General features: G+C 35.0%; 2 protein-coding genes across 2 annotated transcripts; one reads left to right on the top strand and one right to left on the bottom strand.

Moving 5' to 3' along the window:
• Positions 1 to 1,534: 1,534 nt before the first annotated feature.
• Positions 1,535 to 29,026, bottom strand: LOC139701115 (probable multidrug resistance-associated protein lethal(2)03659). Its single transcript, XM_071599691.1, has 26 exons — positions 29,007 to 29,026; positions 22,938 to 23,048; positions 22,563 to 22,697; positions 22,248 to 22,452; positions 21,205 to 21,427; positions 19,679 to 19,835; positions 17,424 to 17,562; positions 17,170 to 17,280; positions 16,257 to 16,454; positions 15,699 to 15,785; positions 15,350 to 15,549; positions 14,408 to 14,591; positions 14,035 to 14,184; positions 11,192 to 11,406; positions 10,336 to 10,679; positions 10,166 to 10,245; positions 9,929 to 10,079; positions 9,657 to 9,763; positions 7,955 to 8,078; positions 7,005 to 7,175; positions 6,797 to 6,924; positions 6,342 to 6,587; positions 4,597 to 4,769; positions 3,666 to 3,795; positions 2,659 to 2,766; positions 1,535 to 1,555 (listed from the first exon to the last, which is right to left on the bottom strand). Exons 1-26 carry the CDS (start codon positions 29,024 to 29,026, stop codon positions 1,535 to 1,537), a joined length of 3,918 nt encoding a protein of 1,305 aa, XP_071455792.1.
• Positions 29,027 to 36,241: 7,215 nt separating this feature from the next.
• On the top strand, positions 36,242 to 51,452 carry LOC139700844 (hypoxia-inducible factor 1-alpha inhibitor-like). The gene is made up of 6 exons (XM_071599275.1): positions 36,242 to 36,744; positions 36,857 to 37,104; positions 37,228 to 37,376; positions 38,702 to 38,847; positions 48,068 to 48,238; positions 50,200 to 51,452. The coding sequence occupies exons 1-6, from the start codon at positions 36,625 to 36,627 to the stop codon at positions 50,425 to 50,427; spliced, it is 1,062 nt and encodes a 353-aa protein (XP_071455376.1). The 5' UTR covers positions 36,242 to 36,624; the 3' UTR covers positions 50,428 to 51,452.
• Positions 51,453 to 62,187: the final 10,735 nt, after the last annotated feature.

Below are 62,187 nucleotides of genomic sequence, written 5' to 3'. Positions count from 1 at the left end.
CAACCCGAAGGTCGGTTTGGTAGGTGTTTGTAGAGTTCACCCAGTACTAAGCCTGACAGTGTGTGATATTCACACATCAGAGTAGGGGGGCCAGTTCCTTTCCCTGTGCCGGTTATGGTTTCCCAGGAAGATCTGATAACTATAAAATCACATAGCTTGGGTGGAGCTGCAGGTGTCCGGAGAGGCTTGTCTAGGAATCGAACCTGGGCCGTCCGGTCAGTAGTCTAACACCCTAACCCTGGACTACCGCGATTAATTATGTAATATTTAATTAAAAATGATAGTGTGTAGTCATTGCTATAGCATATTTTCCCATTGATAATCCCTAGTTTGAAGAAGAATTGTAAAGATGTTGACTAATTGTTTACGATATGGAGATATAGTAGCTTTTACAGTTTTGCAAGCATCTCAAAAATAAATGTTAATGGCTCCTATTTTCCTTTATTAAAATGCCAAAATTTTGTTGCAGATTAGCGCATTCCTTGAGCCAGGAAAATTGTGTATCCACTTAGTTGAAAATCATAGTTTTGCATGTTTTCATTAAAGCAGTTTTTATATCAGAAATATGTTTACATTTTTTACACCTGTTCTTGCTCTGTTTTTCAATATCTTGGCCAAAGGCTTCACTAGTTGAAGCATCAAATATTCCTATTTACACAAGACTTGCAATATTTTTGGGTTTTTAGAGTTAAAGCAGTGAATACATTACCACCCATGAGTGTAGTGTTTAGTTAGCCATCATGTTTATGATTTTTTTAGATTGCATCATCCATAATACTCTAGCAGTGGCTTTGCCCATTTTTATCACAATTTTCTCATACTTGTAAACTAAAAAAATTGATCGCTGGTATAGATAAGTTAAAAGTTAATTCATGTGTAATTTCTCATAATCAATCATCTTATTGTTTTCATTCTTTCAATGAGCATACAAAACCATAGTTCATTGAGTGACTATTTTTTTAAAAATCCTTTTTAATGAAATTTTTGATAAACCCAACTTTAAAAAATCAGAGATTCTAGAGATGAATGTAAAACATTCAAGAGCCTTTCAAATACATAGTTTTTGAATCTTTCATCGCAAAGATTAATTCATCTTGCCTTTCGTTCTGAATGTCGTGACCATATAATATGCAATTCTAGCAATCCTGACCACTCTTTTGTTAGAACTATTATTATGAAATAGGGAACAGGATATCATTATAACTAGGTATACATTTTGAGGTTCCCATCTCATTCAGAATAAAAGCCATAGATATCACTTCAGAGAACATGGTCATCAAAATCTTTGCCACCTCTTGAGAAATTAAACGAGTACATTGAGATTTACTCAACCATATTTGCCTAATATATAGATATAAATATATCAAGTGACTATGTTCCTCATAGTCCTATCAATGTGGTGATGTATTTCATTGTAATTATCAAAAGAACACCTTACAGTAAATCATGAATGTCTCCCCTTCCTCCAGATGGTAACTTGTTACATGATGCATTCTTGGGACCTAGGTTAGATTTTGTCTTGAGTTAATCCAGTTCAAAGAGATTTTTTGTCACCCTGCAATATTATGGAAAGCATACCTTTAAAATTTACAATATATTATTTATAATAGTAATATTAATTAAACTTCAAAATTAGCTTTATGGAAGGAGACAAATATTTTATGCAATTAAATAATGCATAACTACTTCAAGGTATTCTACGTTACCATGTTAAATTACAATGAAAAGCTTTGTGAAAGCTACATTTTAGTTTCCTTTATAGTTATGAAAAAATATAATTATAATTTTCCACAGGTATTTATATTGTTCCACGTGTCTCAATGCTTCTGCATTATCTTAAGGTACAATACAGTTCCTGAGTAAGGATGAGTTTTTTCCAAACTTATAAAAAATGGCTTTGCAGAGAGGAGTTCCCATTAAAGGAGGTGGTTAGCACCAGCACAGATGCCTATTTGAGGTCCTTCCGAATTCCTACTTTTTGGACTGATTAAAAAAGTTAGATAAATGCTGGGAAAAATGTATCAAGTTAAAAGGAGAGTATGTTGAAAAATAAAAATAATTTGTTTCTCTAATTCTCCTAAGCACTTGAATGACCTACTTGCATGCATTTATGTCTGGGGAAAGTTAGGCAATTTCGTCTCATTCTGGGCTTTTAAATGTGTATTGTAGTTTAGGATGATACATGAGCATTGAAATACGAAAGGAATAAAGAGTTGTAGAACATACCAGTTTTTTTTTATTTTGCATGATGTTTGATTTCTGCAAATTAGTATGCCCCTGTTGTTAAAATTTTTTTGAGTTCATTTCTAGTGTTCCATAATAACTCCCTCTACTTATTCATTCATAATCATGCTTTTTATCATCAAATCTTGTTGTATTATCATAGTAGAGAATTCTTTGATCAAATATTTTATGAATTATGGATATCCTAATTACCTAATGATAGGCTATATACCACATCCCAAATTATTTCTCATAGCCCTCTAAAGGTACAAATTCTTACGACAAAAACTAAACTGAATATTTTGAGGCTGTGGGTTAAATTTTCAAGAATCAGTGGCAGATTAAAGAGTGGAAAATAGACCATGGTAATTAAAGTAATTATCATAAGGTAATTACATATGTATTCATATTTCTCTATATTTTTGTGTGACTAACCTTTGCAGCAATGCTAAAAAGGGTATCTGCCATATCTTTTCCAGTTTCTTTCACCATTTTGCATAGGAAGCCATTTTTTCTGAGCAACTCATCAGGCTTTCCTAATTCCTGGGTGGGTTAAATTAGCATGTAATTATTATTACAACTTTTATAATATCTGAAATATAGCATTATCTTTCTCTTACATTTTTAGTGTTTTTAAGAAAATGAATGGCATTGATATTCTAAGAACATTTTCATTTTTTATGGCAAATTTTTAGCTCTTTCCTTTGCAGTTGTATGTAGCTTTTGACATTTTTATTTAATACACTTATGACTGGGCTGTGCATTCTTGTATGATGGATTGCATTTATGCTATCGGAGGGATACAAATTCTTTGAATACAATGCCACTTTTTTAAGAAACACAATTGTGCTCTTTGACTCACCTTTTTTAAATCTCATACCCATCCCTACAATCTATTATCTCATACCCCACCTCTTCTCTATATCTTAAGTTTATGATCCCATAAATTATTGATCATCATCACATGAACTTAACTTTTAATCAAAAGATCTAAGTACATAGGTTCAAGGCTGAATAAGGAGGAAATTAATTTTATGGCCATTTACCATTAGACATTTAAATATAATTTTAAGAAATGTCCATGGATAAATTTACTTAGTACATTAGAACTGAAATAATTTCGAGTCTTCATTGAAAAAAGGAGAACGCATTAGTCTTTATCACTCAAATTCTAATTAACTCAAGTCAAGTTATTGAATTGGGACAAAATGTCGAAGAATGACTAGTGCATAATCCTAATTACAGTGACTAGAATTTATAGAGGCGTGGCCATGAATGATTTTAGATACATGTTGAAAAGCACCTTGCCTTAATTAATCCTATTATTTTTCTTTGTGGAACTGTTCGAATATCATTCTTCATAGTGACACCAGTTCTATAATTTTCTATTTCAAATTCATTGAAAAAAATTCACGATAGAAGTTTATGAACTGCAAACTTACCACCATCTCTCCTGAGTCCATCACCATAATTCTATCAGAATCCATGACAGTATGCAGACGATGGGCAATTGTTAGAACTGTACAGTCAGATAGTTTTTCTCGGATGGTTCTCTGAATTATAGCATCAGTTCTAGGGAAAAAATAATGGTTAATGTTTTCATGATTACATCAGTCCAAATTTTCACATTAAAGAGTTCACATCAGGAAATGAACTTCTCCAAGGAGTATAGCCTCTCATTGGGGAACATTTTTGTCTAGTAACATTTGAAAGGTGTATTAGTTATGTATCTAACACAACTTTTTAATACCTTTTGTCGTTTAACATAAAATGATATGCTTGAGGGTGCATAGTAATCTTGAAATTAACGTGATGTTCGAGTCCCATTTGCAAATATACTCCTCCCTTAAAGGTTGTTTATATATCGTGCTTATTCACATATTACTAATATGAAAGTTAATTGTCACTTCTCCCTCAAAGAATGAAAAAGGTACCAGTTCATAAAACAGAGCTCAGTATGCAAAAGCTATTAACAGTGATACACCCCTGCACCTCGGCAAAAAACACAACTTGACGATATTAATTATTATGTTCATATTTAACAGTAGATAGTCAACACTAATCTAAGTTTTTTAAAACACCATCAAGGAGTGTACTCAGAAGTTTTTTTATGTGAAAACAGAAAATTCCATCCTGCAGATAAACTTTTCTTCAATATTCTGTTAATACTAACATAGATACAGCTAGGCAATTTGGCACAAAAGCAAGTGTCCTTACTGTTTTACTATTTCCAATACTTCAGCTCAAGAGTTGATGACACTTGCTTAGAATAAAATAGGCTATAAACATTTAAATCAACTCTCATAAGGGCACTTATGTTATTCTTAGTGTAATGCAGATCTTGAAATAACCTTCATGAAGATTTTCACTTACTGAGGATCAATGTTAGCAGTTGCTTCATCCAGAATAAGAATTTTGTTTTTGCGTATGATGGCTCGAGCTAAGCATATTAACTGTCTTTGCCCAAGGCTGAAATTGGTTCCACGTTCAGAAATTTGAGAGTCAAGTTTTGCAGGGAAATTTTGAACCAGCTCCTTTAATTCAACCTGTCCCAAAGAAATTTAAAGGAAACATTGAAATTAGGGATGAGTGATTTCGATCAACATCGTGAGCATAACTTGGCAAAAATTCTTTTGATTGTGCATGTCAAGTGTTGTGGCCTCAGTATTTCTCTATTTATGAAGTGCATTGATGATTCTGAAATTCACTAGTTGACCAATATTTTGATAGTTAAGTCTCAGAGATCCCCTGAAGATGATGGCCTAAGAGCAATTTAAACAGAAGCTAGTCACTGACCCTCCTAGTACAAACTCAAACATTCCCATTGTGTTATGCCAGATAGATTTTTTATTTCTTTAGGGTACGGGGAAAATATGACCACAATACCCTCCCAGTAGGGATTGAAATCCAATTAATGAAATCAAGTTGGTATCTCATCACATATTCAGTTTTCTGAACCACCCAGATGGACCAACATATGTGAGCACCTTATGAGTTTACATTGGTGTAAAACTTTTTTGTAGTTTGTTCTAAGTTTCACATATTTCTGTGTAGTTTGATTTCTCATATATTGCCGTGCCTTATATCATACACAATTGACCTCTTGTCATATGGTATCCTGATTGCTTGGCATAAATAAAGACAGGCCACAAATTTTGGCATAAATAAACACAGCGGACACCAAATACTGTCAATCATCTTATCTGTTTAGTAATACAAGGTGAGTAAAATGCTTCTAAAAAGTTACAGGTGGTGTTACAGGGTCCATGTCATTCTTATTTTAAATATTTTAACTGCCGAAAATGTCTCATTAAATGATTTTATTTCAATATTCATTATAAAGGTCATACCCTCTTCTTGATTGTCAATTTAATATTCTAAAACTTTGGTAAAATGACTAAATTAATACTCCCATATGATGGAGGGAAAGAAATGAAAAAATATTATTTGGAGAGGATTATTTAGAATAGAATTCGTCAGAATATCAAATAAATTCACAATATCACCTCTACCTAAACCACATTCACCTTTTCAATATCCAAAAATTTCACAGGACTAATGCAAGAACCTTAGATTTCAAGTCTATAGGAAAAGTATATGTGGAATAATAAATTTCCACAAGCATGCAAAGAAACAGCAAATATATAACAAATTTTATTGAAGATACATTGATTTTGTACCATCCAAAAATATTGTAGTTTCTAAAGGCATTAATTACAAAATGATGCATTGTTTGGTATATACCTACTAGTGACCCTGCTTAACCACATTTTATGCTTACCCATAATATCAAGTTTGTTTAGTTCTACAGTGCAAGTGCAGTCTCACTAGATATATCCTCTACATTCATTTTTTTGGCACCACAGTATTATTCAGTGGATGGCTCTATATGGTAACATTTTCATGCACTCCCACTCCTGAAATTTTCTAGTAAAGATTGTTTTGAGCCAATCATGTTTTATCATATCGAGCACAACAACTTTGTGGGTAGTTTTCATGTCGTTAATGGAGGGATTGGCACAATACTCTTCAATTCCCTACTGTATATTTGAATATTTAATGTAATGTACAAACAAAAATTATTACTTGAAAACATAAATTGAAGTGTCAATTTTTACCTCTTCTAGGGCCATCCAAAGTACATGATCTGAGTGCTCATCAAATGGATCTAGGTTCTTCCTTAAGGTGCCAGAGAATATGACAGGTTCCTGTGGAATAATTGATAATTTGGATCGCAGATGATAAAGATTGATGGAGCTTGTGTTGATGCCATCAATCAGAATCGATCCTTCTATTTCTGCTAGTTTAAATAGTGCAGATATTAAAGATGACTTTCCAGCACCGGTCCTACCCACAATTCCTAGCTGTAAGGAAATTAATAGTTAAATATAAGTATGTGTTTTTGATATAATCAGTGGGATTTCTTTTGATTTTTTCTATTATTCTTTCATATTGATTCATAAAAAAAATAATTTTCAAGTCATGTTATGTGAGTTGAGAATATGCACGTTTAAAATATCAGAAATGACATATAACAGTTAAAAAGAACTTTATTCTGTGAAAAAAATATCACCTTCTCTTGAGGATATATAATAAAGCTGAGATTTTTCAACACGTTTGGGTCATTGGGATTGTATTTTAGAAATACATTCTGGAAACTGATCTGCCCTGCTGATGGCCAATCTTTTTTTGGTGTGTAATCTAAAAATATTAAAGATAGAAGTTTGATTTCATTCATATTCAGTAATATTTGTTTAGAAATACATTTTTTTTATTCTTACCAATCACTGACTTCGATGAAACCTCCTCCTCTAATTTTGAGTATTCATTAATTCGTTCCACTGAAGTCATTTGTATTTCTAATTGTGCAAATTGTTTCATTCCCCATTGGAAGAAACCAGCTAGTCCAGCTGACTGTGTTATTGCGAGACCAACATTTCCACCAAATGTGTCTAGGTAGAAGAAATATGAAGATTTTTTTAATGCCATAATTTGTACTCATTAGAGACTAAGTTTGTACAAGGTATTGGTAAAAATTTTAATTTTGTATTTTTGTTCATTTTATTAACAATTTTTCTTTTTTATGAACATATTTTTCATTTTATATATATTTTTTAATTTTTTCTCCACATCTTAGCATTTTTTTATCTACATAATTTCTGAAATGAGAAACTTCTCCAGAGGATTAATATAAAACCTGTATATCCAGGGTGGGTCAGCATATCTTTCTGATTTGTATTTCTCATTCAAATGAGCAAATTATACTGCTGCACCTTGCATTTCCTAAAACTTGAAGAAATATATGAAGTATTTATTTTTTTAAAACATATGCTGTCGTTAGGAGGAATGAATTAAAAAAATTCCACATTTAAATATGGTTTAGATTGAATTTTTATAATATTTGCATGCCATAATTAATTCTTTTATTGGAATTTTTTATTTAACTCTAAATGTTTTGAAGTAATTTTCAATCTTAAGGTAATAATTTTCTTGAGGCAACATGGGTTTTCAAAGATTTACATTGTTGTAGAACCTATATGTGCATTTGGAAAAGGGGAAGGGGGTTCATAATGATGAAACTCATAATAATGGAATCTTTTCATCGCATAAGTATACCCAATCATGTAATACATGTACATAATTTGTTTTGCAATAGTTCATTAAATTTAGTTTCTTGTTATTTAATAATCTTAAATTCAAATATTTCTGTGATATAGGTCAAGTTACTTGCCATTTCCTAGGAAAAGAAAGCTCAATGTCACCAAAGTCACATAAATGAAGCAAAGTAAGTCAAGCCAAAGCCCAAATGCTCTCCCAGCTGCCAGTAATATGTAGAAGGCAGAAGAGTGTTGATCCTGTAAGGGAAAATTATTGAATTATATGTAAAATGTGATTTTTAGGTATCATTTACACATCAGAGCGAAAATTTCCATTATTTTTCCCAACCTCGGTATTTTAATCAGCATTTCATTTTCAGGGAAACAATCTTTGTCTCTGTTGCTGTTTCACTTACTCTTAAAGATTAGCTAGGTAATTTTCTTTAAATACTGGTCTTAGCCCACTGTAATGGTCAATAAGAAGTTTATTTGAATATGATCATATTTGAGTGCTTAAAAAAATTGCTCACTTCCATCCCAACTTTTCAACAAATTGCATGGTGTGTTTATATTGATATTTTGTTTTTATATTAGTATTGCCACACTCAAATTGCATTCTGATGCCAGTTTCCACTCCATTGTATCCTGCAATGCCCCTAAAAATATTGCTCTCGTATGTTATAATTCTAGTCTATGACTACATGCGACTTTTTTGTTATAATGAAAAGTTTGGCTAATGCAAGATTTGGGAATCCATTTCAATTGGAGGAAATGCTTCTTTGAAAAACAGTAACATTTGCCTACAATGGGCATTTTTATCAAAAGTGCTACAACAATCACTTTGCTGTCAACTGAAAGTCCTCCTCTCTTGTAGGCATCTTATTTGAGTACTGCCCCTTGCTCATTGTTCATACGTGGCTATAGATCCGTTTCTTGTCATAAGGTATCACATAATCAGGGAAGCAGGTCAGACCTCTGACTGTGATGATTTTGTCATGAATTCACCTCCTCCTTGCACATATCACTTTCTGACAATACATTTGCCTAAATAAATGACATAGGGCCATGACAAAATAGTCTTACACAAGCTTTCATATGAAGGAGCAATTTGGCATTATTCCACTTTGATGCTACTGAAATTGGTTTTTATTGCTATGCGGCGAGAGAAAAGTTGGTTCCTGACATTGTCATCTAAAACGACAAGTGTACACATTAAAACAGCCAGTCATCTAGCCAGCTGGCTGAGAAACTTCCTTCATTTTCCCGTAACCTCCATCATCAGCTCCTGCCATACAAGAGCAGCTCTTCCTGTTATTTACTTCCACCACTTCTCTTCTCCTCTTTCTCTTAACGCATCCAGCTATTTGATGAAATTTCTCAAGATTCACAGTAGAAGACAACTCCTCTCAAGACATTTTGGATAACTCACCATCACCATAGCAATGCAAATGTGTCAATTTGAACTGTGTTAATTATTTGTTCAACATAGTAAACTCAGTCCAGAAGGCTTGTCTTTCATTAAAAGCATTGCAGTATAATCTTATATCAATTCATCATTGACAGCAATTGAGCTAAAATCATGCTGCAAGTTCAAAGGGGTCATTTTGGATTGTTTATATTTCAAATCTTAAAAAATTAAAAGATTATTTATTATTTCTTAAAGATTATTTATTTGAAATTATTAATTTCAAATTTTTCAAGTATTATAAAACTATATCCAAATAACCTATTGGTGTACAATCGGTATGCTTATAACACATGTAAAAAACTATTATTTTTAATTAGGAGAATTTTTTTAGGTGCATTATTTACTTTCACTTTAAATTATCAACTCACTTGAAAACTATCAAATTCCTGTGCAAGTATTTTCTGGGCTGCAAGTGCTCTTACTGTGGGAAGTCCTTGCAAAGATGCATTTAAATGAGTGTATACTGGACTTCGAGCTGTAAAAATAACAGTTCAATTAGATTGTTACATTTTAATGTTTTTATGCGCGAAACAAGTTTTTTGATGCAAAAAATTATCTCAGGAATGCAGATATAAATTCATTCTTCAATTAATCCTTTGTTGCTTTTTTAATAATATGCTACTATTGTAATTTAACTTACTGATTCCTTCAAGTCTCTTGAAACTGGTTGTAGTGGCTAGATAAACAATCCTCATTAAGTATGACAAAACGACAATTGATGCCGCAGGAAGAACTAGCCAATAATTCACTATGGTAACCAACACTATCACAGCTACCAGCATGAGACCTATCTATTTGTATGCATATGTAATTAAAACATTTTAAGATTGGTTTTTAATAATTGTTCTATAAAATATCACCAACTATTTTTACATACCTGCAACGTATCCATTAAGGCATCCGGTAAAATTTGATCAATAGAACCAATATCTTGAGAAAATCTATTCAAAACTCGTCCTATAATAAATAGACATTCAAGTTTTTTTGATTATGTTTATCATTCAGAATTCATACATTATGTACCAAGTAGTCAATATAATTACAAACCTGAAGGATTATTGTTGAAAAATCTCATCTTTGTATTCACTACTGAATCAAACATCTTGTTATGTAGGTTCATAGAGGCTTTCATACAAGTAACATAGAAAAATACTGATCTAATCAAAACTGAAAGGATTGTGGAAGAAATGAGGCCTATATAAACATAAATACAAATATCTCTTGTTAATATCTTGTATAGTGCTGTTGTGGGACTGTCTGAGTTCTCTAAAAAAGGCTGTATGGCAGATGAATTGTAAGAATAATTAAAGTCAGAATTAGGATTGACATGTTCTGTGGATGTAGTACTTGCATTTCCTCCATTCTTTTTCCTCCACTCTTCTGTGTTTACCCTGAAATATGGCCTTGTTTCAAATCAGAATGTTGTTTACTTTTGATCACTGTCTACCATTAATCATTGCATATTCGGGTGTAATTAATACAGTTAGGTCAATATGAATTACATTTTCTAATGAAAGAATTATATTTGAAAACTATTTTAAACATTACTAATTTCAATTATGTAATACAGTAAAAAAGTAATTGCAATATTATTGAGCATTCTGATTTTAATTTTTATTTGAACCAAAATTGCCTAATAACTTCCATGTATGAGTTTTATTTGTAGTTTTTAGGTTCACACTATTAAATGTATAGCATAGTGAACTTCATTTCTCAAAATGCCCATTTTGTTAGACCGGCTTCATTGATTTGTATATCAAATAAGGCTATGTATAAATGTTTTTATAAGATATATATATTATATATATAAATTTATATATATATATATATATATATATATATATATATATATATATATATATATGTAAATCTGATATAGTTAAAAATCAAAAACTTCACATACCAGAGTGTTATCCAAGAATCAGATGCACTGCCCAATACTTGGGCTAAAACAAATGCTAATATGACCAAGAGTGAAGAACAGCAATTCCCTCCTGCATTGAAATATTTTATAAACATCTTCATTTCGATTTTACCCTGGGTTTGTGTCTCATCTGTTCTCTGTTTTGCCAAAGTTTTTTCCACCTCTTCATCACTCAGTTCAGCTATGTTGGTATTCTGAAGCACAATTAGCCATTAATTGCCCTAATTCCATCATCTTTACTTTTAAAAATAAAAATGCGTAACTTATTATATGTACCTACAATATTTACTATCATAATGGCAGTCATGCAATATTGCTTTGCTTACTCTCACTTTGAAATTGACTGATTGAGAAATATTTTTTGTGGCTTGTCATACCATTTACATACCCGTTGGCCTGGGCCCGGATAGAAACCAAGTGAACAAGTAAATATGAAGGCTGGTGCCTAAATTGGTAACCAGACATTCCAGTACCCATTATTTAGGGCCACTCACAGTGATCTATTTTTGAATTAAGAAATTTTTGCGCTACTTAAGACAAATCAATTTCAGGGTCATTGGAGAAGGTAGTACATTAGCTCTCATAATGTAATGGCATGAATAAAATGTATATACAGGGTGTGGTGATTAAATCTGGATAAGCAGGCGTTTCCTCAAATGAGATTTCCTCACCAGGTTAGCGAAACCGTCCCCAGACTTCTCTGAAGCATTATACTTAGCCACAATATGGTAAACAGTTGATCTGGGGTACCAGAATCGAACTATTTTGAGATATAACGCCGAGGACAAACACTTTTGATTTTTGTGGCTCTTCAATTGTACTCTGCACTTGTGCATAACATCTCGGCCAATTGAGGTTATGACTGTTTACTAGATGCCTAGAGCTTTCAAGAATGCCAATTTCAACCTCCAATTGAACTACTATATGGTAGGAAATTCAAATTGAAATTTGTCTGGATCTAAGCACCGTGTCCTGTATGTATAATGAAAATTTATGTTTATAGCCTTAGAAATTATGCTAATAATATGATTGACTTTTTTGAAGGTTGCATACATAAAAATGATCTTTTTTGTTACATTTTAACAATCTAGGGTATAACTCTCCCCTCTGCCTCACAGAAAGTGAGAAAAGTCATCAATCAAAACATCCATCAAATTTGGGAAAATGCTTGACAAAATACTGAAGGTGCCAATTTTTTTTCATTTTTTCAAGTTGTGTGAGGACCAACAGAAAAACAAGTACAGCTGAAACTTGCAATCTCCTTTTATAGAGTTGTTAAAATAAAGAATGATTAGCTGGAAACTAGGGTAGTGTAACTTGAAAATATGAAAGCTATACACATTCTTCATCATATTCCCAATACTGGTAAAAATCAAATGGGATTACTGTCATTATGTGCTGGACCAGGGAGAAGAAAATAGGCGCTAAGGAATTGTAAAATTTCATGATGAAATGATCGGAACCACTTTTGGGTAGGCAGGCAAATCGAACTCTACATTTGTTTCCACATGTTTTTTTAGATTATGGCACTGATGAGGGAAATCCAAATAGTTAGATAATGTATCCTTTAGACAGGCGATGGAAGATTGGCTGCCAGTTCTCCTGAAATACTTTACGCTAACCTTTGAAGCAAGAGCACTTCAAAAAATACCTTGCATACATGTATCCTTTTGATAATCTACATTTAATGTCTTACTTTCTTCCATTCTCACCTTTGCCTCTCATCTAACCTTTCTCCATTTTTGCACTCATGAGAGAGCCTGATGCTTATGCCTCTATCTGTTTTAAGCCAATCAATTAGATGGGACCTCCATTCACCTTATTCATTTTATCACTGTAACAGCAATTAAATAAAAACCCCACTAAAGGGTTTGAAGATGTTTGTATTAGCTTTATTTGCCTATAGATATTTATATGAATTCCAACATTACATTTACAAGCATCATAAAAAAAGGCTTGCTATTTAAGAAGCTGCCATGGTATTATTCATTGATGAAATTAATCTTCCAAGTAACACCACTTGAAAATAGTTACCTTTCATTTTTTAATCAATAGTTAATGTGTTCAAGAACATAAGTAATGTGCAAACTAAGTTAAGTCATTGTGTAGTCTATTCCTTTTCTGCCCTGCATCTTCAATATAAAGCATGTTACGTGAAAGCCCCTATGACAAAGGGTGACTTTCGCATGTATGCCCTCTTTTAGAGAGTTTAATTATTTTGGTGCTCCTCAGGACATGGTTTTCCAGTGAAATAAGAAAAGAATATCATGTGAAATTCATTAAATTAATGGTGTGCTCTTAGCTCCCTTGGTGTGAGAAAAGCACACAGATAGAGCAAGCTAATGAATGACCACCTTGTATAAACAATGAGCCTATTACTTTGCTGCATTTATGTTTAAATTTCCCTCACCACTTTCATGTCTCAGAAATCAGTTAAAAACAGTGGTGATTCTATATTCTCCTGTTTGACCTAAGAGATGCTAAGAGTGATGGCCTGGCACTGTTCATTTTGTCAAGGAACTTTTCTACTCTATTTTACATAGAATTTTAGGCATATGATCCCACCATGTTTTCCCTGGAATTATGTTACAATAAATTAAATATAATGTGTTATAACATAATTTTTATATTTTTAAATAAAAGAAATTTAGGATTAGAAAAAAGGTTTTAATAAAGGAAACTCTGTTAGAGGCCAGTATTCATACTGCACCTGGACAAACTGTACTCTAAACTCTGTTTCATTCCTAACTTTTCCACACATGTTAGCCTTATAGTTTATGCAAGGATTACACTAGCTTTTGCTATATATGAGGATGACTTACCTTTACCACCTTAGAGGCCTTGCTACGTTTTTTCCAAGAATCTCCATGGTCTTCATTTCCATCATCCTTTGATTTTTTGCTCAACCATTTAGCAAAGTCAATGCCTGATGATTGCAGCTCCTCATAGTTTCCTATTCCATTTATTTGACCCTATAATTATACACATTCATGGAAATTTATTCTTAAATATAGCCGACTAGTTATTGAAACCTATTAAAAGAAAAGAAATATCTAACGCTTCAGTAAAAATCATCACGTACACTTAGTAGTCAGCAGTTTTTTAATTCCCTTGTGACTACAAAAATTCAATGGTTAGACATTTTCCGTACACTCTCATAGTTCTAGGATGTCATTGGTTTTTTCTGGCACTAACCTTGTGGAGAATAATGATTTGGTCAACATCTTTCAAATATTGCAGTTGATGGGTGATCAATATCCTTGTCTTGGATGACAGGTAGCCAACAATGCAATCTTCAAAGAGTTGTTTCCCAACAACTGTGTCAACTGCAGATAAGGGATCATCCAGGAGGTACACATCTGCCTCATGATAAATAGCTCTGTTTGGCATTGTAGAAATGAAAATAAAGTCTACAATTAATACTATTAAAATTAATGCCACAGCATCTGGGACAACAAAAAGTGCCAGAAGATTTCAAAATTAGCAGTATCTACCATTTCCCCTAGGATTACAAACTTTTTATTTCTGCCGTAAAAGCATTCAGGATGAAAACAAAATTTGTTGACTGATTTTGGATTTTATTTGAGTAATAACATAAGCATTTTTCTACAAGATAATACTTTCAGTAATTCATGTTTCAAATGTTATTATTTTTAAGTGCTTATTGAACACACATACCAAAAGATGTATTCAACTGAGAACAAAATGGTAATGGCAAGGAATTAGGGGAAGATGAAGTTGTATGAAGCTATAAAAATCATAATTTAATAATTTTTGATAAATTGTTAACTAGGTACATATCTACTAGTTGAATGAAATGCTGATACTAAGTATTTAATTCTAGGGTAATTATAAAAAAAACCTTTAGTTCTTTGAATATTTTATGATTTAAGTAAGCTGTATGCTTATTAATAGACAATTTTTTTACAGTGAATCATTTTGGTTTATGATCATCCCACCAATGATGTTTAAGGCAATAATTGGGTATTTTTTAAATGGAGAAGGTAGAAAAACAATCATCATACCAATCAGATTCACTTGAAATCTGTGCTTATGTTAGCTAGAAATTTCTTACTGCAATCTTTGAAAATTTCAAAGTCGTTGATATCTACTACAAATAAAAGTTAACCAACGAACCTGGCAAGATTTACACGAGCCTTCTGCCCTCCACTTAGGGTTATCCCCCTTTCTCCAACTAATGTTGCATCTCCATATGGAAGCTGCTCAAAATCATGCTTGAGAGCAGTCACTTTTATGGCTTGTTTGTATCGCTCACTCTCAAATTTGTCAATGAAGGTAATATTTTGTCTTACTGAACCACCAAAAATCCAAGGCTCCTAAAATAAATAGCATCAGGTAAACCTCTTTAGATAATTGAATTAAAGGTGATCACTGATTAGTACAGATTGATGATTCATAAAAATATGTGAATTCTAATTATTTTAAGTGAAACATCATTATAACAGTTTACGAAGAGAGTATGTACCTGTGAGACATAACTTATTTTCTGAGGAACTTCAATAGACCCTGAATTAATGGGGATCTCTCCAAGTATTGCTTGAAGAAGTGAACTCTGAAAAGGATATTTTAGAATTGTTTAACTATGGTTATATCAATGATTCATATTAATTGAGAAGCACCCTGTTGAATATTATGATTACAAACTAATAAGAACTTTCAATATTCTGTAGACTACTTGTTTCCCAAAAGTCTGGAATAAGTTAGAGGAAACATAAATTACATATTAGAGGGATATAAAAATACAAACTATTACCCAAAGAATGTAGGGCAGCATATTAATTGTATGATCACTAATTTCACATTTGTAAAATTGATTAAATTATCACCACTCATGCACATGTCCTTAAGATTTTAATTTACATTAAAAGGTAATACTCAAACTTTATCATATTCAGGGCAATATGAAGCCCAAAAAACTTTCTCTTATATCAATAATGATTTTTCAAGAAATATCAGCTAAAGAACTTGTAAACAAAGTATTCTCTTTTAAATTAATGAATTGTTGCCTTAAATGGCTGCTTACCTTACCGGATCCCACAGGACCAATCACTGCGATGAGCATTCCCGGCTTCAGATGAAGATTTATATTGTGTAGGGTATTATCATTCAGTTTTGGTGACCATTTGGCAAAAACATTATTGAATTTTAACCCTTCAAATTTACTATCAGTAATAATTCCACTGGACTCCTTCAAGCCAATTTCTTCATACAAAAGAAAATTCTTTAAAAAAAAGTCATTGGTAAATTTTAGGGAAAATGTGTACATTACCCCAATATGAAAATACACAGATATTAATCTTTTTCTTTTACCATTGATTGCATTAAAAAAATTGAAGAAATATTACGTGGATTATGGATGGTACAAAAACTGCAGTATACTAAAGAGTAGAATTCAAGGACCATCACTGGAATAATCTCATTATGAGTAGTTCTTTATGATTGTAATATTTTCCATGTGATTGAGATGGCATGGAGGCAAACATTTTGAAGTTATGAAAATGAAAACTATACCATGCATACAAGTGAAAGTTCAAGTGAAACTTAGCCTGCCCAAAACGTATGACCTTTAATAAGTGGCTCGCCAACTATGATTGTGCAGGTATTTTAATATATTGATCAGAGAAACAGACTGCAATTTATATTCATTAAACAAATATCAATGTTCTTAGTTTTTACCCTTCTGTAATCCCTAATCAGGGCAGGTTGAAAATAAATAGTAAAAGCTGACCTCTTAAAATAGCTGAAGCTCATGTGAGAAACTTGCTCGATGGATATCATTTTATGAAAAAAAGATTTAACTCCAATGGAAGTTTACTGATCCTCTTAGGTTTTAAAAGGGGATATTGCATAGAAAAATTTTGCAATTACATTGATAGGTTAAGAAATGAGTTATTAGGCATCTGTTAATAGTATGAACGACAGTATATATTAATTACCTGAATGCGTTTAATTGACACAGATGTCTTTGCTATTTGTGAAATTGCTTCTGGGAATCCAATGGTCATTTCACGAGAGAGAGCACTGTAGAATGATGTCAGAACAAACACCTAAAACCCCACAAATTTGAAGAAAGTAAGTCAATAATTGTTAAATCCTTACCTGCATACATGTATATATAATGTGAAGTAGGCTCAAAAGTAAGCCTGTAAATGGTTCCATTTTTGGCCAAGGTACTTCTCAGTGGATTTACCTGTTGAGCTGTAATTATATTACCACTCAGGGTATATGAAAGAACGGTAAAGAATAAAGCCACTCGAGCTGTGTATTGCGTAAATGACACATATAAGGCTCTGATGAATGAAAGATAAGTTGCTTGTTTAATTTCACTCCTGCAATAAAAAGAAGTTGTTCGTCAACTAATAAAATTTGTAAAAATTTTAGAACTGAGTTTCATGCTCCCTTTCCTTCGAGTTATTGAGATTTTTACCTGGATAAATGGCAATTGCTCGAGGCAGAATTTAGGAACATTGACCATGATGATAAAAAGAGAGTATTAGTTGGTTATGGAGAAAATTACGAGTGAAATTGGGAAATGGTTACAATGAAGAAAAATGGAAACTTATCAAAAGAAGGATATAATAACACACAGCCAAAACTATAGGACGAGGACAAGAAAACCATGGATTATGGACAAGATATTTACAAGGATGGTGGAGAGAAGGGAATTGAGGAATGTAAAAATTTAGGTAGAAGGGACTGTAAATAGTTGAATAATAAATGGAGGCAGGAAGCAAATAGAGTGAAAGGAATATTGTTGAAGATGTGGTGGGAGGATATAGAAAATTTAGAAAGGGAGGGTAAAATTGGTGCACTGAACAGGAAGCTGAAAGCACTGTCAGTAAGAAAGAATAAATTTATGCAAACAATCAGAGATAAGTCAGGAAAAATATTATTTGAGCCAGGGAAGATTCTAGAGAGATGGAGGAAAAAAGGCAGAAGAAAATATAGGAACTTTATGTTAACTACATTAGGCAAAGAAGCTTAGATATAGAGAGAGAATGTGATGATGCTAAGGGGTAGGTTAAGTCTAGACTTACCTGATGCCAAGAAAGAGCATTAAGGGAATTGCAATCATAAAAGGCATTGAGCAACATTATCAGGGAATTATTGAAAGGTTTAGTAAAAGAGCAGAGTAAGAGTTTTTTGAACTAATTAGCATTTATTAGAGAGGAAATTGGCTGGTAGATTTGGTCAGATCAGTTTAAGTTCCTATCACCCCCAAAAAGGGAAAGGCAGCCAAATGTGAGGACTGCATGACAATAAGTTTGATTTTGGATGCAGCTAAAGCCATTCTTAGGATCATCAATAAGATGATAGAGAGCAAATAAGGCAAGTGATTACTAATGGGATGATCAGAATGGGTTCAGGAAGGGGAAAGGCACACATGATGTTACAGCAATAATGATGTTACTAATAGAGCAGAATATAGAATAATCAGGATGTAATTGTCTGTTTTGTAGATTTTAAAGATATTTAATAGTGTGATTTGGGTAGAATAAATGAATGCGTTAGAGAAAATAGGAGTAGATTGGAAGGATAGGAGACTTTACATAATTTTCATGTTTTAGGTTGCTCAGGTGTGAGTGGTGGGATGGGAGTTGATATGGGCAGTGTTAGGAAGAGGATTTAGACAGAGGTGTCCATTATCAACTGTGCTTTTCAATGTATATGCGGAGGAAGTGGTTGAAGAGGCATGGGAAGAACTGGAAATAGGAATAAAAGTTGGAGGACAATTCATAAAATGAGTAAGTTTTGAGAATGGTCAAGTTTTAGTTTGCCAGTGTACCAAGGGGATGCAAGCATTGCTGAGGACATTGAATAGTCACAAGTATGGGATCAAGGTAAATGCAGACAAAACAAAGCTAATGAGATTTTCGATATAGCTAAGTGAAATATTAAAATTGGAAGGAGTTCATAAACTTCCTCAGGTGGAGCAGTTTACCTAGGCTATGGCTGGGAAATATATTGTCCTACCTTTGCATAGTCTTACAGTCTGTGTCCATCTTAAACCTACCTTAACCAGTAGAACATCAATAATAATAATTATTATTGCAATGAGAAAAATTAATGAAGAGGTGCTAGGCATAGTAATAGTGGAGGAGGGATGATGTTTGACAGAAATCCAAAGGAGTAGGAAAGTGGATGCAGAAAATTTTGATTGGAAATGGGATGCTGAAGATGATGATATGAAGGGGATAACATTGGGCAATTGAGAAAGGGCAGAGAAAAGGATAAGCATGTTAGGCAGAATGAATAGGGGTGAAAAGTATGCTGAGTTGAAGTAGGGTTTATTTTAGTACGAGATGTCAGGTTGTGTTTTGTTAGGAGAGGAAAAGAAATGATTTGTTATTTATTCCATGCCCCTCCAAAATCTGCATATATCAAGGTAAAAATTTCAATATCTCTTCAAGATCATTACAATATTACACAAAATGATTTACTCACTTTCTAGCCATTGAAATCAACTTGGAAAAAGGTTTTTCCCAAGTGTACATCTTGATAACTTGTATTCCTGTGATGATTTCGTTCATTAATTTGACTCTACTATCAGTTTCCCCTGCCATATTCATCCTAAAAGTTGATGTCATTCGTCCCATCAGGCCTGATGAATAATCAGTTATGTTTATTTAAGGGTAAATTAAAATAGATGAAAACTATTTCTTTGAGAATAATCTTTTTAAAACTTAATTATTTTTTTGATAATTTAAAAGTTTTTGGGATATTTGGGATAAACTTTGTGAAAATTGTTCTCAATCCTAATGATTGACAGAGCTCTAACAATGAATCTAGATAACAGACTCAGCCAAAAATTGAGTATCATTTGTTCTCTAAAAGATTTTCATATCATTTTTTCATTGGATCATTGCAATATATTAGCTATTAAATTCATGAATGAAGGGTGCAAAGTAAATATAAGTGATCCAATTTTGATATAATCTGATGTATTTCCAAAATATCCAGAGTGGGACAGTTCCCCTTAACATAATATTGGCATAATTTTCTTCAAATAGACTATTATTAGCCTACTTAGAGGTGATTATCAATGTGCTAACTGAAGGAAAACTGCAATATGTCCATTTATTTTTATAAAAAACTCAATATTTTCACATAAATTTAGAATATTTTTTCAAAATCTCTTTTTGTTTTATTCTTAAAAACATTCCAAAGCCTTTCTTGAAAACTCTATAAAATAACGTTTTGTGATTACAGTAGGCAAAATTTGACTTATAAAAATATCCTCAAGAACTTGAAATACAGATTTTTATAAATTATACCAGCATTACTCTCTTGTTAAAAAAGGAATACATTACTTCTTTGTACAAGATTGAACTAATTAATATGCATGTGTGTGTATATGTGTATGTATGTATGTGTGTATATAATAAGTATTCTTAAAACCCCAAACTCATTTTTAGTATATAATACAGTAGCCTGTTCTTTAGCTACAGCTGACATATTTTTAAAAATGCTGACAACATTCCTCCTGGGAAAACATTTCTAAGATCTAAAAGACTAGTATTTTGCTTAACCAGTCATCTGTTATATTTTCCTATTCTATTTAACTCTCTCTGTAAATTTCATTTTTTAAATTTTTTCATTTTTGTACATGTACGTTGTCTTAGCTATGTCCCAATTAATGTTAAAGCTATAACCTGGGAAGCCAATAAAGATTATTATTATTAGCTCTGCATAATTTCTGCTCCCCTTGATTCCATTCAAAATGCCCTATCTCTTCCTCCCAATAGTTTGCTTTCCCACCATTTTCTCCTTCAGTGCCACTTTCACCATAACATTGCCCCTAAATATCTCCCACATCCACTTGTCTCGCCTTTAAAGTTTTGGTAACAGCCCTCTTTATTCCTCTACCATGCCTAGAACTTCTTCCATTGTTATCCTCTGACCATTTTATTCTTCATACCAACATCTCAAAAGCCTCAAGAGTATTTAAGAAAAAATAATATATTACTCACCCTGTAAGGGAATAATAAGGATAAGAGCCAATAAGCCTACTAATGCCAGTGCACCCATATCTTCCCAAATAAGATAGCCCACAATCACTGTTTGGAGTGGGCCAATCCATATATCATGGGCAAATCCCATCAAATAATCAAAGTTATTTACATCATTTGATATCATATTAACAATTTGGCCAACAGTAGCTTCTCCCAAGGATGACTGGCTAAGCCGAAGAGCCTGAAAAGTATACAGAAGGCATTAATAAATTTTTAACAAAGCAGTTGTACCTGTTATAATGGATGCCATGCATTGTTAACTTAAATTTATAATAACAAATTAATTTAAAGTGATATTTAAACAATTACCTGGCAATTTCAGACCTATGTTTTTATTGACAATTATTCAATATATTAATAATGAATGATTGTGATGAGAAAAACAGTTTCTTCTTTTATGGAAATGCAAATACATTGAATGAGCAGTTGTAATCAACCTAGTGATTACATAACCATTGGGTGTTGGAGCAAAATATGTTACTGGTCCCTCTGAGGGTAAACTAGCCACATTTATTGGATTTAATCTCATAGAGTATTTTCCTTATGATAAAGATTAATTTTTTGGCTTTGAAGGTACCAAGGTATGTGGCTTGTTCATTTTCTCCAACAAGAGTGCAAGGATATTTTACTGACTAAACTAAGATTAATAGAGGTGAATTGGGAAGTGATGGCAACTTGAGTCACATTCCTATCACAAATTTATAGTTAATCCAATATTGGCAATTCATATGACCACTCCAAAATGATGAAAAATTTGCTGGTAATTTTTAGCAGTAACCCCAGTGTTAAATTATACCTTTTATTAGGCAGTATGGAGAGTATAAGGTAGATGCCATATAGTAAATGGTGAGTAGTATGTGGTTATCAAAAGGTCTAGACATTATGGGACACTATCCTACGATATTTCTGTTGCCATATTAACTGCCCTCAATTCAACTGGAGTATGAGTCAGGAAATCAATCTTAATTTAAGTTATCAGGAATTTTTTTTATGTTACTCACCTTTCTATAAATGAGGGAACAGCAGGCAATACGAATCTTCATTCCCAAGTGAAATGTTGCCATCACAAATGGATGGTTGATGAAAGTGCTCAAGGCAAAGAACAGGATGACTCCTGCTGCATTGAAATAAGCAGTTTGCAGGCTCTCATTGGTGTTTTTCTCAAAATATGCTATAAGTTGTCCTAAGAAGATTGGCTGACCAATTCTATAATTCATTCAAAGTATTTAATGAAGTAAAGAAAAATATTTTGTGGTCTGTTTTCGTTTGACGGAAAATGAATATATCTGATAGCATATATTTTAAATATATTTTACCTGGTTATTGTGTCCAAAATGCCAAAGAGTATTCCATACAACCAAAATTTCCATTGAAATGTTTTCGCTAGAGCTTTCAGGAAGCTAGGAGCTTGGCCCATTTTGGTCTTTTTATTAATTTCGTCATTCCAATTTCTTAATTCCAATTTCAGCAAGAAAGAAATTCTTAGGCATTAGACTCTTTATCATATTGAGCAAAATTATAATGATTATTTTACTCCATCCACAGATGTCTTAAATTAGAGATAATTAATTAGTCAGTTGCTAAATATCACACAATCAACTAATAGATAACATCAACTATTATTAGTTAATCTTATATGACATGGTTTCTTTACTTCAGAGAATTATATAATTTTCAATCATAATTCTTACTTTTCAAGTACATCCCCTAATGGTTGAGATCTGTGTTCTTCCAAAGGCTCATACATGTCTTCCATGCCATAGTCTTTCTTGTAACCTTTCCAAAACACTCCCCACATCCACCTGTAAAATAAAATGCTGCTGATGTTAGTTAAAATAAAGGCAGAACTAAGAATATAAATATGGTCGTGTATCCAGAAATAGGGGTGAGGATTATTCTCTTGCATTTCAAAGGCTTTAAATGAACCATATAAATCCCTAATAATGAATTAAATAAATTGGCCAAGGAAGTATAAAATTTGCGTTTCTTTGAAAGTGTTTTTTGAGTAACAAAAAAATGGAAGTTTAGGTTGAGAGATTAAATAGCTTTCAGAATAGTTTTGGCTTCTTTTGAAATCTCCAGCCATGCAGAATGTAATCCCATTTCTCTTTTGTGTCCTTATCTTCCTTTTCACTCATCCAATTTATCTTTACTTTCATTCCTCCTCCCCTTTCCCATCCTTCCTGCCTTCCTTTCTTTCATTCTCTCCTTACCCACATAGCACAAAATATCCAATGGATGTGCAATGGACATCAATAATATACAACATATAATCTGGATATATGAAATGAATATGCATTGTATATTCATAACAAGATATCCATCAACACATACCTATTGACATGGAGGTTTATGAATATTCATTAGAAATCTGGTACTAGATCATTGATCGTGCTACTAACACAACTTTCACTTCTGCCAGATTTTTAAACTTAATTACTATTTAAATTAGCTGGTTCCAAGCTAAGTTTCGAATTTAACAAGCTTAAATACATGTATGATGAGGATATTAACCATAATACACTATGTATTAAGTTGCTATATGTATTTAGTAGCTGTTATTAGAAGTACCATGAACATGTATTGTATCTATGTGTGTACTTATACCTATCCTTGGATATTAGGGGAACATTAAAATATGCATAAGATATACATTTTATCAAATCTGTGTGTCCAATGAGTATCATGGGCATTCGCCTTGGATGTACTTTATCTGTTATGGCATCTTTAGAAGGAAGGATGGGTAGCTCTGTCATGTCTTGGTTTTTTCTTCTCCCCTCAGAATTTGCTCATACTTCCACTCCTCCTCCCCCATTCTTTCTCTTAGATTTTTATTGTTATCTTCTCTTGTTTCCCCCATTGGCATAACTCTAGTATATTCCTGTAGCCTTCTTTGTTGTTGAATTCTGGCATATTATTTGCTGTACACTTATTTCCCCAGTTTTCCTTCTTTCCTTTCCCATGGTTTTGCATACTAGTAGTTCTAAAATGTTGGCTTCACTTTCGACAAATATTAACATTCTTCTACCTTTGGAAGAATCTTAAAATCCAAAGATAACAGATTTAATTGGTGTTCCTTGCTTTGGAAGGAGAGATGGAATATTTACTCATACCATGATGAAAAATGTTAAATGAGAGAGCAGTGTAAAGGTAACATCTGGTTGGTGAGGGTGAAATGATATGATATCCCTGAATTCCTTATATTCCAGACCATTTCGGGGCACCAAAACACCTGTTATTATTTTTGTTGAAACAGACAAAATTGTATACTTTAAGAGTACTTTTTATATTAAAACCATGTATATACGAGGTCTGTTCAACAAGTATCGCGAATTTTGTGTTTTTTCAAAAATTATTTATTTATTGATGAGTATCTATTTTGTTCCCCTTAAAGTAATCCCCATTAGATATTATACACTTGTGCCAACGTTTTTTCCAATCCTCGAAGCACTTCAAAAAATCATTTTTTGTGACCTTGTTCAGCTCCTCCTTCGATGCAGTTTTTCTCTCGTCAATCGTAGCGTAGCGTCGTTCTTTCATACGCCTCTTCAATTTCGGGAAAAAGAAAAAGTCAATGGGGGTCAAAACTGGGAAATACGGTGGCCTCGGCATCATTAGTGTTTTGTTCATGGCCAATAATTCGCACACAAGTAACGATGTGTGAGCAGGGGCGTTGTCATGGTGCAAAAGCCAATTTTTGTTCTTCCACAAATCCGGGGGGATCGAGATGGTGCGGGGGCTAACGTACACAGAGGGCCCGGGTTCAAATCCCGGCGGTATTGAGTATTTTTCTGACGTATCTCGATCCCTACTTGAGGTTCTTCGCGGAGGGCACTCTGAGTGAGTACGCCGTCCGTCGGAAGGGACGTTAAGCTGCGGACCCCTGCTGGGATGGGACGATAAGCTGCGGAGTAGGCTAATGCCGACGCCGGGTTTCTCTCCACCTCATCCTTTCCTGTCCATCCCCTATGGCGTAAATGGCAGCTGTCGGTCGCCTCCCCTAAATACTACTACTACTACTACAAATCCGGGCGTTTGTGGCAGATTTTTTCGCGCAAATTGCGCACAACTTGCAGGTAATATTCCTTATTTACCCTTCTACCCTGTGGCAAGAAATCATTGTGCACCACACCCCTGTAATCGAAGAAAACTGTGAGCAAATCTTTCACATTCGACCGAACTTGGCGCGCTTTTTTCGGTCTTCAGCTTCCATTGGGATGACTGAGCTTTAGTTTCCACGTGATAGCCATAAACTCATGATTCGTCACCAGTAATGATCCTCTCGAGCAAATTTGGGTCGTCGCGGACTGAGTCATTAGCAATGTTAATGCGTTGCTATTTTCGGTCGAAATGGAGCAATTTTTGTACGAATTTCGCGGCGACCCGTGTTTTGCCAAAGTCATTGGTAAAAATCGAATGGTACGAGCCAATCAATATGTTTAGGTCCTCAGCAACTTCTCTAACGGTGATTCGACGATTGGCCAATACTATTTTCTTCACTTCATCAATGCTTTCGTCTGTCGTTGACGTGCTCGGGCGTCCGGCACGCTCTTCGTCGTTCACATCTTCTCGGCCCTCTGAGAACATTTTGTACCACCGATAAACGTTGCTTTGGTCCAAGGTAGCTTCTCCATATGCCACAGTCAACATTCGGAATGCGTTTGCGCCATTAATTTCGTTTTTCACACAAAATTTGATACAGATTCTTTGATCAGTTTTGTGGAACAGGCAAAAATCGAAGACAAGCCAAAACACGTCCAAGCAAAACAGCTGTCAAAAATTAACTGAACATTCAAAGTGGCCGAACTATTCGGCATAAGTGAGAGATATAAGTACCAACATAACGCCACAAAAAAATCGAAAATCAAATGTATGTAACCCGCGAAAATACAAAATTCGCGATATTTTTGAACTGACCTCGTACTTTACTTTTTATATGAAAACCATGTAACCTGTAAATGTATAGCCATAAACACAGTTATCAACTTTAAGGTCGGTTTGGTAGGTGATGATAGAGTTCACTCAATACTAAGCCCGACGGCGTGTGAAATTCGCACATCAGGGAAGGGGGGCAGTTCCTTTCCATGTGCTTCCTATGCCCAGGAAGAACTAATACCCAAAAAACCACACAGCTTGGGTGGAGCTGAGGGTGGCCCGAACTCACACTCGGGCCCTCCGTTCAGTAGTCCAACGCTCAACCCCTGGACTGCTGCGACCCGTACTGGGTATATTTCATTGAAAATAATATTTTTTTGCATTTATCTACCGAATCGTGAATAAAATTAGCATTAAGGTCTTAGCACTCTTAAAAAGAAAGAAATATCCCGAAACCTATTTCAAAAGAAATATTTCTGTGATTCAAAGAATTATTTGGGGTGCCATATAAGTAAGGTACTCCAAGTAGAGTAAGCCATCAGTCACATGGTAAGTTAAATTTCGGACCCCTGGGAGTCTGTAATTAAGAGTAGGCTAATGCTTACGCCAGGTTTCTCTCCATCCTTCCTCCAGTCCCATAAATACCTACTTCTCCCCTAATATCTACTGCTACCTATTCGCCACGACAATAGCCCCTATCGTAAGTATATTTTTTCAGTAAAGTATGATCATTAATTTTGTATAATATGTTTCTATTTGTTGAAATCAGTGATTCCGTCCATTAGAAAGTCCTGGAAAGTGAAGATAAAGATTTGCAGATATGTTTTGTTTTATTTTTCTCCAGCATCTAACATTTAAATACCTCCGATGTCAGGGTTATTATGAGTATATTTGGAACATTTACGATGTATATTATGTTAAGATTCTTTCGTTGTTTGCCTCAACATCCAAAGTAGTGGGGTGTGCCCCATGGAGTAGCGAACTTAGAAAAATCATTATTTTTAGACCAATTATGATCCAGTGGCTTACCAGGGAATGCTAAGAAATATTCGTGAGAGTCGCACTGCATGTGTATCTCTTCATAGCATATGGACACAATGTTTGGTTTTGTAATGGTTTCACATATGCAATCTGTCTAAGCTTGGGGTCGCTGCTGCGGGTGATCTCCAAGCTCTTTTCGCCCTAGTCGAGGTTTTGGTGTGATTTCGGTTCGTAGAAGACTTGAGAAGCTGTTTTCCTACATACATACGACACAATTTTTAACGGCTCCTGGAGCTCTTTTATTACCAATTGTCGAGATTTCTTACGCCAACTGTTCTAATTCCCAGTATCTCGACCTTCAGATCTCAAGCTTTTATCGATCAAATATAGTGAGATATGGGAATTCACTTTGTCGAGATCTTTTTTTCGTGTTCTTCGAACTCGGCCCATTGGCCGTTATAGTCATACTCACGCGAATGTAAGGGCTGACAGAGGATTAGCTTTTGCCCTTGGGTGAGGGTTGGTCCAGCTTCTTCCTCTATCCATTGCCGACGCTGATTATATGCTTTCGATTATTTTAAGATAGGAAAGAGTTTTTGTCACCGTCGCATAGTTTCACCGCTCTGAATAGATCTGAAAAATGCATTTTTGAAAATGAGCCTTGCTGATGTGCACACATTCAAAGAGAGACGCGCTTACAGCGTATTCAATGAATTCAATTTTTAATTTGTCCATTTTTGAAATTGATGTAAATCAAGTAATAGATCAGCTTTTGCTTGATTTTCAAGTATTCAAGAAGCAGAAAACTTCTATTGGTCACTTATGAAGATACTCTTCAAACATAAATATAAATTGCTTTATTTCATGTCGACCTTGATCTTTTTTTTAATTGTGACGCAGTGACGTGAAAATTGGGACGCAGAGAGAAAATTTGGTATTGATATTAGACATATAGTATACCTAACATTAATAAAGTATAGCATGAATTAAATGTGCAGAAAAAGGAATTGAAACTATCAGGTTTAGTAACCTCACCTGACACGGAACGACGTGACACCCTTAACTTCTATAAACCCTTATGCAAATCCATATTATTTCTGCATGTCTTACACTTAATCGTTTCCACTTACCAATTCATTCGCCTAGCGCTCTCCCCTGTATCTCATTCTTTAACATCCCATTGCCAATTAAAATGCTCTGCATCAATCTTTCTATCCTCCTTTGGATTTCTTCCAACAATCCCTTCACCTCCCCTCCATGCACTTCCTCGTTTGTTTTCCTTCCTGTTCATTTAACCTATTCCAACTTTCACCACACCTACATCTCAAAAGTCTCCAATCTAAATCTATCATCTTGCTTCAATGACCATATTTCATCGCCGCGCAATTTCACGCTCCATATCAAAGGTTTCACGGACCTTTTCTTGGCAAGTTTTTCAATGTTCCCGTCTTTAACCCCCTACACTCATTTGAAAACTTCTGAGAGTGACGCATTTTTCTTCTGATGTCCCTACTGCTTTTCCATCTTCGTACAATCCACTTCCTCAGTAAGGTAACTGTTCTAACTGCTCTAATTTATGAACTCCTTTCATGAACTTTATGAGCTCATTTATGAACTATTTTAATATTTAAATTACTCTCCTAATTCCTCGAGAACCCCGTTACCTTCGTTTTTATTTCAATTGGTCCATATCCCAAGCGTATCAAAATGTTTCTATAACTGGCTGAACAGCGATTGTAATCCTTCGACTGAATGGCTAACAAAACCTTGAAAAATCTGATAAATTACGTTCGTCATTGCTTCTATGCCACCACAGCAGTTCAAGACCCTCGCATCCTAACCAGACTGTGATCGTGAATACATCTATGCCGAAATAAAATGTAAGAAAGCAGCAATGAACTTACCGATCCACCGGTGATGCCATATACTTATTGTCAGAACGTGTCGAATGGGAAGGTATTCCAATATGCACTTTGATAATCAGCTGGCTAATCGTGCGCGGGTCATTTGTCCACTGCAGAGTGGGTGATAGTGGATAGGAGCTGATTTTTCCTGATAACAGAACGGCAAAAGATTACTCAACAGCTAATCGCGTGGTTTAGAATCGGATTCGATTTTCGGCAATTTTTTCTCCAAATGTTCCCCCAAACCGATTGGATATGCATTACAATTGTCAAGATCACCGGTTCCTTAACAAATTTCACACTCACGCCTCTTCATCAGAATAAAGTGGAATGTGCGCGATATGTTGAAGATAATTAATTGATAATTATCATGCTGAACATTCGATACCAGAGTATTTTCATTAATCGAGAGATATGCAGTCAGTCAGTCACACAGATAAATCCAAAAAATAAACGTACGTACCTGCATCAATTAACCTTCCAGTAATCCACTAATCACGAACCATGGCGACTACTGAGGCCTTCAAAAGATAATGATAGTGGTGGAAGTATTAAGGTATTACGGTGGGTTGAAATAATTTTGAATTTTAAGCAATAGAAAGTATTCTTACTTGGAACAATATTCATACCCGAGACTGAAATCAAACCCTCGACCAAAGGAATGACCAACGGGATCTACCATGCTACCGGGATTGGATTACTGCATACCAGTTTATTTGGGTTGTATGTCGCAAATATATTGGTCTTGGTTTGGTTTGGATGATTACCATACCCCTTTTGGAGATCAGGTTTGGCTTTAATAAAATTCAAAATGAATATTAATTAAGAATGGACGATGCTTTTGGATACCTACCATCTCCCCCAATCATAGCATTGTCTACTACAGCATGCGCCACAATATCTAAATTTAAGAATCGAGTTCTAAGAATTTGCTTAGATGACTCAGGCCCTTAATTGATCAACTAAATTGTGAATCCACGTCTATGTTTTGAAAGATGATGGCAGCGAAAATGACTCATTAGCCCTATCGTACTAAGGTAGGAGAGATAGTAAAAACGAGGTTGGAGAGATCAATTACTCGTATCTAGACCCAAAAGATATAAGATGCCATTTTTCCCTTGAACGATAAGGAATATGAATAGCTTCAAACGACTGCGCGAGGGGAAGGAAGTATTTTTAAGTGTCTTTTCTAATTAGCCTACTATGTTTTCATTGTTTCATCTAACCTTTATTTAATTGTCTTTCTTGTTACTAGCAGCTCGTCTCATATTCGTATGCAAGGATTTCACTCTTGGATACCGTGGTGAATGTGGCCAGCATTTAATCCATTGTCTGAATAAGAGAATATGTTTGATGATAACTAGCAATTGAGAAATACTTCATTTTTAATGGGTCATGCCTATTGCAGAATCACTCCCTTCCATACACCCTAGCGGTGACTCATTTTATCACATATAAGTAAAGTAAAACCCCCCTCGTCACCTGGCCAGAAAATTCGCTTACTCCATTATATGTAACGATGCTGCAATTTGGCGAATCACATATTATTTACTTCGACTTAACCCTTGGCCTTCCGATTGATCAATTTCTATATAATCGATATTCATTATTTTTCATACTCATTATTCATCTCTCTATCTACGGTTTCTCTCTATTCATTTCTATACGCTATAATTTTTTTTTCTAACCTGAATTATAGTAATCCTTCTCGTGTCCCTTTAATTCTTATTTTATCATTGCTTGAGTGTCTTATTATTTTCATGGATGATATAATACTGGATGCCGGAGATACTGAGGGGCAATAGGATGCTGAGGACTTGAATAGAGAGGAGAATTCCGGGAGATGGATGGAGGAAAAGAACAAGAATTTTGGATGAAATTAAGGAAGGCAGAAAGTACGCAGAGCTATAGAATGAATTTTTGTACGATAATATGTAGATAATACGACTTTTGCATTAAATTAGTTAGGGCTTACGAGTACAGAAGTATATAATTCCAGAGCCCATCAGAAACCTTCACCAAACAGGTAGAACACTGCTAATAATAGACAGTTCAAAGCGTTAACTCGTTGACACGTTTATCATGCACGTACTGGAGTAAACGAAAACGTATACTACTTTATTTTGAAGAGATTAGTTCCTTTCAAAATACATTGTTTTTTGAGTAGATATTACACAATTATAATTTTTTCCTATTCAGTGAACTTCGCGATCTGCTTTTTGTAAAGATTCTTATATGATATGGCAATCTGCGAGGAGGATTACCGTCAGTGGTAATTGCCCTATTAAGGATAGATTTTAGATTACCCCTAACGGCAGTTATGTTACGCATAACGTGTAATTCCTCCTTGTTTTCCCTACATTATTTTGTTATTCAGTTCTTCCTTACTTCTGCCTGCCTGCATGTGGTATTAAATGTATATACTCTTCCTTCCTCCACCCCGCTTACCTAATAGTTGAGGTAAATATAGCGTTTAGCAGAGCTATAGCCCGCGACATTTCCCCCACTCAATTTTTCTTTCTCCATCGAACATCGCCTTGCAAAATCTACTCTTCTCCAATTTTTTTTCCATTTACTGACAGTCTTTCTCTCTGTCAAACTTATTTTCTCAATTTTTCTCCAGGTCCTAGTATTAAACATTTCTAATGCGTGAGGGTAATTATTGCTAAAAAATAACCGAGATATCGGGATAAAATTTATTCTGCATATTAATTGATCCTTATGTACATAATGCTGTAAATTACAGTTAATATTGTTGATTTTTTTGTTTCGGGAAGCCGTTGATTGAAGTAACTCGCAGTATAGAGAAGATAGAGGCTCACAGTGTCATTAAGTTGCTTCATTTGAGAGGTTATAGTGCCCGGTAAAGCCACGATGAAAGGATGGCTGTATATGAAAATGATAACCTGTCATATGAAACCGTTGTGAGGTGGAAAAGGAATTTTCAAACTGCCACATGTCCCTCGCAGATGACCTAAGAAGGAGAAGGCTATCACTCTCGGACGATGCTGTCACAGTGAAGAAAGTGGAGGACTTTATCCTTTTGAACCGAAGAGCAACCATTCAAATGATCTTTAATTAGGCTGATCTTAGTCATGTCATTGTGTGAAAAATTATTCACGAAGAATTGTACATGTCAAAGGTATCAGCGCGCTGGGTACCACGACTAACGACTCCATTTCAGAAGCAAACATTGTGGCAACGACAATCAAAGCGATATGGCTTTGAAAATTTGCCACATCCGCTCTATCCTCCCGATTTCACCGCCAGCGACTTTTTCTTATTCTCAGAATTCGAGAAATTATTGCGCGGTTGGAGATTTAAGAACTCTAATGAAGTGGAACACTGGTTTTCGACTTAATCTGCTGAGTTCTACAATAACGGCTTTCGAAAGGACAAGAATCGCCGGAAGAAACTCTGAATGGTGGCTATTCAGAGAAGTTTTAAGAATAACAAAAATATTAAGTTTCTATCTCGATTATTTTTAGCAATAATTAAATGTTTACGATCCCCCAATTAAATGTTCATTCTCTAACTTGAAATAACTAGTTTCGAATCCATGCATGCCTGTTCTCCGAATTAAAGTATTGACAATTTTTTTCCTATCGTCTTTAGCGCACATGCCAATAATTCCCTTCTCATTGCCATTGTATCTTTGGCAACACAGTTTTTGTCCTAATGTCTCCAATACTATGACCATTTTCCTTCATATGCGTGAACTTCTACACTTGATCTTGTTTATTCCCTCATATTTTAAGCTTAACATAGCCTTCCTACTTCTTCAGAGTCTTATTGTTCTGGTTTATAGCGGTCAGTATCCATACCATTATCCCCATAATGGTCCTGTAAAACATTAAGCAGCAACTGCAATCCGTTGGCTCACTTGGCTGTCTGGTTGACTTTATTATCTGTAAACCTGACCTAATCACTTTACTGCCCACTTTGGTTCCAAGCTTAATCCCCTCATTGCGCCATCCTTGACATTTTATCAGCATTATTATTAGGTAATCTACCGATTAAGGTAGATTTTTGATGGACACAACTTCCAAATTTAGATTTTTGTTCAAAACACAGCCAAACATCCTACTCTATTATAAGCCATTCCTCATCTCTGTATACTTCCTACCTCCCTTCATCTCGTCCAACATCCTTATCCTATTCCTGCCCTTTCCTCGTTTGCCTAAAAATCTCTCCTCTATCACAGTCTTCCACATCCCACTGCAGATCAATACGCTCTTGATTCATTTTTCCTGCTTCCTTATGATTTCTCCCAAAAACCCCTATTCTCGCCCGCCACACTTCCTCATTCCTTTCCCCTCCTTTCGGTCAATTTCACCTTCTCCACACGCATATTTCAAAAGCCTCTAATCTTCGTCTATCCTCCTGCTTCAATGACCATCCGAGATACGTAAACTGTTCTACCTGCTCTAGTTTTTGCCGTCCTATTTTAAACATAACAGTTTCAGGATTAACTTTGAGGAATTCCTTCATTATGAGAGTAAAAAAGAAACTTTACACTGCCAAAAGTTTCTTTTTTACCCCCCTATTTTAATGTTAAGCTTAGCCTTTCTCTTTCTGAGGAATCGCATAACGCATAACATTTGTTTTATTAATATTGATTCTCATCCCATATCTATCGCACTTAATTTTTCCAATTCACTCCGCAATACTTGCAACCCCTTGGCTGACTGATAGACTAGAGCTTGGTCATCAGCAAACCTAACTGATTATTCGAATTCCCAGCTGACTTTCATTCCTATCTCTAGTTCTTCTCATGCCCCTTAAATCATTTCCTCCTCATATACTCGTACGTTGAACAGCACCAGTGATAATGGACAACCCTGCCTTACACCTCTTCCCAACATCACCCATCCAGACTCTCCGTTCCCCACTCGCACCTGAGCAGTCTGAGACATGTACGCGTTGCTGATTAGCATCCTGTCCCTTCAATCTATTCCTATTTTCTGCAAGATATTCATGAGTTTATCCCAATTCTCTCTGTCAAAAAACTTTTCGAAATCTACGAAACAGGCAAATATGTCCTGATTGTATTCTATATTCCTCTCGAGGGTGATCTCATTACTGCATTGGTATCGTATGTGCCTCTCCCTCACCCAAACGTAAACTGATTATCCCCTAATTAATTATTTGCCTTGCTCTCTATCCTTTTGTTGGTTATCCTGAGAACCACTTTAGCCACTTAAGCTACATGGGAATTAATCAGCATATACATTGAAAATTACTAATGATAGCGGGCAATCTCATCTAACTCCGCCTACCTAACACAGCCCATCCTGATTCTCCCTTTGTTAATCTTCCCTCTGTCCGTCTATTTAATGTAATAGTTTCGAATTAACTACCATAATCTGCCCTCCAGTCTTATCTTATATTGCGCCTTACTTGCATCTGCTTAGTCAATTCTGCTCTGTCGGACTCTTCCTTTAAGTCTTCACCCCGTATAAAGGCCTACTAATTACATTCCGTATTCATCTCAATATTTAATCCACCATGATATTAATGTATCGTATCAGTTCCGTAAGATATATACATGCCTCATATCATTGCATGCGCGAGTGACTGCTCGGTGATAAATTATGGCATTGATACAAACAACTATTAGTCATTGTCAGTATACTCCATCTTTGATAAAATATACTATTGAAAGTCCTCCCGTAGCAATCAACTCCCTCTGCTCCTATCCTTATATTCCTCATTTCCTACTGGAACGTGAAGACTCCCGTAGATTTACAAGGGGAAATAGCCCGCAAAATAGAACATTTTTAATGGGGTGCCTCAAGGTTTTCAAGGTGCCTCAATCATCAAAAGCAACAACGCATTGATTAAACTTAAAGAGAGAGCTGCCTTCGTGCATTTTCCACCATTCCTCTTCGACCCACAACAGGAAACTATGTATTTCGATGTTAAAAGAAGTAAGAATTTTCTAAAATCGAGCTAACGGCGCAAGAACGTATCATTTTTTTATTCCAATGACCTTCAATGCACAGCTTTTACATCTGAGAAAGCTATTTTCATAAAAATTACCTTCCTTATTTTTTGCGATGCATGTGATAACAAATAAAATTAAGAGGATTAAAGTAATAATATGTATTGAATGAAATCTCGCGGGCGAAAAATATGAGAACTCAAATACACACAGGTGGTTTAGCCGTCTGGGAAAACATCGAGTGAAACAGTACAAACTCAAGTACAGACTGTATGCGATCATTTATTGAATCATAAATAAATCAATATGCTTAGAAACCGGTTAGTTTACTTTCATGAAGCTAAAAAAGCTTCGACAAACTCTGTCTAGAATTGGGCTTGGGTATTTCGCCCAGCCGTCCAAGAGATTGCAAACCCGATCGACGCAGTGAGGTAAAGGCGTATACAGGAATCAATACGAAATTGCTCCTTGGGGGAGCTCAGTAGAAATGAAAGGCACTAAATAAAAATAACTCCGGATACAAAATTCTGAAAGGGCCGTCCGCATATTATTACGCCACAAACTTCTGACCTTTCCTGACCCCCATCTTTCCCATGCCACACTTTGCCTAAAATTTTCACCAATCCAATACTGCGTCACATCTGCATGTTCTGCCCTGCATTAATTTGAAATTTAAATCAATATTGTCGGTAGTATGGCTATATTATTCCCACACCTTCCAGCTCGAAATTAACATTTTTATTTGTATCTGTCGTGTATATCATGCAAAATTCTGGCACTTCGACGTAATAATGCAATATACTTCTCACATTATAACTAATCTGTTCCTTATTTGACTTTCTTTTTCATACTTTCCTTGCTTTTTCCTATTGATTTTTATATGGATTTTGCTCAACGTGTGCGCATACTTTAATTTGTCCGAATATGTTTATTTTATTTATCTAGCTTTACTATGATTGGAAATAGTCTCGCATAAAATTTTGCCAGATTTTCCACTCGAAAATGTAACTCATTTCTGAATCAATATTTTGCACATTGATTTAATGAACGATTTGATGCGTTAGTTTAAACGTTTACTTTTCTGTTTCTTTTGATTTATATTTAATGGAAGATCATGTCCCGTCTTTAGCGTTCTAAAAATCCTCTGATCACTTATCTTTAGTGTACTTTTATTAAGAAAAGATTATTAGAACAAGGGTGGAGGATTGGGCGTCTGAACTGTGAATTGAGAGATAATTATTTCAATAGGCCCGCTAAATTTGCAGCTGGTGTTCAGTGGCTGTGAGACCCTTTTCCGAAATAGGTGCGACTGGTGGGAAGGTATACCCGCGTACGCTTTTGTTTGTTTACTACAAAACCCCAAGTCCCAGAAATGCCTACGTGACCGGGGTAACGTTACCTACCTGTTACGGTCATTATCTTCGGTGCAGCCTAATAATGCGTTAAAAATCGCGTCTCGTCTAATGGAATAGCTAAATTCATCTGGAAAAGGAAGTGGTTTGATCAGTCTCTTGTTAAGTGATTGGGTTTTACAGCAAAGGTGCTCATCTGAAAAATAAATAAAATTTGGAGTTGGATCCGTCAAGACTTGACTTCGAAGATGTTGATCAATCGCCAGCCAGATATATAGGTTGAGGAAAAACTGTGTCGCTGTTCGCAATCATAATATTTAACATGGCGGATAGAAAAAGATGTTGGGATCCTAATCAGCTAAGGAAATATGATATTCAGTTAGAAGAAATTCCAAGACTGAGCTGCAGTGACCCGAAAGTTCAGGAATATATTACCGCTAATGTAAGTTAAGTGACTGGCGATGGAAGATTAATCTGTTGTACATAACAATAATCATGCCACTACATTTCTAGCCATAATTATTTACAATTTGACGTTCTCTACGTACTTTCAGAAACCTGTTGTAATAACTGATGCAAAGTTAGTTGCTTCCGCAATAAAATGGGATCTAGACTACCTGGAGAAACATATAGGGCCAGGTGAATTTTCAGTCTTCTTATCCAGGAACCACAAGTTCAAGTATTATGATGACAAGAAGTTACAAGACGTTGGCCCAGAATTTACACCGTCCACTCGAAGGGTGGATATGAAATTTCCTGAATTTGCCAAGAAGTTAAGACAATGGAAAAGAGGTGAAGAAAGGTTGGTTCTAGCTTTAATTTTTATTTAGGAGTTCTGTCTTTGTGGATTTGGCTCAATATATTTATTGTTATTTAAGGCAACACTTTCCAATTATTTTTTTCGGAATTCCTCTTTAATTTTCAGAATGTACTTGCAGCAGGCATTAAATAATACTGTCGGTCCAGCTATTGTGGAAGATTTTCTTAAATTCAATTGGGACTGGATTAATGCTGAGCAAAAAAGTCATTCTTGGGGACATTTAACGTCCAATCTTTTATTGATAGCAATGGAAGGTAATACATAATCTTGACGTAGCTTTTTTTCAGGAATTTATCATTTTTTTACCTCTTGTAAGATCTGGAAAAGTTAAATAGTTTTAATAATCAGATAACATATATGTTAGATAATTATTTAAAAATTTGTTGTTATAAGAGTGCTTGTAGTTTTTGTAGTGAGTGGTAAATAGGTTATTAAGTTGATAAAACATTTCAGTTTTATCTAGTTCAGTTTTCAGTTGCCCATACAGTGCATGAAATTTTGTAAACTTTTGGTTCAATACATGAAAGACAGCCTGAGGGAGGACTTAGTTACATTAGTCATCATTAAGTCCAGTTTGGTAATTTGATTAATGGTGTGCAATTTCTTGTGATGTGATACCTCAGAATTTATTACTGCCTTATACTAATTTCTATGCAGATGGAAATATTTATTTATTTTGTTTATTGTTTATACTGTTAATTTTGGGAAAAGAACTCCTATCAATGAATTGTGTGTATTTCACTAAATTGCGGGATTCTTACAGCCAAAACGAAGAAATAGTCGACTTTGTCGCATTTTTAATCATTTTTACAACTACAATGGAAGGAATTAAGGAAAGCTTTATGATTTTTTTGGTCATGATGAGCTTCAAAAACAATATCTCTATAACTTTTCAATAATCTAGGGGTTAGCCATAAATTTAATTTTGCTGAACGTCATGCAGTTCTTTGTGGTTTAGATGATTGAAAAGAGATGATCAACAAAATGGAGAAGTAGTATTGTATCTGTCATTATCACATGGAGACAAATATTGCAGTATGTGTCTGGTGCCGAATTATTAAATATTTGATGCATTTTGAACTTAAAAGGAAATAACTTAGGAATACTTCTAAATTAAATTCAGTGACTATTGAGTTTTGTTAATAATATTTGTATAAGTGCAATATTGGGAATGGAGAGCTGGTTAGTTATATGGTAAGGTTCACTGGGTTAACTGCTAGGCAGCTATTTCAGGCTATGTCGTGGGTAAGTGAATATCCCGGGTCTTTAATTCAACATTTGCTTGGCCTTAGTTTTACCACAGTTTATGAAAAACTAAGCTTATATTGTTTGCCATTACTTAAATCACAATTCCCACTCCTTAAGTCATTTACTGGACATCCTGCTTTCTTAATAGTATTCTCAGTTGCTGTGTTCCAGCTCTCTTCAGTCTCAACTGCTCTTTCAAAAATATTTTTTATTTATCGTAATAAAAAATGTCAAACGGAAACCTGTGCCTCCATAAATGGCATGAGGAATGGGAACTATATCCATGTAATTATGAACTAAAATTAATTGGTATCAATTTGATGCTTCATAGGCAATGTGACTCCTTGCCATTATGATGAGCAGCAGAACTTCTTTGCTCAAATTCGAGGTTACAAGAGGTGCATTCTTTTTCCACCTGAACAGTTTGAGTGTTTGTATCCTCATCCAGTATTTCACCCTCATGACAGGCAAAGCCAAGTAAGTGAGCAACATTACTTTATTACTACACAACTATTATTTTGGCAGGCGTTTTTGCAAATCATACTATCTGAAATAATCTTTAAAAGTTCCAGATGGTTGCAATTCCATATTGCTGTTTGATTTTATAAGTATTTGTTCTGCTCTAGGCTGTGAATATTCTAGTGGTTGATTACTTTGGTTTTGAAAAATAGTGAATATCAGAAACGTCCTTTTGTAAGCTTTTTAGTTTTTAAGCTAATTGAGAATAATGGGTTAGCTAGAAAATTTACCCTGAGGAAAAATCTTGTGAAAGAATTCAAAGTTTGAGTAAGTTGTTCAAATATTTCACCTATTTTCATCAGTAATGAACTGATAACTTATACCATTACTAGACAGTTTACTTTGCTGTAAATTTGGTATATTTTTGGCAAGTCCAAGAAGATAGTGGTGCAATTTTCTTCAATCCATATCATATTGTATTTCAAATATGCTTTCTGTTGCTCTTAATCTACATAATTGATTATTTTTAATTATTAAAGTAATGAGAGAGAATGTTTGGACTACTTGTCTGAAAGGCCCTGTAAGTGCCAATATTAAGTGTACAATATATACCTGTATATACCAATTCCATGGAAATGGCACTTAAAAGAAAGTGATGGACAAGTATAAATAATCATAAACATAGTAATAGTAGTGAAAGTTGAGTGATGTTTATTAATCAGATTTAAAAGAAAATGTAATGGTAACCCTTAGGAACCATCCATTTATCCATTTAAGTTTTGAACTTTTGGACAAAAATGCTTCACTAATTTTTTAGCAGCACTTTTTGGAAATTTGGAAGAGTAGCAATTTTTATCATCATGTGTACTGGCAGAGAGAGGAAGTGCATTTTGACATGCGGGAACAGATGAATTCAACTCTGTGAAGTCTGCAATTTACCACCAAATTTGCCACCACCAGGGACATTAGAGGACCAAATTCTTCCTGTCCTGTGAATTAACATTGAAATAAATCCATAGAATCCATCTGCGAGGTTTTTATGTCAAATACTCTTCAGGTAAACTCTTTCATACTTTTATTGGGGTAATGAAGTACCTCACATACTTGCCATTTTTGTATGTAATTTGTGATGTCACTATTATGGCACTGTTTTTGAAAAATTTCAAGTCACTGGATGAATGTTAGCAGTTGTCACAAATTTTTGATAAAATACAGGGAAATCCTATAAACAATTTTGGTTTATTCAGCAAAGGTAGGGAAATTGAATGCAGTAGATTTTGAGAGGCGATGGAATGTTGAAGGCTGTGATTGAGGGTAGAATATTGAGTAAGCGAGGTAGGGAGAGGAAAAAAAATGGGTTTTAAGATATGTGCAACTATCATTGTCACTTGCAGGATTTTCTTTATGTTCCATGGGAATACAGGTAAATGTTAAAAAAATAACAAATAACTATTAATTAATACTCTTGTCTATTCAAAGTGCAAATATATTTTTATATGTGTGGTATTAATAACATGTGTGGGAATAATTGAACGCTAATCTACTTGGACAGTTTCTAACTCTCTAATTAGGTGCCCAAAGTGACATATTACCCATAAATATGCATCCATATGCAATTTCCCAAATATTGCTCTTTAATAAATTACATGAAGATGTTGGTGGGAGTGCAAACCATTGACCTTTGTCTCTAGTGTATGACTGCATATGTCTGGTGTTGCGTTTGCACAATCCAAAAAAATGCATATTTAAAATTATGACAGCACCTTACTTATGTCTCTATTCCTAATAATAAATTCTTTACTTAATGTAAGGAAAAAATTACCTCATTGACTTCTCTTGTAGTTTTATGTACAGCTATCAGTACTAGAATACGTTTTAATCAATGTAATTCTAAATTTCAAATCATGCTCAATTTGGTGAATATTTCAAAATTTTAGAGGCGGTTATTATTTTTGTCATTTTACTTTGGAATATTTTAGTATTTAGTGTTCACTTACGTGAAAATCTCTCCCCATGAATCATAGCCATGATCTAGTGGAATGGCTTGTGCATTCTGAATTCTAGAGTTCTGCTGGTGGGAGCAATGATAATTGCTCCTGGTAGAGTCACTAATGCCAGATAGGTCAAAGGGTAATCCACGCAGCGTCTGTTCCTCATTGAGGCAGCTGCAAAGGTCCTAGTAAGGGCTAGGAGTGCTATGAGACTGCTGAGGACAGAAAAATTATAAATTGTAAAGCAGGAGGTGGGATATGCAGAATTGAAGAAGAGCTTATTTTAATTTTGGATTTCAGGTTGTGTTTTAGTAGGAATGGCAGAGAAATTTATTATTGTCCATTCTATGTCCATCCATAACCTACCTTAAAATGTAAAGTACCAATAGTAATATGTGAAAATCTGAATGACAGAAGCATCTATTAATCGATTGTAAAAGGATATCTGCCTTTGACATTGTATATTTAATTTTGGTTTTGTAAAAAATGGGGTAAAGTGATATTATTGGCATCAGTTTTAATATTTTGCAATTTTATAGTGCAGTTCATTTATGCCATGAACAGAACTTCACTGAATTGCATGCTTTCACATTTGGTCGAATTTTAGTTAAATATGAATTTACCTAAATGGAAAAGTATCATGTAGTATTTAATTCTTTGAAAAAAGCTTGCTTCAAACATCTGTAATAAATACACTAATGGGAAATTATTCATTTTAATTTCTCAGTTGCAATTTTGTTCCAATTGATGATTTATCTTAATGAAGTGTTCTCAGCTTTAAAGAATTGATTGCCTACGTTTGAAAGAACTAAGTTTCTTTGCAAGCTGTCTCTGATTTTTGGAATGAGGTCATTTTCCCATACAATTACTCCCGTGTATAGCCTATTGATTATAAATGATTGCACAGTTTCAAACGCAGTCCTAATGTTTTTGGCAGTGTGTAGTAGCATGAAGGTGAGTGCATATCCATCGCTAATTCTGAAAAGTTTTTGAAAATCTGTATTAACCTTAAAAATTTGTGACATTTGTTAAGAATCATGGTGTGTATGTAGACCTAGGTTAAATCTTGTATTCTTTAAAGTGCCATTGATTGTTAAGCATAATGAAAGTAGATAAATTTTTTCTTATGAAATATTGATTCCTTTATTATCACACCCCGGAAGTAATGAATGTTCAATGTAATGACTGAAGAATCTTCACTGTAATGATATGTGTTCAATTAGAACAACTGCACATACGTAAAGGCATTTCAGGTTATGGCTGTTAGCTGTTTGTGAAATCTCCAACACTGTGGGTTGGGTCTCTATTCTATTTGGTTCGAGTTTATATGTTTAGCACATTAGATTACCCCTTAAAGTAGCTTTTAACACGTTTATGTAAGCCCTGACAAAAGGAAATTTGGCAATAAATTCTCTAAAGGAATGCAGGGAACTTCCCACAAAATTTCACCCTACTCTATTTTATTTGCACTTGGTCACTTTTACTCATCGTATTGTTTAAGAATCATTTTCACCTCAACTGGATATGTATTTAGTAGTACTGTTTTTTGTAAAGTTTTACACTCAGTGGGTTTATTAAAGCACTTAATGCCATTAGTATTCTTCATTGCTTGTCAGAATTGTGTACCTCTCTAGAATCTTTGTTTAATGCTTTGGTTTCATATTTTTATAAATTTTTTTAATGATGCTCACTATTATTAATGAAATTCATGTACTATGTATTAATATTTACCAAAAATCAGTCTATCATAATGTCATTGATTTTTTCCTGTGATAAAATAATGACCATGTAGATTGATGTTCTTCACTCTCTGGGCTTAATGTTTGCAACCCAGAATTACACATTCTGTGAATATGTTTTTGAGGCTATGCTTTATTATACACTCATCGTTTTAGAAATAAATATGTAAAGGATATGCCAGTGACAGTAATTGCATTCTGTTGGCTTCCTCTTCTCTCTAATGTTTGCCAACTTGTTAAACCTTAACAATTCTTCAAGAAATAAATTGCTCTGGCAGTTGCTAACATCAACAACTTTTACATTTTAAATGGATCAGTAAAATCTATACATCTCAAACCTATTTCGAAGTACAGTTTTTTGTAGCAAGTGTGTCATTCAATTTTTTCAGTGTTTTCCACTTGCTGTTGTCTATTTTGGATGTATTCAACTCCATTATTATTCATCTAGTCATGGCATGTAATTGCATGCCTAACATTGGCAAGTTTCATACCTTGGGGTTGGTGTATGGTAATTAAGAAAATATTTACTTTGCAGAAAAACTACAAAATATGTTATTCAAATGATACTACCATTTGTGAGAGGCTCTTAAGGGTTGTTATTGATTGACATTTGAGTGCAACATTTGATGGATTGTGTTTGGCTAACCATTTGTTCTTAAAACATTGTTAGTTTCAGACAGACTTGTTCATTTTAGAAAAATTCTAAATAATTTGGCCAAAAGTAGCTGTAGATTAATAGAGAGTTGTCTTTATTTTGGGGCAAGATTGGGAGTATGGAGTCTCTTCTACCTCCTAACCCCTAGAAAGATCCCTGTACAGGGTAGTAGTGGTTATAATGGTTAGCAAATAGGTGTAAAAATAACAATCTTTTCAATTTCCAAGAGTTAATAATTCACAATATTAGCCCAGCAACTACTTAACCAAAATCATGACTATATAATAGTCTGATCTATGAACAAAAAATTCACAAAATTGATCCATAACTTTCTTATGCATGAAATCTATTTAGCAAGATTATGTAGGAAAAGAAAAAATAACAGAAATATGTATTATGTGTTTGTAAAATACTACCTTGATCAAAAAGTTCCCGGAATAACCACCGTGTGGCGCTCCCATCGTTCCGATTTGAGTTCTGTTTTTTTTGTTAAATTGGTACATCTGTTGTTGATATTCCCTTTAAATCTTATTGTCATAACTTGACATTTGCAAAAGTTACGTAGCCAAGAGTACATCTATCTCTGTGTGTGTTGGCGATTTTTTACAATTGCAGAAATGGATTTAAATTTGCAACAACGAACTTGTATTAAATTTTGCGTAAAAAACGGATTTAGTGGCGCACGGACGTTGGAAATGTTGGAAAAGTGTTTCGGCAACGATTCTCTAAAAAAAACGGTCGTTTACCAGTGGCACGAGCGGTTCAGAAGTGGTCGTGAGTCAATCGAAGATGATGAACGCAGTGGCAGACCATCGACATCGAAAGTCGGTGAAAAAATTGATAAAGTAAAAGAAATGTTGGTCAATAACCGCAAATTAACCATCAGAGAAATAGCGGAGGACTTGAACATTGCCTATGGATCCGCCCAAGACATTGTGGTTAATGATTTGGGTTTCCGTCGTGTAGCAGCAAAGTTGGCCTCAATTTCATGCAAAAAAGAGACCGTGTTGACGTCGCAAAAGACATGATTTGCGAGGCTGAATCCGATCCCACATTCATCAAAAGGATCATTACTGGAGACGAGACGTGGGTTTATGAGTACGACACGCAATCCAGACATCAGGCAAGTGAATGGCGTTCACCAAATGAGCCGAGACCAAAAAAACCACGTCGTTTTCAGTCAAAAAAGAAGGCAATGCTGACGGTTTTCATGGATTACAACGGTGTAGTGCATCATGAATTTTTGCCAGAAGGCCAGACAGTAAACAAAGAGTATTATTTGGGCGTTATGAGACGTTTGCGTGAAGCAATTCGCCGAAAGAGACCAGAAATGTGGGCAGAAAACTCGTGGATTTTGCACCATGATAACGCACCGTCGCACAGTGCTATCATTATTCGTAATTTTTTGACAAAAAATGCAACAAATACCATCCAACAGCCACCGAATTCACCTGATTTGGCTCCCTGTGACTTCTTTCTGTTCAATCGAGTTAAAAAACCATTACGGGGAACGCGTTTTAGCAGCCGAGAGGAAGTAATGGAAAAATCGCAGGAAGCACTGATGGACATACCGAAAACCGAATATAAAAAATGTTTCGAGGATTGGATCAAGCGCTGGCATAAGTGTGTTGCAGTCGATGGGGATTACTTTGAAGGGGACAATATAGATTTAGATGAATAAACTTGTATTTTTAATTTTCTGAATAAATTCCGGGAAATTTTTGATCAAGGTAGTATATCTATTGGAGTACGTAAGCAGTTTGATTGGATTAATTGTTAGTACATATTTGTTTTAACCAGAATTCGGGCGCATAATAGAATAAACCCCTCCCTGGACTACAACCTTGATGTGGTGGAAGGGCTTGTGCGTTCCGATGACCCCTACAGCTGTGCTGGCAGGAGTAATTGTAATTGCTCCTGGTGGGGTCACCCATGCCAGATAGGTCGAAGGTTAGGAGCCAGACGAAAGGTAGTCCACGCAGCATCTGTTCCTCAGTGAGGCGACTGCAATGGGTTCTACTGACCCCAGTGGGGCGGCCAGTAAGTGATGGTGTCACTTTAAAAACATTATTGAGGAAGGCAGCGGGAAACCACCTCAATATTTCATTCCCAAGATAAATATGATGGTCACTACAGCTGTGTCCATCCTAAAACCTACCTTTACCTGTAGATTACCTAATAATAATAATAGAATAAACCTATTGAAGAAGCATTAATAAGAGTAACACAAATCTTAAAAAAGATCAATCTTTTTAACAGATTTGTTAAACCTCAATCCTTAATTACTGCATTATCAAAGAGGAAGTTTTTGCAAAAGGAATGTAATCAAGTTATTACAGTGCATGGTAGAGAGAAAGTTCCTTATAAGATTTTTGACCCAGGAAATTACAAAAATATCCTCAGACAAAGATATTTCAGAAGCATTAAGACTACATATAGTAAATCAATTAAAATGATGAGGTAAAGGCATGTTTTTTCATCAGGGATTGTATACGTCAAATAATTAACATAATTAGTAACATGAATGAAAGTAACCCAAATCTCTAGAGAGAGGAAATATTTTTTTCCAGTTTCTTAAAATGAGTCAGGCAAATTGAGGATTTGATTTCAGTTTGTAATTTGTTAAATACTTTGGTTTTTTGGCCTTATGAGCCTTATGGCCTTAATACTAAATTTTGTAGAGTTGGTACCTTGGAGGTTCTTTTGTTTCTTGTGTCGAAGTTGTCAATTTAGGCACCAAATTGAATAGTGAGTTAACTTGTGGATTTTGTTATGCATAAAGTTACAGCATTGGATATTATTCCGCTAGATAATACAGTTTAGGTCTTCCTTTTATCTCTTGTACTGATACGTGTGTATTAACTGTGAGGATAGTACACTAGGAGAGTATGTTGTTTTTTAATAGTGTTGTAATATGCCACCATTTTATAATTTTGAATTCTTTTTCGGAGAATATTGAATTCTCTTATTGCCTCTCTGTACAACACAAACCCATGATGACGTTTATGTGTTCAAAATGGAAGTAAATAACTGCTGGTAAATATTTAAATAAACTTCCATTGGAAATTTCTTTCCAATGCAATGGGGAATTTATGTGTTGTTATGTATTTATTTATAACTATAGATGAAATAAAACTATTGAAGAAGTGATGGTTGCTAGCATTGTAATATTGTAATCCCTCTTTGTCCGTTATATAAAATTACAAGGTTATTTTAATATTTAGTCTCCCACCCAACCTTGATTTAGGGAGTCGTTCTTAAAGTGGTTCATTTTTCAGCATACGAGTACAGTAGTATATGCTCCTTCGTAATCATCAAACTATGGTCACCATTTGCTGATATAACTCATGACTTTACCCTCGGGAAATAAGTCCTCCATGTATGATTTTTTCTTCCCTACATCAGTATCATTTGGCTCATTTGCATATCAACCTCAGTAAAAAATTGACTTAAATAATTACTAGGTGTATCACTGGTTATAATACCCCATCTAAAAGTGTAACAAATTAAAACTCAATAATTTCAAAGTTTAAAAATCATTTGCCTTGAGTGGGATTCAAACCTGGAGCCCTCAATATCTGGCCACGTGCTTCAGCCAGTTAAAATAAAAAAATATCAGTCTAAGAGGAAGCATCAGTAGCTTAACTGGCTAAACCACTTGGCTAGACATCGAGGGATCTGGGTTCGATTCCTGGTCAAGGCGAATGATTTGTACCCTTTGACATTGTTGCATGTTATGCAGATGACTCCATTAAAGCTACTGTCATGGCATCTCCCATAGTTCTGTGAATATGTGTAATAAATTGACTAAGGACAGAATTCAAATAGCCTTCTTCTGTTAGTCAATCCTGAAGAACCTGATATTGCTCACGAAAGATTAAATTTCTAATCTGGGAAAATTGGTGCATATAAATTAACTGAGGAATGTGAAGCAGTGTATATTGGGCAAACAGGCTGAGTATTTAAATAATGAACTAAATGAACCAAGCCTGCTTTTAAAACAAAAATGTGTCTTCTCTCTTTGCCCAACGTCTCATTGTAAAAGGGCACAAACATGATTTCATCATGGAGTCCATACACTTTGTGAGGATAGGGCTTGGACTGAATTTCTTAGAACAGTTTGAAATTGTAGAAAGTGTCCATTGTAATCATAACATTGTAGATGAATATTTGTATACTTTCCATTTCTCCCTTCTAGACCTTGGCTCCTTTTCACTCGGTAAGTGCTAATGACAGGGAGGCTTTACCTCATGCTTCCTATTCCTCCATGCTCCTCTTTCCTTACTGGGAGCCTCCTCCCTTAGTCTTCATTGCTCACCAGCTGATGACCTTATTTGTTGAAAACAGTGCTGTATCCAAATGAATATTTGGTGGAATAACTAAGTTTTTGAGTCTTTAAAATCATTGAACGGTTCCACAAAATAATGCGTGATGCAATTTCCTATATTTGTGTTTTAACTCAATACTCATAGGGTAATTTATGGGGAGAAGTTAGATAGGTGGATACTTGAGTCTTCAAATTAAGTCCTGTACTGGGCTTCATACTTCTGCCTAGCAATGATTTTATGTAATGCGAGTATAGAATGGAAATGTTGGAGCACTTGTGCTGAGTAATTACTTGAGTTTCAATGTTAATTTGTCTGGTACATATCATTTAATCCGCTTAAGGTTTTTGTGCCGTGACAAAGTTTTATAAATGCTTGATTTTTTGCTTACACAAAGGTGATAATTTTCATTTATTTGTACCATTAGGGAGTTAACATGCTAATGAGAGTTGAGTGATTTTGATTAGTCTCACTCCTGTTCTGATCATATGTTTCATAGCAAATTAGTCATGAATGTCCTTTTTGCAGGTGGACTTTGATCGGCCAGATTTGAATCGGTTTCCTAAGTTCCGAGAAGTTAGAGGACAAGAGGCTGTGATAGGTCCTGGCGATGTTCTTTACATTCCTATATATTGGTGGCATCATGTGGAGTCATTGATGCGTGGTGGCTACACGATTTCTGTAAATTTTTGGTATAAGGTAAGATTTGATTACTGGCAGAAAAAAACAAAATTATCAGTACTTTTGGTAAAAAAAAATTATAATGTCAAAATCTGACATTTTTTTCATTTGCATTCGTACTGTATCAAGTAAGCTTTGTTTAGTACATTAAAACACCTTAAATATGTGGGTTAGCTTCCACAAGGATGCCTCATTGCATGAATCCATGTTCGAGGAACTCTGTTAGGCTAACGGAAAAGATGATCGTAAAAATTATATATCACATGGGTTTTGAAAAAATAATGGCATAGCTTGATTTTCCCTGAAATGAGAGGAAAAATACTAAATCCAATGGTACTTAGTTGTATTTTATTTGATAAATATTTATGTAACTTCCGCAGGGTCATTTGAAAATGAGCTTCTTATGTGTGTTTTAGAATGACTATGTGAAAAAAATTCCCTGTAGCTGTAAAGCATTTTTTACATCTCTGTATAAGGGAAAGCAAGGGGAAAAAATCAAACTCGTAATGATTTAAGGGCAAATTTGATTCCTTGCCAGTGATCAAACACGCATTCAAAATTGTATGACACTCAGAAAATGACCTTACATGCTCTCATTCATACTGGAATTTCCTACATTGGTTTACAAGGAAATTAATCCTGTTGCCGAGGGCCAAATTTAGGAACCTACAAATACTCAGTCATACTGGTTAGCCCATACTGGTTAGTTAGTTAGATAAGTGGTTGTCAAGGAGATATTCCCAATGCCAGGGATCAGCTATGGGCAATTTTAACACTTTTTATGTTCATTAGAAAAAGACAGAATAGGTTGGCAAGGAAATTATCCAGATGCCAGGGACTGACTTCGGGGGAACAAGTAATGTAGCTCACACATAAGAAACCCAAATTTGGATTGCAACTCCAGATAAATATGAATTTGGGACAGTCAGGATTTGCTTGAATTCTTCAAAAATGCAAGAGAAAAATGGGGAAAAAGGCTGATTTTTTGCAAAGTTGAGAATTAGATTTGCATATTTGGAATATAATATGGGTTCAGGAATTCTTTAAGAGGAAGAAGTACCTTGTAGTTTTTAGGTCGGTTTGTGTTTGCCATAGGTCAAAACATACATGTAGGCTCTGGAAAAAAAACTCAAAACTATAGTTTTAGACTTGACTTCAGTGATACCACTGGCATGCAAAGCAATGAGGGATATCCACCAGAAATATAACTAGTCAGATTTCAAATGCTTTAGAGGAAAGTTGGGAAATAAAATTGCATTTTTGAAGGAAAAATCAGGAATAATTTGAGTGTGGGAATCCATGAATAGAGTTGCCACCTGGTTAATATACCAAAAATGTTATTTGATGATGTACACAAAAACTTAAGAAGTTTTATACCTTCAAAGCTATTTGCTGTTTCCACTATAGGTTAAGCTATTTTCCTCAAGTATAAGGAAACTTTTTCTGGATTGCTGCCACAATTTATTTTCTAATAGATCTTTTTTGTGCTTTTTACATGATGGAGGAAAAAATGGCAACTGCATAAGAAAATCAAAGATGGCCACAAATTGCCAAAAGTAATAATGATGCATATAAAAATCCAGGTGATAGATAAACTAGTCAAAATTTGTTCAACAACCTTTTTACCCTTTGGATAAAATATTTTTTCTTTAAAATATAGGAGCTACCTTGACCTACCATTAGAAAGAAACCTGCTGTCAATCTGACACTCTTTCAGAGTAAACATTATTTTTATATTGTTCGGTAGAATGAAGGAAGAAAGCATGTAGAACAAAGAGGGAGTTATTGTAGTGTTGAATGTCAGGTTGTGTTTTGTTGGAATATACAAAAAATGAATCATTATACCGCTGTCTAGAGTGTGTACATCCAAAACCTGCATTATGTAAAATACCAATAATAAAAAAATTTAGATTCAGTGGTATGTCTGCTTATGTTTCAGTGTTGCTTACTCTGATTGTTTTTCCATTTATCTTGGACAGGCTGGGCCAATGGGGCAGATTACATATCCTTTGAAGGGACATCAAAAAGTGGCAATAATGCGTAATGTTGAGAAGATGCTGTTAGAGGCATTACAAGATTCTAATCAGGTGGGACCACTTCTGCGAGCCTTGGTTCTAGGTCGTTACACTGTCCCAAGTACCGTTGGTGGGATTGAGGGAACTTCAGATTCCAAAGATCCTAATGATGAGGATGAGTGCCCTGTGTAAATGCACCAAAGCAGGTGAGGTCCTTTTTCAATGTTTCAACTTTAGCAGCTGGCCTTTTAGTGAAAGGTTCATATTGGAGCTTGGACTTTTGGGAACCATTGTGAATGGATTCAATTGCCAACATGTTTTATTAATGTGATGGCTAAAGGCCGAAGATGATGTGTAGTAGGGTTGGCAAGGGTGGAAAGAGTGTTAGTTAATTTCAATTATTTTGAGTTCTACATTTATTTCCTTGCCAGCCAGTCCTTCTTAACTGAAGCACTTTGCAGTATTGATTGTTGGAATTTGGTCAGTTTTGTTCCAGAGAGAATATTTTATTTTAAGAGGACGAAATTAATTTTTGACTAAGTGACGCCAAATGTTGTCTTTATCATTTGAGAGTCTTTTATCCTCCTTGAGATGAGTCTTATGAGTATATCCCAAGGTGATTTAATTTTAATTATTGACTTTTTTAGTGGAACACCAGCCAAGTTAAATGTAATTGTCATGTAACTGTTTACTTTGTCATTGATAATGACATGATGTGATATGATTAAGGTACAGTCCAGTGATTGAAAGGCTGTCAATTTTTGGATGTCTCTTGTTTTATTCAGTGCTTATTTTAATTTTTTTTAAAAGCATAAGCTCTTTCATTTTAAATTAATGTGATAGATTTTACTTAGATGTTTTTTTTTATATTTGTATTAATTGTGATTTGTGATAAAAGTATTTAGTCACCACCATTTTTGCTTTGAAAGTGTTATTGGTAGAAAATATTGTTTATATTGTAAATCTGTTATAAAAAGGATGTGATCTGGACCAATATGTGCCTGTTAAAATTCATCGTGAAAATGTGGTCTTCACCATTGCCTAACTTATGTGAACGTTGTAAGCATTCATCTACTTTCACTATTCTCTGAACAAAGTTTGTTCATTTATTATACCATACCTATTTGACTGAGTTAATTTTAAAATTTCTGTTGTTCCTTTCTTCAAGAACTGTGTATTAACTGAATTTCCTTGGAAAACAATTAATAAATATTTTAGGCGAGTTTTTCATGATCTTTTAATGTCTAGGTAAATGCTTTTGTAAATATTTTCACTTTTATATTAATGAATAATCTAAAAAACCTAGACTGATTTCGATATTTCTAAATCTATTTAACTCATGAAATTGGATCTCTGATTTTGATCATTTTAAATGCTCCAGTTTATTAAATGAAGTTCTGCACAATAGGTAAGTAGGTGCATATTTATCCAATAAATGAAGTACAAATGTATTTAAAATTACTGTTACCTTATTGTTATTGCTGTTAGCCTCATGAATCAATAGTTTATCAGCTTGAAGCATTTTATAAATTTTTTTAGAATTAAGAATGAATTCTTTAGATTCGGGTGTCACAGTTTGTGTAATGGTAGCACCATATTGGCTAATCTGTCATTGTTCATTTGTATTTCAGTTCATCTTGGTCATTTATTTCTTGCAATGACAGTAGTTGTGATTTGGTCAAGTGACTAACAACTTTAGTATATCACTTCCTACTAGTGAAAAGTCCTTAACATTACATGCCTCCTGCTTATTCCTTAAGAATATTTTTTTAAATATTTAAATCTCTTTTGTTCTCCCTCGACTACAAACACAACAATCTTTATACCTTTCTTCATAATGATATGTCAGCAACATTGGTAAAAATTTACAAAAGAAGGATAAAAATCAATTACTTGAATATCATTTTTGGGGCCTGACTTAAATCTGGACTGCATCAGTGGAATGATGCAGGAACCAAATATGTAGAAGATTGATGCCCTTTTTCTGATCACCTCACTCTAGTCAAGAGTGTATAATAGGAGAGGAGATTATATGATCCAGCACAAAGGGGGACCTCATTGAAAAAAGAAGAACCAAATTCCAGGACCATCCCTCTTAACATCACCTCTCCCCCTGATCACTATTGCTCTCCCTATTACCCTATGCTGTGCCTTCTCTCACTTGCGTTTATGACTGCATCCAATACAGTTACATGTTGTAGTCACGTGCAACCAGCAGTGATTTTAAATGTATCTTCTTATGTGCAGGGTAAGGAAATCATTTTTGCTTGCCCATAAGTATTTTAACAAATTTAAACTATTGAATTTGATATCCAAACATGAAATTTGAGGCTAACATTGTGTGCAGTTTTATTCACAATAAACATGCACATACATTGATTCAGATAATGAACCTTTCAGAATCTTGTTAATATTCATTTTATTCCATACATATGCATGAGTTAAATGTGCAAGGAAATTCAGATAATGTTTGAAAGAAGATATGAGTGAAATACATTAGATATCTTGTATGATTTCTATCTCTCTGAAAAAGATTGGCAATACTCTGCACATAACTATTATAGAGTATTATTTGACCAGTTTCAGTATACATTAGTCCCCATGGGATTATATTTCTGAAAAATGATGCCCCCAGAAAGTACCATGCAGATATCTCTTTTTAGAGGTCCTGGGAACAATTCCTGAAAATTGGAGTAGATCTGCAATAAATGTTGCCTGAAAATGTTAAATATGTTATTATCCTAATAATAATATTCTTGTTACCAACCAATATGATCTTGCCAACCCACTCCATGAAAATTTCCTCAATTCCCTAACCAGGCTGCTTAAACAGTACAATTTGCTAACTGTGACCTAATGCGCAAGAACAGGGTATGCTCCACCATGCTCAAACAATCTTTCTTCATCCTGCAGATGGACAAGAAATTGACTGCATTTAAAAAAAATACGTAAAAAGCACTCTGCTGGATGTGATGATTTAATACTGTATTAAAAAGATTGGAAAATTCTTCAGTAATCCATGTAATTACCCATTTAGTCAATGAATCTATCTTCAGGCATATTCCCTAATAGGCTAAAAAGGCAGCCAAATATTTAGCGGAGATGATCCACAAAACTTGAATAACCATAGACCTATTTCCATCCTATCTGTTTTCTCCAAGTTATTTGAACAAGTAATTTAAAATAGATTGTTGTGCTTCTTAAGTATATTCAATATTCTCTCTGATTCTGAAATTGGTGTCATGAAAAAAATCAACTAAAACTGCCATAAATAAATTCATTGATTATATTCTACTTGAGCAAGATAAAAAGAATAATGTTGGATGATTACCTCCCTGCATTTAGCTGTCTTATATGCTTGAGCTCTCAGGTCAGGTGACTTGTGATTGGTCCAAAGAGGTGAGCCTCTTGATTGGTTGCCTTTTCTTACCTCCATTAGCACAGGTTTCCATGCATTACTCAGGGAATAGCCGGAATCCCTATTGAAACTACCTCCTGCCATTCTAATTTCAATTAATTCTTTGATTATTCGGTCCCAGTAACCACTGGCGCTGGCCAGTAGCTTCGTCACGTTAAAGTTAATGAAGTCATCCATCCCGATGCTGTGTTCGGCAATGGCTGATTTCTCCAACTGCCCCAGTCGTAGGTGACTTGAAGTGTATTTAGCTGAATTTAAATCAATCAAACTCAAATCCTTTGATGATCAAGAGAGGTGTACCCCAAGGATATACATGTATCCTGGGTCTCCTACTTTTCCTTCTATGTGTAAACAATCTCCCCAATTATTTTGTGAATGGGTCAATCAATGTAGATGATGCAACTCACCCAACCTCCTCCAAGAACCTAAACCATGACATAGTGCAGAGAAACACTGTCTTTATGGGTAAATGGTGTGAAGACAATTTGGTTTTTATAAACAATGAGAAAACTGCATTCATTCAAATACATCCCAACCGAAGAAAATTTGCAGCCTCCCCTCTTTTGAGGATAAATGGCCCCTCTCTTAAGGGTTCAACTGTGACAAAAGTTTTAGGGATACATATTCGTGTCTCTATCCTGGGATGTTCATGTTGATCAACTATGCCATAAAGTTGCTGCAGGATGCTACCTCCTGAGATAAATTATGACCCTGGTTTACACTGCTACTGACTGTTCTCTCAGTCTATTATGCATTTATTCTCAGTTGACTGAAATATGGTATTGCCATGTGGGGGCACTCGTATCATTTCATGCACCTCTTTAGACTACAAAAATGGGCAGTAACAATCCTACGAAGAGTTCCAAGGGCAAGCAGTTGTAGACCTTACTTTAACATATTCAACATTCTGACTCTTCACTGTTTGTATATATTCCATACTATTATCTTCATGCAGCAAAAAAATGCCATGTTCACTCTGAAAACCAATGCTGATGTACATACATTTAGGTATAGCACTAGAGGTTTTAACGACTTTAGAATAACTTCCCACAACTCATCCATGTTTTCTAAGAACCCAGGATATGCTGGAGTGAAATACTTGAAAGTGCTGCTGAGAAAAGAAAGTGAAATAGAAAATTTTTTTGTTACTCAAGTCTGAAATAAATCAATTTGTTTGTGCTCACCAATGCAGTTAATGAATTAATGTTCCTTTCTCTGGGTAAATGATTTTTTCATAAATAACTGTATGAAAATACTCTTGTTACTGTTCCTGACTTCTGTTATTTGTTTTTACTCTGTACTCTTACTTATATTTATATTTTGAGAAAAAATTATGACTGTAATATCCCCTCTGTGATATCTGCGAAGAATATTAACAGACAATGTGATGTGTTCGCTGCTACAAGCACGTCTTCAAGGAACTAATTAACATTTATATCATCATCTTTTATGCTCTTAGTTATTAAAAGTGATTGAATATTCCATATTTAAGAGTATAGCTCATGGAATTTACATCTTGCCGGACGATGAAGAAAAAATAGTTTAAATGCATGTATGCATCTAGAATGTTGTACATTTTTATCACATATGTTGAATCCCAAGAAATGCACATATTTTGATATAATATATTAATGGTTTGTTTTATTTAAAATTTGATCTCCTACCGCATTTGAATGACACTTTCTCAAGCAGTGTTTGGCACACTACAAAAACAAGAGTGATTTTCAGAATTGATATGAGAGAGTTGGTGATGAAACATGGATTCACTATTACATACCAAAATTGAAACTCATCCAAGCAGTGAGTAGATACCTGTTCCTCAGTTCTGAAGAAGGCGAAGACAGTGCCATTGGTAGGAAAAGTCAAGCCATTGGGTTATTTGGGGTGCAAAAAAAATTCATTCAATTGAATATCTTGAAAAAGGTGAAAAAAATACTAAGAAATAATATTCTAGCCTTCTAACAAAAACTGGATGCAATAATTCATTAAAGCAGACCTGGCTTGCGGAGGAAAAAAACCATATTCCATTAAGACAATGTAATTGCCTACAAAATGCCCTGGCAAAGGGAACACTGAGGGATTTGCACTATGAATTGCTGGAACATCCACCCATTCTCCAGATTTGGCTCCCTCAGGCTTCCACATCTTCTAAAACTGAAAAGTTTCCTCATTAGTTAAAAGTCCAGGCATACTCTGCAATGAGATAGAATGTGTATTAAAGGAGATTAAAACTAAAAAGGCCGTGGGGGTTGACAACATTCCTGTGGAACTACTAAAAGGTATAGGGTAATGTGGTAGGAAGAGACTTTATGGACTGATTCATAGCATCTATGATGAAATAATCTGGCCAGAAGACTTTGTGAGATCAGTGTAAGTTCCCATTGCAAAAATAGTAAAAGTTACATTGTTTGAAGACTGCAGAACAATAAGTTTGATATTCTGAAGCCAAAGTGATTCTCCGAATCATTAACAAAGGATGAAGAGCAAAGCAAATGATTACTTTGGGGATGATCAGTTTGGGTTTAGGAGGGGGAGAGGCACATGCAATGCCATTGCATTAATGAGATCACTAATCGAGAGGAATATAGAATACAATCAGGACGTATTTGCCTGTTGCGTAGATTTCGAAAAGGTTTTTAATGGAGTGAATTGGGATAAACTGATGAATATCTTGCAGGAAATAGGAATAGATTGGAGGGACAGGAGGTTAATCTGCAACCTGTACATGTCTCAGACTGCTCATATGTGAGTGGGGAATGGAGAGTTCTGATGGGCAGTGTTAGGAAGAGATGTAAGGCAGGGTTGTCCATTATCACCAGTGATGTTCAACATACCTGTATGAGGAGGAAATGATTAAAGGGGCATGAGAAGAACTGGAGGCAGGAATGAAAGTCGGCTGGGAATTTGAAAAATCAGTTAGGTTTCCTGATGACCAAGCTCTAGTCTGTCAGTCAGCCAAGGGTTGCAAGTATTGCTGAGTGAATTGGAAAAATGAAGTGCAATAGATATGGGATAAGAATCAATATTAATAAAACAAAGGTGATGCAATTTTCCAGAATGAGAACGGCTAAGCTTAACATTAAAATAGGAGGGCAAAAACTAAATCAGGTGGAGATATTTACGTATCTCCGAAGTGTTTTGGACAAATGCAGTCAGTAGTAGGAGAAGAATCACGCTAGGCAAAGAGGCTTTTACAAGGAGGGAGTTGATGACAGGGATGTTGAACAAGGATGTTCAGAAAAGACTCAAAAGAACTGATATTAAACGTAGTTATGTACGGTGCTGCAGTATGGTCATTGAAGCTGGAGGGTAGGCATAGATTAGAGGCTTTTGGAATGTGGGTGTGGAGAAGGTGAAATGGGCCGAAAGGAAAACAAATGAGGAAGTACTAGGTGTGGTGGGTGAGGCAAGGGGTTTGTTGGGAGAAATCATTAAGAAGCAGGAAAAATGGATGAATGGCGTATTGATTGGCAGTGGGATGCTGAAGATTGTAATTGAGAGGAGAATGTTAGGCAAACGAGGAAAGGGTAGGAATAGGATAGGGATGTTGGAAAGGAGGAAGGAAGAATACAGAGATAGGCCTTGTTGTAGAGTAGGAGATTGGGTTGTGTTTTGTCGGGAGAAACAAAATATATATTTGGTAGTTGTGTCCATCCAAAACATACCTTAAACGGTAGATTGCCTAATAATAATAATTATCTACCTAACTTTCGGTATTAATGGTACATATTTTACCAGCAATTGATTGATGCCTATGGCTTAACCACGTTAAGTTAATTTGGTCGAGTATGTTTTCAGGTGTATATTTAGTCTTCATCTTATTGTGAAATTTTCTGTAGAGTTCTAATAAAAACTGTCTCTCTTGCTAATAGTCTCGCCGCTAGTTAAATCTAGCATGCACAGAGGTCGACGACATCGAAATAGTGAATGAAGACAGCAAATCTGGGCCCGTATCAAACATAGGCGGTTTGAAGTTTGCATCCCTCCGATGAATTCTCGACATTTAGGGACTCATTATGCATTTAAGGTTCCAAAATTATTAAGCTAGTCTGCTTGACTATTCGCGTTAAATTTTGGTAACCACGTAAATTGATCCTTTAAATATGATCGAATTCTGTCCATTGATAATTTCAATGGCATAATTATAATGGATGTTAATGTTCATTGCTTGCAAAAACAACTCTTGAAGTGTTCACCTTTTGTATCAAGCGCGACTGTCGTCCTTAAACTAATATACTTTAGGTGTTATACCTTATTGATTTTGCATGATTTTCTTTCAACCGATTCATGTCACGTACCGTTCCCTATCTTTAATTTAATACATTGAGGCAAACTACTCTAATTTCATGAACAGGGATGTTAAAGTCAAGTGTATTTTATGAATTCGTTTGCTATTTTCTTAGTTCTTCAAGATTCCGTACCGCCAATTTGCTCCGGTAGTCGGAACTTAAACCAACAGGTAGCAGCACTCATGGGAATGGCGACGGCGCAAACCTTTTCGGCGGGGAGCACATAGTTCGCAATCGGTACAGCGACGTGGTGTCGGTATGCATCTAAAGGGTTGAGAGCAATTTCTTCCTCTCGCGACGATGGATTTGATGGTGAGTGGAATAAAATTTTTCCATATTTCATATTTAGGACTAATTATTGAGCGAAATTTATATTAAAATGTCTCCCTTCGCGATGAATATGTTTCAGAATTATACCTGATATGTAGTATCATATGTATCATCTTTGTATTCTGGTTAATTGAGTAAGTTTGTGGAAGAGTTTCAAGTTTTGTATTCATTTCACTATGAAAACAATGGTGACATGCGGTGCACATTCATATTTTCATTCGCTGTTTGTTTACGGTCACATCTGTTTTTTGTTGTTTTATTCGCCTTTTGATTCACTTTCTGGCGATGTTGCAACAACGCGATTAATTCATGGAACGATACCCTCAGATTCGCGCTTTTCCGTAATAATTCTTTCAAAGTGTTAACTTCAAAAGCAGTCATTATGATCTGTTTATTTCTTACCTTTTAGACCCTGGGTCGCGCGCAACTTCACGTGTCATGGCCTTCAAAATTTGGACCGTGAGCATTTGTGAAAAATGAGAATTCTCTGTTGAGGTCGGTCAGTGCTGCCTCTTGTGCATTTCGCTGTTGCTGTCAGATCGTTTAGTAGCCCATCTTCGTAAGTGTGAGAGATGGTCGCGGTACTTTGAGTCATGCTTCGAAACATTGATACCAATTTTTTTGTAATATATACTAACTTTTCACGCCATAAATTATTTTCCGTAATATTTTTAAAAAACATCAGGAACGTGAAAAATATCGCGCAGGGACATAATTTTTGAATTCAAATGAATACTGGTCACAGGGTAGAAGTGTTGTTAGAAAGCAATAAATATTTTTTGTAAATGTCTGCAATTCTTTTGCCAAAAAGCCTTCGCGCAGATATATCATGTTGTTTTTCGTTCAAAGGGTTGAAAACTTCGTGAGGGATTGTGCATACGTGAGGCAGCCTTTGGGACGAAGCTGAATCTATCGTAATCTTTACGTAGAAAAGCTTGTTTCTTTTGAAAGTTTGAGTTTTCCTTCACATTTTTTGTTGTGGTACCTTAGGTTCCTCTTTGCAAAGGCTGCACATTTTATTCCAACGGGTATAGATGACCCTTCCCATCGCACGGAAGCATTAAATGTCAAGATAAGAAGGAGGGGATTTTTACTCTCCTTGCCCTCTCTTATTTTGCTTGACTCTCAGTGTCCTTGCGCAGCGACCTTCATTATATCACCGCCAACACCTATCTTGCATCTTTACCTCTCTTCCCAGTCTCTCTTTCGTAAATACGCACTCCAGTTCTTCCTTGTTTACCCAGCGGTAATCGTTCTCGCAGTGGCGGTTACCGTGGTATGTTACTCGTGTTTTTATGACCTGCGACGATAAGGAGGATAGAAAAAGCATTATTTACTTTCAGGAACAAAGCTGCAAATGAGCAATGTACACGCACTATTTAAAGCGCTCGCGAGACACGTATTATTAGTATTAGTCATTAGGGGAGGCGACTTTCACTTAAGAAAAGTTTCCCATTAGACTTCGCTTGGTAATTTGAAAGGGTTAGATATTAAGGGAATAGAGGAAGGGTGGAGAGAAACCCGGCGTCGACATTGGCAAACTTTTTAACGATAGGCGCTAAGGGGTTCACAGAGTAATCTCCCAAGTAACGGGCGGTATACTCGCTTAAAGTGATCTCCACAAGGCATCCCAAGTTAGAGATCGGGATACACTGAAAAATCCTGCCTCATTCTTGATATGGACCCGTACCCTCGTATTGAGAAGTCAACGTATTAGCCACTACACCATTCCAATCCCCTATCGAGATTAATTCTTATGCTAGTAAACGCTTGAGTATCTATCGTCATAATATTTTACTACTCTATACAGGGGCAATGATGAACTTCGAATGAGAAGTGCATTCGATGTCTACCACTTCAATACTTTATAACTCTTAGTTAGTCATTCCGGACGGAAATTTCTTTGGCAATAATTCAGTGAAGGAAACAAAGTCCTTCGTTTCATTTCAGTGTAGTGTTAATGGAATTTAATCTAGCATACAGGGAAATGGAGTTGATGGCATTACGAGGGAGTCTGAAGATGTAATTATTAAGTGTAGGACAAGTGCTGCAGTGTTTTACTGGCGAGTCACATATTTTCCCTTCGCAAAAATGTTTACATTTAGTGCGCCGTTTTTCCGTCAAAGAGGTCATCGGCTTCTGTTCGTCAACGCAGCATCCAGACCACACTTGTGTTGTCCGAGTGGGCCGCCGCTTCAGCGCACCCCTGCTGTGAGTCTGGAGGCCCATGAAGACGTGCATGTTCCGGGGACCCTGGGGGCGCCTTCCCTAACCTGGTTAAGAATTTAGTATTAGCCATTGTTTGAATACGATAGCAAAGATCCTCCCTGAGAGATTTCGGCGGGAAGTATTTACATTTTAATTTGTAACGGTGGTCTGATTTCTTAACTTCTAATACATCCTCATAAAAAATGGAACGGGGGATGTAAACGGTGTCCTGTGCGATGATAATTCCCGACAAAATAATTCTTGGAATTTATATTTCGCTAAACTTTGACAAAAGGAAAGATTTTACTCACATTGGCCAAGAGACATTCGATATTACTGCTTTCATATTTTGGCCTGAGAAACTTAAAAAAAGCATGCTAGATACAAGTCTCAGTTGATGGCAAAAATAGTAAATATTATATAGTTTCAAATAAACCAGATAGCATATTTAAAATAAAAAAGTATTTTTAATGCGTACGTATTTAAATTGTCGAGGGATGTAAAATTAAACGTATACAAACTTTCCTAAAATTCGGTTTCTTTGTTTCACTTACCAAATTAGAGCTGTTTCAGCGTTAGTAAAACCTTTTAACTTTATTATGATTGCTCCCAGCTATATTATTTTACCGTGATTATTCTCTTTCGCGTATCCTTAAAGCATGTACTGTTTGTAATAATGTGACGGTGTAGGAATGCAAGCATTGCATCATTAAAAATAACCCTCGTCAAAAGCATTGCATCATGTCACTCAATCCCTATAGGGTAATTTTTCCATTTCTTTGCGTCATCGGCGACGTTACCGATTGTATTCGTACCCTGGGGGGAGGGGGGGGGGGGTTAACGCCGCGCGCTCCCTTGAAAAAGAGAAGGGAAAATTTAGATGTAAAAGTTGAAGAGAAAAAGCATTTCTCCCAAAAATTTGTTGGGGAACTTTTTCAGAACCAACAGTTAAAAGTGTGCGTGAAAAATGTTTTAGCTGTGGTTCTATTAAAGTTTCCCAACAATAAATTATAATGGATTTCCACACAAAGTTTCGAAGGAGCAAGTTTTTATTTATTTCTCATAAATTTTATTAAGCGTTCTGTTTTTAAAACTTTTACATAATTAGAGGCGTAAATTTCGCGAAAATGTTAATGGGATTATTATTATAATCATCCGAAGACGCCCCTTCCATACGTATGTATTCCAAATGGCTACAAAATAAATAAAATATTATACTTCTGTTTTTTTTCGATGATGCCTTAATCGTTCTTTCTTTCACTCCCCAGAATTTTATTTTATTGTAAATGTATTTGGTCATGCAAAGAGAAATATTGCCCGTAATTCTCAAAATTACTTCTAGTAAGAGTTGAAAGTCAATAATCCGGACAATTACTTACTTCTAGTAAGAGATAGAACTCAATAATCCGGACAATTAGTGGCTTCCATTTCACGTGGCCACCTTTTCCAACGGTATGCGGTGAAGCATATTTCCTTCCACCTCTTGGCCGGCTTGTTACCTTAATCAGGGAAAGCGTCATTTTCTCTTGTGATTATCCTTATGAAATCTGAACGCCAAGCAAACTTTGGCTCCCTCCTCAAACTTTCATCTGATAACCTCTCAGGAATACCTCTTTGAAAAAGTTATTTCATGCACATTGACCCTATCAATTTTTTATAGTTAGATTATATTTATTTCACTATGATTTTGTTTTATTTCTTTGTCAA

Source organism: Hetaerina americana, unplaced genomic scaffold (genome assembly GCF_022747635.1).
Source record: "Hetaerina americana unplaced genomic scaffold, ioHetAmer1.1.p SCAF_11, whole genome shotgun sequence".
Lineage (NCBI taxonomy): Eukaryota > Metazoa > Arthropoda > Insecta > Odonata > Calopterygidae > Hetaerina > Hetaerina americana.
This window is presented reverse-complemented; position numbering and strand designations above follow the sequence as displayed.

Excerpts from the sequence above, each read along its gene's own strand:
- LOC139701115 (XM_071599691.1), bottom strand. The coding sequence starts at position 29,026 with ATGGCATCACCGGTGGATCG. Across the intron at positions 16,455-17,169 it reads TGTCAATTAAACGCATTCAG|AATTTTCTTTTGTATGAAGA; the intron begins GTAATTAATATA and ends TTTTTTTTAAAG. Across the intron at positions 8,079-9,656 it reads AGGAATTTGATAGTTTTCAA|GATCAACACTCTTCTGCCTT; the intron begins GTGAGTTGATAA and ends TTTCCCTTACAG.
- LOC139700844 (XM_071599275.1), top strand. The coding sequence starts at position 36,625 with ATGGCGGATAGAAAAAGATGTTGGGATCCTAATCAGCTAAGGAAATAT. Across the intron at positions 36,745-36,856 it reads AGGAATATATTACCGCTAAT|AAACCTGTTGTAATAACTGA; the intron begins GTAAGTTAAGTG and ends ACGTACTTTCAG. Across the intron at positions 37,377-38,701 it reads TTTATTGATAGCAATGGAAG|GCAATGTGACTCCTTGCCAT; the intron begins GTAATACATAAT and ends GATGCTTCATAG.